General features: G+C 57.6%; 2 protein-coding genes across 2 annotated transcripts; both read right to left on the bottom strand.

Annotated features, from left to right (window-relative positions):
- Positions 1-16,661: 16,661 nt before the first annotated feature.
- On the bottom strand, positions 16,662-45,782 carry PFKL (phosphofructokinase, liver type). Its single transcript, XM_052647775.1, has 22 exons — positions 45,646-45,782; positions 40,277-40,350; positions 38,202-38,279; positions 33,486-33,675; positions 32,679-32,844; positions 32,043-32,087; positions 31,677-31,785; positions 29,923-30,018; positions 27,127-27,219; positions 25,802-25,927; positions 24,718-24,782; positions 24,073-24,136; positions 22,089-22,235; positions 21,660-21,730; positions 21,140-21,227; positions 20,525-20,677; positions 19,317-19,481; positions 18,815-18,876; positions 18,496-18,607; positions 17,824-17,923; positions 17,631-17,736; positions 16,662-17,254 (listed from the first exon to the last, which is right to left on the bottom strand). Exons 1-22 carry the CDS (start codon positions 45,728-45,730, stop codon positions 17,107-17,109), a joined length of 2,343 nt encoding a protein of 780 aa, XP_052503735.1. The 5' UTR covers positions 45,731-45,782; the 3' UTR covers positions 16,662-17,106.
- A 10,538-nt stretch (positions 45,783-56,320) lies between these two features.
- On the bottom strand, positions 56,321-66,493 carry AIRE (autoimmune regulator). The gene is made up of 14 exons (XM_052645778.1): positions 66,344-66,493; positions 65,685-65,859; positions 65,285-65,440; positions 64,831-64,905; positions 64,166-64,279; positions 63,234-63,376; positions 62,989-63,069; positions 61,989-62,104; positions 60,905-61,007; positions 60,202-60,381; positions 59,333-59,454; positions 59,107-59,197; positions 57,433-57,501; positions 56,321-56,401 (listed from the first exon to the last, which is right to left on the bottom strand). Exons 1-14 carry the CDS (start codon positions 66,491-66,493, stop codon positions 56,321-56,323), a joined length of 1,656 nt encoding a protein of 551 aa, XP_052501738.1.
- Between the last annotated feature and the right edge of the window lie 2,419 nt (positions 66,494-68,912).

Raw genomic sequence — 68,912 nt, 5'->3', positions numbered from 1 at the left:
AGTCTTCTCCAACACCACAGTTCAAATGCATCAATTCTTCGGCGCTCAGCTTTCTTCACAGTCCAAATCTCACATCTATACATGACCACTGGAAAAACCATAGCCTTGACTAGACGGACCTTAGTCAGCAAAGTAATGTCTCTGCTTTTAAATATACTATCTAGGTTGGTCATAACTTTTCTTCCAAGGAGTAAGCATCTTTTAATTTCATGGCTGCAACCATCATCTGCAGTGATTTTGGAGCCCCCAAAAATAAAGTCTGACACTGTTTCCACTGTTTCCCCATCTATTTCCCATGAAGTGATGGGACCAGATGCCATGATTTTTGTTTTCTGAATGTTGAGCTTTAAGCCAACTTTTTCACTCTCCACTTTCACTTTCATCAAGAGGCTTTTTAGCTCCTCTTCACTTTCTGCCATAAGGGTGGTGTCATCTGCATATCTGAGGTTATTGATATTTCTCCCGGCAATCTTGATTCCAGCTTGTGCTTCTTCCAGTCCAGCGTTTCTCATGATGTACTCTGCATATAAGTTAAATAAGCAGGGTGACAATATACAGCCTTGACATACTCCTTTTCCTATTTGGAACCAGTCTGTTGTTCCATGTCCAGTTCTAACTGTTGCTTCCTGACCTGCATACAAATTTCTCAAGAGGCAGGTCAGGTGGTCTGGTATTCCCATCTCTTTCAGCATTCTCCACAGTTTCTTGTGATCCACACAGTCGAAGGCTTTGGCATGGTCAATAAAGCAGAAATAGATGTTTTTCTGGAACTCTCTTGCTTTTTCATGATCCAGCGGATGTTGGCAATTTGATCTCTGGTTCCTCTGCCTTTTCTAAAACCAGCTTGAACATCAGGAACTTCACGGTTTACGTATTGCTGAAGCCTGGCTTGAAGAATTTTGAGCATTACTTTACTAGCATGTGAGACGAGTACAATTGTGCGGTAGTTTGAGCATTCTTTGGCATTGCCTTTCTTTGGGATTGGAATGAAAACTGACTTTTCCAGTCCTGTGGCCACTGCTGAGTTTTCCAAATTTCCTGGCATATTGAGTGCAGCACTTGCACAGCATCATCTTTCAGGATTTGAAATCTAAAGAATAGTGAGAAGTAAATTGTGGATGGTGGATGCAGAAGAGTGAGAGGTGGTGGGCTTTGGGAATTGACTGGGGGATGGTGGAAAGTGATTGTGGAATTGTGGATATTGGAAGATGAATTGTAGACCATGGAACGTCGATGTTGATAACGTAAAAATTCTAGTTATAAGAACACATCCCAGGAACATAATCAGTCTTTGCACTAGATATACCAAAAAAGAATATTTATTACAGAATTACTTGTTATAGCAGAAACCTAGAAATGTTACTGAAGGTCCAAACACAAAGGGACAATTCAGTCAATTCAGAGGTAGGTTTAGGATGATGTTCTATGAGTAAGGGGGAGCAAGAGGTCTTGGGGAGAGGGCATGGACACAAATGATGACTAGTGAAGCTGTCGTTATGGGAGACATTAAAGGGGCTCCTTGCATTACTAAGCATACACTCATATGTGTGCGTGCATGAAACATACCTGCCAAGCATGGCTGATGATGGAACCCTCCATGAACTGAGGATTATAATTTAGCCAATTCAGAGAAACGGTACTCACACCAGATGGATGATCCAGATGGATAGATGGTAGATATGGATAGAGAGACAGGCAGTAGATGCAAACACCAATACACATAAATGTATGTGTGTGGACACGTATAGATTTCTATATATTTTTATATAATAGTTAACAATAAAAATTTTAAATAGCCTTTATAATATTATCTAAAAACATAAAGTACTAAGATAAATTTAAGAAAAGTTGTGTGGGGCATATAGAGTAAAAAATATGAATCTAGTCAATGAACAAATACCTAATACATTAATTACAATAAACTGTAATGGCAACCCACTGCAGTATTCTTGCCTGGAGAATCCCATGGACGAGGAGCCTGGCGGGACTACAGACCAGAGGGTGGCAGAGAGTCAGACACAACTGGGAGACTGAGCAGAGAGAGACTGAGGTTATAAAATGGACCCACATTAATGGTCATCTACAGTATTTACATCATGAACTCCTTATTGCAAAATTCAGAATTAATTAAATTGAAGAACAGGGAAAACCTCTAGACCAGGTATGACAGAAATCAAGTCCCTTACGATTATACAGTGGAAGTGACAAATATATTCAAGGGATTAGATCTGATAGATAGAGTGTCCTGAAGAACTATGGAATGAGGTTTGTAACATTGTACAGGAGGTGGTGATCCAAACCATCCCCAACAAGAAGAAATGCAAAAAGGCAAAATGGTTGTCTGAGGAGGCTTACAAATAAAACAAGAGAAGTGAAAGGCAAAGGAGAAAATGAAAGATATATCCATCTGAATGCAGAGTTCCAAAGAATAGCAAGGAAAGATAAGAAAGCCTTCCAAAGTGATCAATGCAAAGAAATAGATGAAAACAATGGAATGGGAAAGACTAGAGATCTCCTCCAGAAAACCAGAGATACCAAGGGAACATTTCATGCAAAGATGGGCACAGTAAAGACAGAAATGGTACAAACCTAACCAAAGCAGAGGATATTAAGAAGAGGTGGCAAGAATACACAGAAAAACTATACAGAAAATGTCTTAATGACGTGGATGACCACAATGTTGTGGTCACTCAGATAGGTCCAGACATCCTCGAGTGTGAAATGTAGTGGGCCTTAGGAAGCATCACTACAAACAAAGCTAGTAGAGGTGATGGAATTCCAGCTGGGCTATTGCCAACCCTAAAAGATAATGCTGTTAAAGTGCCGCACTCGATAGGCCAGCAAACTTGGAAAAGTCAGCAGTGGCAACAGGTCTAGAAAAGGTCAGTTTTCATTCCAATCCCAAAGAAATGCAATGCCAAACAATTTTCAAGCTACCAAGAATTGCACACATCTCACACACTAGCAAAGTAATGCTCAGAATTCTCCAAGCGAGGTTTTAACAGTACGTGAACCGAGAACTTCCAGATGTTCAAGCTGGATTTAGGAAAGGCAGAGGAACTGGAGATCAAATTACCAACCTCTGCTAGATAGTAGAAAAAGTAAGAGAATGCCAGAAAAACATCCATTTCCGTTTCATTGACTCTGCTAAAGCCTTTAGCTGTGTGGATCACAAGAAACCGTGGAAAATTCTTCAAGAGATGGGACTACCAGACCACCTTATCTGCCTCCTGAGAAGTCTGTATGCAGATCAAGAATCAACAGAAGAGATGTGGAACAACAGACTGGTTCCTAATTGGGAAAGGAATACATCTAGGCTGTATACTGTCACGTTGCATATTTAATTTCTATGCAGAGTACCTCATGTGAAATTCTGGACTGGATGAATCACAAGCTGGAATTGAAATTGCTGGGAGAAATAGCAAAACCTCAGATACCCAGATGACACCACCCTTATGGTGGAAAGCAAAGAGGAACTAAAGAGCCTCTTGATGAAGGTGAAAGAGGAGAGTGGAAAAGCTGGCTTAAAACTCAACATTCAAAAAAGCTAAGATCATAGTATCCAGTCCCATCACTTCATGGCAAATAGATGGGGAAACCATGGAAACAGTGAGACACTTTATTTTCTTGGGCTCCAAAATCACTGCAGATGGTGAGTGCAGCCATTAAATTGAAAGATGCTTGCTCCTTGGAAGAAAACCTATGACCAACCTAGACAGCATATTAAAAAGCAGAAACATTACTTTACCGATAAGGGTCCATATAGTTAAAGCTATGGTTTTTCCAGTCGTCTTGTATGGATGTGAGAGTTGGACCATAAAGAAAGCTGAGCACCTAAAAATCGATGCTTTTGAATTATAGTGTTGGAGAAGACTCTTAAGAGTCCCTTGAACAGCAAGGAGATCAAACCAGTCAGTCCTAAAGGAAATTAACCCTGAATATTCATTGGAAGGACTTATGCTGAAGTGAAGCTGAAGCTTCAATACTTTGCCACCTGTTGTGAAGAACTAACTAATTGGAAAAGACCCTGATCTGAGAAAGATTGAACTCAGGAAGAGAAGGGTCAACAGAGGATGAGATGGTTGGATGGCATAACCGACCTGATGGACATGAGTTTTGGAACAAGCTCCAGGAGCCGGTGAAGTACAGGGAAGCCTGGTGTGCTGCAGCCCATGGGGTCACAAAGAGTCGGACATGACTGAGCGACTGAACTTTAGAGTTTACAGGATTGGACACAACATTTTTATGATGTCAGTTTGCTTCAAATTTACCTGTAGAAGGAATGCCACCCTCAAGCACCAAACAAGCTTCTGAAAAATTGTATTAAATTCAAAATCCCTAGAATAGCCAATAGAATTTAATAAGGAACAAACCTGGAGAAATTATAATACATTAACCGACCTCCAGGTTTAATGCAAAGCTATGGTAGTAAAAACAGCACTGTGTTAGTTTAAAAGAACAGACAAAAAAAGGATCAACAGAATCAATAGAAACCAGAAATAAACCAAGCCATCTGCTGATCACAGAGACCAGGAGAGAAGTGAGTGTCCAAGGCCAGCTTCCCCAAGGATGACTACACATCCCAGATTCCTAATGCTGCTCTGAGATGGGCTGTGTCCTCAGGACTATGTGGGTCCAGGGGAGGGTGGAGATTCTGGGAGGAAATCTTGGTTAGCTGACCTGCACATCTTATATACCAGCTCTGCCAGGCTTCTCCTGCCTCCAGTCTGTTTGTGGCTGCCCTTGAGGAGAAATGTCCCTGCCCATCATTCCCCCTTCCTGCTCCATCATCTTCCAAAGATCATGTTATTCCTGCCTGGTCCCAAACTGAGGGTCTCCAGGGAGAAGTGAAAGGTCAGACCCAGACCAGAACCTGGGAATCAGGACCTGCTTGGCAACAAGCTCTCCAGGGGTCCCTGTGGCCTACGGTGCAGGAAGCACTGCAGAGAACTCTAGCTCCTCCATCACTACCTAGCTCGGGCCAGCCCCTCCAGGGAGCCCTCCCTGAATCCTCCCTCCATTTCACTGCCCAGACAGGTGAAGAACCAGGCAGTTCCAGCAGTGAGGGTACAGGCCCACTCGAGGACACTTGAGCGCCCAGGTCTGTCTGCTCCGAGGCTGTGCAAGTGCAGGAGGAAGCCTGGTCCACGCTGGACCCTGAGGAGCGCCACACAGGCTGCACTCAGTGGGCAGGGGAACCCCCTCCAGAGGCCTCACCTGCATCCAGCCCCTGCTCCTACCCTGGGAGGCCCCGTGTGGGAGGTCCTGGGAGGTGAGACCTGATGGCAGGATGCGGGGCGGCAGGAGCCGCATGAGTCCAGATGGGCAGATCCAGCTCACTGTCCTCTGTCCCCAGGAAGAGCTCTCACGGGCCTTCCCTCCTTCTCCAGGGCTTCCCAAGGCCTCCCACAGACATGGTACTCAGGTTCCTGAGGGCCCGATAACAACAGGGCCCTTAGAAAGCTCTGGGTCATCCCGTTCCCCTCTGACACAACAAAGCCTGCCGGCCTCCTCTTCCATCCCGTGATGCCCACCCGAGGGCCACCCAGCAATTCCCTGCAGACCCAAGAGGGCTCTCTCCCCACTCCTGCCCCTACATTCCACTCTTTCCACCCCCATAGGGGTCTGCAGGGAACAGCCATCACCCCACTTCCCTCAACTCCCTGCCCAGGGCTGCCCCTCCATGGTGTGGTCTCAGCCCTAGAGGACCTGCCTGGGAGCGAGAGGCCCTGCTCCACCCCTAACCCAGGTCACCTTTGCCACATTTCCGGCCCCAGACACTGAATCACAGGCATTCCCATTCCTGCAGCCTGCCTGGGACACTGTGCCCCTGACTTCCAGGCAGACTTGCCCTGCCTCAGACGGACAGCAGCACCAAAGTCCGATGGTGGGAGCTTGTCACCCCGCTGGGCAGCCGGTGGACGAGTCGGGGAACAGATGGGACCGTCTCTCCCCTGGTTCCTTTGCTCCTGAGAGCTAGACCCTTGGTCCCCTGGACCATGCACCTGGGTGACGTTTTTGTGCCCCGATCCAACACCCAGGACAGTGCTGGGGACACCAGAGGAGCCCAGGAATGTTAACTGAACAGACAGATGGATAAAGAAGACCCGCAGCCCAAACACACACTCTGATCCAGGACAGTGCAGTGTGGGGCTCACTCCCCGCGCCACCCCCCTGGCGTCCACTGTGGCCTGGCCTGCCCCAAGGCTCCCCTCTGCCGGCACCAGCCAGGTCTAGGGCACCATCCACTGCTCCTGCATCAGTGTGGGGACAGCACCCAGGTGGGGGCCTTTTCCATGCTCCTGACAAGCCCCTCCCCAGATCAAGCCACACCTCTTCCCCTCCTCCCGCCATGCCCAGGGCAGGGACAGCTTCCCTGTTGAGCCCTGGAGGCCTGTCCTTGGTCCTTCCCTTCCTCCTGCCACTGCTCAGGACACAGCCTCAGCTCAGGGTCTCATGCGCTCCACGTGGGGAGCTGTCCCGCTGGAACCCGCTCACAGTCTCAGGGAATCCACCCCTCCCTCTGCATACCCGAGATGGGCCTGATTTCTAGAAATGACACATGCGTCATCGATTCTCCCCAGACACATATTTATTTTAAATACTTATTGAAAGCCTTCTTTTACATTTTTCAGGTACGTGACACACCGAACAGGGTCTAATACCTGTTTTGTGAAGTGTGTATGTGTGCGTGAGGATGGCATCAAAATAAAACTTGTGAATTTGAGTGCATATATTCAGAAAAGTTGAATGTAAATATGATCTTAAACAAAGCAACAAAGATTAAAAAGAAATTAGGCATAAAATGGCCACAAAATCTTAGCTTTTTCTAATCTGCGAAGTAGGAGTAAATTATGAGTAAAGACTAAACTAATACAAATATTAAGTAGTTTGCCCAGTTTTTCTAATCTGTGAAGTAGGAGTAAATTATGAGTGAAGACTAAACTAATACAAATATAAGTAGTCTGCCAGGAGTTTGTTTTTCCTTAAGGTTTTCTTGTTTTGTTTGCCTTTCTGCTTCTGTTTTAGAAACCAGTGAAAACTTATTCCAGTCAATTTTAGGCCTGGCCCCAGTCACAGAAGAGTTCTAATCACCTGAAACATTTCTACCAAGGCCCACACAGAAGAGGCTCACGATCACAGTGGGCATCTCATTTAAACAAAACCACATGACTTATAGAATATACTTTTAAAGGCTCCCTGAGGGAATTTCATCATCATGAGCAGTCATGATGGGATGTGGAGTCACTGGGGCATCTGTTTAGTCATGGGAGCTGTGTGTGGAGAGGAAGGAAGATTCCTTCACAGACACACGTGGGTCTTGGGTGTGGTGCTGGCCATTAGGCTGGATGCTGGAGCCGAGTCAAGACCTGCCTGTCTCCCGGGACCCCCGAGCCTCCCACTCCTAGGGGGTCCGATCAGCCAGGGAGCCTCTGGGCCAGTGGCTGGCGCTCCGGGTTCCGGGGTCAGGGCCGGGAGGGGGCCAGGTCAGCGGCCAGCTCCTGCCTGAGGCGCGCGTTGTAGCTCCTGAGCTCCTGGATCTTCCTCCAGGTCTTCTCGGCAGCCATCCAGCTCTCCCACACCATCCTCTCCTGGAAGAGGGTCTGCTTGCGATGGAAGGTGACGCTGACCTCCAGCTCACGGCCCAGGTGCTCGGCCATCTCGCGGTAGATGCTGCGGGCCTCCTGCTGGGCGGCCATGTCCTCCAGCATGGCGGGCACCCTCCTCTCCAGCTCCAGGCAGCGCGTCTCCGCCTCCAGCTCCCTCTCCCGCAGCTCCGCCAAGAGCCGAGCGTGCTGTCCCGGCAGCACCTGCAGCTTGTGCTTCAGCAGCTGCACGTCGTGCTCCAGCTGAAAGGCCGCTCCCCACAGGGCCGCCTGCTCTCGCTGCAGACGCACCTTCTCCCCCATGAGCCTCATGAAGTGCAGCTTTTCTTCTAGATCCTGTCTGGCTCTTCCCTGAGGCTGGGGCTCCAGGCCCGGGAGGGACACGCACAAGTCCCCACCAGTGCCCACCTTCTTCAGGACGCCTTTTGGCTGCTGGACCGGGGCATGGCCAGCCGGCTCGACGTCCCCGTCACCCCCCCGGCCCCCAAGGAGGTCGGGGACCGGGAAGACCCCCAGCAGTGGCTCAGCCAGGGCCTCTGCCTGGCAGATCTGGGCGTCCAGCTCCTGCTGCCTCTGTGCGTTCGCCTCCCGCAGCCTCTGTTTCTCCTCCTCCTTCTCCTGGACTCTCTGCTTCCATCTCACAAGTTCCTGGGCCAGCAGCCCTGGACGCTCGGCAACAAGAGTGTTTTCATTCAAATCGCTCACAGCTTTCGGGCAACGCTGCCCCTCACTCTTCTCGGATGTTCTGAGGCCAGGTCTGTCATCGGTCACTCGGGGGTGTTGAGGTTCCCGGCTCCCCAGTGCCTTTTCCACCAAGTCCCCGGTGTCCTGATGAAAGGAGCTGCTCAGGTGTGTGCTCAGTGCCGATGGGCACAGGGTGTGGCTCATGGGTGGGCCGGGTTCCCCGCCGGGCAGTCCAGGGGCTCCGTCGGCCTGTGCCGTGGGGGAACCGCCTGTCTCCCTACTTTGTCCACAGACCTCATCGCAGGCAGGACACCTCCTGCGCGGCACCTTCCCTCTGCGGACGATGTGCCGTCTCCTCAGGACCCAAAGCAGCCAGACAACACAAACCAGGGCCCCCCAGGGCAACAGAGGGGGGCCTGGGGCCCGGGGCAAGCTCTCAGAAGCCAGCAGCAGAGCGCCCCCTAGCGGCTCCAGGGTGAGCTGGCTGTGGGCCCCAGGCGCAGGCAGGGGGCCCTCCATGGCAGGGAGGGCTCCGCAGCTCTGCCTCCGAGGGCCAGTGTCCTCTGGGTCACGACCGACCGCTCAGAACCTTGGGGAGTGTTCCGTCTCCAAGGGGAATAGGTGCCTGACCCCCAGGGCTGGTTACCGAGGTGGGGGAGGGGAGGCCCGCCAGGTTGAAGAAACAGTTCTCAGGAGAGGCTCTGAATTAGAAAGGGATCGCTCGTGTCCAGGCTGGGGGAGGTGGCCGTGGGGGAAGGCGGTGTGGCCCACCCAGGCTCGCGGCAAACCTTGGGTCAGGTACAGGCCCTGGGGAGGTGGCCAGAGGGCAGCCTTGGGGCAGAGCCACCTGCAAATGACCCCTACAGGTGTGTTGGAGTGAGTGTTGCACTGAGTATCCTGAATCCTGAGTTTATGTTTGGGCTGGGGGTGTTCACCGTTATTTCCATCCATCTGTTCAGTTAACCTCTTGGGGCTCCTCCAGTGTCCCCAGGATTGTCCTGGGTCTTGGATCCAAGGATGAAGAAGTCAGCCAGGTGCATGGTCCAGGGGACCCAGAGGTCCAGCTCTAGGGAGCGGAAGATCGGGTAACAGGGACCAGGGGAGAGATGGTCCCTTCTGCTCTGAGGACTCATCCACCAGCTGGCAGGGCTCCCGCCAGGACAGACACTGGTGCTGCTGTCTGAGGCAGGACGAGTCTGCCTGAAAGTCAGGGGCACAATGTCCCAGGCAGGACCCAGAGTGGGAATGCCTGTGATCCGAAATTTAGTCATGAAGTAAAGTATATGAGGAGACACTGCTCAAAATTATCCAAGCTAGGCTCAACAGTATGTGAATCAAGAACTCCCATTGCTCAGCTGGACTTAGAAAAGGCAGAGGAACCAGAGATCATATTGCCAACATCCGCTGGATCAGAGAAAAAGCAAGAGAGTTCCGGAAAAACATCTGCTTCATTGATGATGCTAAATGCTTTCACTGTTTGGATCACACCAAACTGTGGAAAATCTTAAGGAGATGGGAATACCAGACCACCTTGCCTCCTGTGAAACCTGTATGAAGGTCAGGAAGCAACAGTTAGAACCGTGCCGGGGGCCAGCGTGAGGAACTCCGCCCATGGCAAAGGTCATGAGGAAGGAGGTTTGGCATATGCAAAGGCGTGATCAAGCCTCAGGAAACCCCCTGTTCCCAAGCATCTAACCCCAAAACCAGAGTCTGTTTTATGCTCTCACCTACACCTCTGACTTTACGGGGGGCTCTCCCCTATAACCGTTTCTCTTGGAGAAGGAATAAACTTGCAGCTCCAAGGCAATAAAAATTCCTGGGCGTGGCAAGAGTGTTTCAGCTTGCGGACTCCTCTGAAGGTTATCTAGCCCGCCTGTATAGGTTCGTCCAGCCACATGTGATTGTTTACAGCCTCCCAACCTGAGAGGCATGAGATGTTTTAGACTTACTAAAGGCAAATTCTTTTGGGGAGTTAGAAATTATTAGTATAGTGGGTTGGTTAGGAATTATATTGGTGAAGGGTTTTTCATTTGTTGTGCCAATAATTGCTGCTAATTCCCTGCCCTGGGACAAGGGTGGGACAAGGATGTCTCAGGTCAAACCTCTCTGCTGACAGACTAGATTTTGTGACAGGATTATCCATACTCCTGCCACTACGCACATGATTGTTTACTACCTCTCAACCATAAACAGCACAGAGAGTTTTGGAGTATTTTGAAAGTCTTAATTAGCATAGGGCTTTTTCTTCTTGTTGAGTCAATGATTGCCGCCAGGCCTCCATATACTTAGGCACCTGGGAATATATTAATCAATGTATTTGGACTATAGAAAAGGAAATATAGTAGTTTTTAAGGTTAGCAATACTAGACTTTTTGAGTTAATGAATTTTCTCTTTTGTAATAGATCACTGTACTTTATTATAAATCACTGTGTCCTTGTTATGTAAAAATGTAAGTTTATCACTATCTTAAGACTAAATAGATCTTAAGGGGAGCATTGGTGAAAGGATTTTCATTTGTTGGGCTGATATTTGCTGCTAAATCTCCATGTTCCCTACCCTTATAATGAATATAACTAGCATATAGGAGAAATAAGCATTAACCTTTAAGATTAATCATGTTAACCTTGGGTTAAATAAATTCCTTTCTTGATTGTAACTCATTATACCCTCACCCTATAGGAATGTAACTTTATTTGGAGGGTGGTGCCTGGTTTAAGAAAAAACACCCTTGGAAAAAATAAGCTTTTTGGTTATCAGAAAGAAAGGATCATAAAATCCCTAAGACCTTTTTATGTGAAGCACCTGATTTTGATAAAGGTCAGGACTGCTGACCCCCGCGTGACTCTGTACTCATCCCTATGTGTAACAAAAGGTATATAAGCAAACCTAAAAATAAAGAAAATGGATCAGTTTCCAGAAAGACTGATTCCCCCATGTCGCTTCTTTCTTGCTCCCGTTTCTCTGGCTGAATTCCCATCTGGATTCAGCCTCCTTTTCTCCACTACACTATCTCCTACTACGCTATCCGTTTCTAATCTCTCTCTATATCTGTAATTAAATATGTATTTTTCCAAAGACGCTGACGCTGTCCCCACCTTCAAATTCCCTGGATCCACTGCGGCTGGACCCCGGCAGAACCGGACATTGAAAACTTTCAAAATCGGGAAAGCAGTACGTCAGGGCTGTATCTCGTCATGCTGCTTGTTTAACTCACATGTAGAGTACATCACGTGAAATGCCGAACTGGATGAAGCACAAGCTGGAATAAAGATTGCAGGGAGAAATATCAATAACCTCAGATATGCAGATGACACCACCCTCATGGGGCTTCCCTTGTAGCTCAAATGGTAAAGCATCAGCCTACAATGAGAGAGACCCAGGTTCGATCCCTGGGTCAGGAAGATCCCCTGGAGAAGGAAACGGCAACCCACTCCAATATTCATGCCTGGAAAATCCCATGGACCGAGGAGCCTGGTGGGCTACAATCCATGGGGTCGCAAAGAGTTGGACACAACTGAGCGACTTCACTTCACTTCACTTCCACCCTTATGACAGATAAGTGAAGAGGAACTCTAGAGCCTCTTGATGAAGGTGAAAGAGGAGGGTGAAAAAGCTGGCTTAAAACTCAACATTCAGATAACTAAGATCATGGCATCCGGTCCCTTCAGTTCAGTTCAGTCGCTTAGTTACATCCAACTCTTTGAGACCCCATGCAGCACGCCAGGCCTCCCTGTCTATCACTAACTCCCGGAGTTTACCAAACTCATGTCCATCAAGTTGGTGATGCCATCCAGCCATCTCATCCTCTGTCATCCCCTTCTCCTCCTGCCCCCAATCCCTCCCAGCATCAGAGTCTTTTCCAATGAGTCAACTCTTTGCATGAGGTGGCCAAAATATTGGAGTTTCAGCTTCAGCATCAGTCCTTCCAATGAACACCCAGGACTGATCTCCTTTAGGATGGACTGGTTGGATCTCCTTGCAGTCCAAGGGACTCTCAAGAGTCTTCTCCAACACCACAGTTCAAAAGCATCAATTCTGTGCTCAGGTTTCTCTATAGTCCAACTCTCACATCCATACATGACCACTGGAAAAACCATAGCCTTGACTAGATGGACCTTTGTTGGCAAAGTAACATCTCTGCCTTTTAATATGCTTTCTAGGTTGGTCATAGCTTTTCTTCCAAGGAGGAAACATCTTTTAATTTCATGGCTGCAGTCACCATCTGGAGTGATTTTGGAGCCCAAGAAGGTAAAGTCTGTCACTGTTTCCACTGTTTCTCCATCTATTTGCCATGGAGTGGTGGGACTGGATGCCATGATCTTAGTGTTTTGAATGTTGAGGTTTTGAGTTTCAAGCCCGTTTTTTCACTCTTGTGTATCAGTTGCCTATCAGTGTTGTTATGTCGCCCCCCAGGCTCCTCTGTCCATGGAATTCTCAAGGCAAGAATACTGGAGTGGGTTGCCGTTCCCTTCTCCAGTATGTATTTATGTGGTTTGAATAATTGTCAACTGAGAGTATTTAAAAAGAAATACAAATCCAGGAGATACTATTAATAAGTAAAATCTGGTGATCACAAAGAGATGAAAAGGAAGGATAGGCAAAGAGGATAAAAGATGCTGGAAAGTCAAAGAGAGGAAAGTGGGTTGCGAGCAGTCAAGGAGCACGGTGGAGTGGAGAAGGTAGAATGGACCATGGGTGATGGTGGTGGCTGGCCGATGGTAGAAGGTGGATGGGGGGATGTAATAGGTCCATGGTGGACGGTGTGTGGTAGAAAGTGGCTGGTGGGGGTGATGGAAAATAGTGGTGTTGGATGGCAGGTGAATGGTGGAAGGTGACAGGAGGCAGGTGGATGGTAAAGTGTGGAAGGTGGAGGGTGATGGTGCAGGGTTGGTGGCAGGTATACAATGAGTGGTCACAGGTGGAAGGTGATTCTGCTGGTTGAAGCTGAAAACTTATGTGGATGTGAGTAGTGGGTATCATGTGATGGACAGTGAAATATGGGTTTTGGAAGGTGGAAGATGGGCAATGGAAGGTTGAGATTGTAGGTGACAAGCGGAAGATGGATGGCTCAGGGTGAGTGGTAGCAGGTGGATAGATGGATGGTGTACAATGAGTTTTGGGTGGTGAGTGGTAGGTGATGTGTGGTGGCTAGTGGGTGGTAAATGTGGGTGGTGAAAGGTGAGTGGACATTGGAGGACAGTGGAAGGTGAAAAATCAACAGTAGAAGGTGGTGAATGGGGATGGTAGGGAAGGGAAGATGGGTGGTGGAAAGTGAAGTAAGGGTGGAAGGGTGGTGGTGGAAGGAGGATAGTAGAGACTGGGATTTGAATAATGGCACATGATGGTGGGAAGTGGACAGTGGGAAATGGATGGTGAGGCTACAGGGTTTTAGGTGGATGACCTATTGTGGATAGAGAATGCTGGGTGGTAAATGAATGGTGGCTGTTGGGTGGTGGATGTGTGTGGTGAAAGGTGGGAAGTAACAGGTGGACTGTCAGAGGTGGACGGAGGCTGGCAGATGGTGTGTGGTGGGTTTTGGAGGGTGGGTGGTGGGTGGTAATTGGGGAAACGAGTTTGGTGGAGTGTGGAATGTTGAAAGTGGAAAGCAAATGGCCAGTGGTGGAGGATGGGATGAAGAAAGTGAATCATGGGTGATGGGTGGGAGGTGGTGAAAGGTGGAATGTTGATGGTGGAAAGCAGATGGTGGTGACTGATGGTTGCTAAAGAATAGTGAGGAGTAAATTGTGGATGGTGGATGCAGAAGAGTGAGAGGTGGTGGGCTTTGGGAATTGACTGGGGGATGGTGGAAAGGGACTGTGGGTATTGGAAGATGAATTGTAGACCGTGGAACGTCGATGTTGGTAACATAAAAATTCTAGTTATAAGAACACTCCCCAGGAACATAATCAGTCTTTGGACTAGATATACCAAAAAAGAAATTTTACAGAATTACTTGTTATAGCAGAAACCTAGAAATGTTACTGAAGGTCCAAACACAAAGGGACAATTCAGTCAATTCAGAGGTAGGTTTAGGATGATATTCTATGAGTAAGGGGGAGCAAGAGGTCTTGGGGAGAGGGCATGGACACAAATGATGACTAGTGAAGCTGTCGTTATGGGAGACATTAAAGGGGCTCCTTGCGTTACTAAGCATACACTCATATGTGTGCGTGCATGAAACATACCTGCCAAGCATGGCTGATGATGGAACCCTCCATGAACTGAGGATTATAATTTAGCCAATTCAGAGAAACGGTACTCACACCAGATGGATGATCCAGATGGATAGATGGTAGATATGGATAGAGAGACAGGCAGTAGATGCAAACACCAATACACATAAATGTATGTGTGTGGACACGTATAGATTTCTATATATTTTTATATAATAGTTAACAATAAAAATTTTAAATACCCTTTATTATCCAAAAACATAAAATACTAAGATAAATTTAAGAAAAGTTGTGTAGGACATATAGAGTAAAAAATATAAATCTAGTAAATGAACAAATACCTAATACATCAACTACAATCAACTGTAATGGCAACCCACTGCAGTATTCTTGCCTGGAGAATCCCGTGGAAGAGGAGCCTGGTGGGACTACAGACGAGAGGGTGGCAGAGAGTCAGACACAACTGAGAGACTGAGCGCAGAGAGACTGAGGTTATGAAATGGAACGAAATTAATGGTTCAGTTCAGTCGCTCAGTCATGTCCGACTCTTTGCGACCCCATAAACTGCAGCATGCCAGGCCTCCCTGTCCATCACCAACTCCCGGAGTCCACCCAAACCCATGTCCATCGAGTCGGTGATGCCATCCAACCATCTCATTCTTTGTCGTCCCCTTCTCCTCCTGCCCCCAATCCCTCCCAGCATCAGGGTCTTTTCCAATGAATCAGTTTTTTCCATCAGGTGGCCAAAGTACTGGAGTTTCAGCTTCAACATCAGTCCTTCCAATGAACACCCAGGACTGATCTCCTTTAGGATGGACTGGCTGGATCTCCCTGCAGTCCAAGGGACTCTCAAGAGTCTTCTCCAACACCACAGTTCAAAAGCATCAATTCTTCAGCGCTCAGCCTTCTTCACAGTCCAACTCTCACATCCATACATGACCACAGGAAAAACCATAGCCTTGACTAGACAGACCTTAGTTGGCAAAGTAATGTCTCTGCTTTTGAATATACTATCTAGGTTGGTCATAACTTCTTCCAAGGAGTAAGCGTCTTTTAATTTCATGGCTGCAATCACCATCTGCAGTGATTTTGGAGCCCAAAAAAATAAAGTCTGACACTGTTTCCACTGTTTCCCCATCTATTTCCCATGAAGTGATGGGACTGGATGCTATGATCTTTGTTTTCTGAATGTTGAGCTTTAAGCCAACTTTTTCACTCTCCTCTTTCACTTTCATCAAGAGGCTTTTTAGCTCCTCTTCACTTTCTGCCATAAGGGTGGTGTCATCTGCATATCTGAGGTTATTGATATTTCTCCCTGCAATCTTGATTCCAGCTTGTGTTTCTTCCAGTCCAGCGTTTCTCATGATGTACTCTGCATAGAAGTTAAATAAGCAGGGTGACAATATACAGCCTTGACGTACTCCTTTTCCTATTTGGAACCAGTCTGTTGTTCCATGTCCAGTTCTAACTGTTGCTTCCTGACCTGCATACAGATTTCTCAAGAGGCAGGTCAGGTGGTCTGGTATTCCCATCTCTTTCAGAATTTCCCAAGGTTAGGGCCTCCCCAAAAAACCTCATCTGACCTCTGTGGGGGCCAAGGGCAAGAGCGCAGGCAGAGCAGCCCTGGATGAAGTGCCCAGGTGACCGCTGTGGAAGCATATGGATAGGCAGCCTGCTCAGAGGTGACAGGGACCCACCAAGCACAGCCGTGTGGTCCACATCCAGCTTGTCCTCCTGTCGGCACCTCGGTGCCGGCATCTGCTGTGGAGCCAGGCACTCCCGCAAGTCAGGGACTTCCAGGGGTCAGCCCACCCATAGTCCCCAGTGGTGACAACTGTCTAGCTGCCTCTCAGCCCCCCAGACCCCCCACCAGTGTCTCCTGGGTGGTCCCTCCCACCACCACCTGTCCCAGGGTCCTTGGCTCTGCTTCTGAGACCCCAGCCCAGGCAGAGTCTGGGGAATGTTCCAGGTCAGACTCAGAAGTCCTCCCAAGACTGGCATGGGGGTCAGGTCACCACATAGACAGGGGTGAGGGGCTGTTGGTTCAGGGAAGGGGTGTGGCCCCAGAGGATGCATGTCCCTGAGACAGCCTCAGCCCAGGGGCCAAAGGAGGACCCCAGACTCATGCGTACAAGTTGGGGGATGACCAACGACCAGCCCGCCCACCCTCCCCAGGTTTCCAGAGATTGACAGCACTCCACAATCAGGTGATTTTATTCCTAGAAAAGGTGACACGCTCTGCTCAGCCCCGGTGGCCAGTGCACACAGAAGCAGGAACAGCAGCAGGGTCACAGTGAGGTCCACAGGGTATGCCCTCCCACCGCCTTGGGCCCAGGGCAGGTGAGGGTGCAGGGCCACCGAGGAGAGAGGCTCCAGGCCACACGGGGTGCTGAGGCAGAGGGGCAGCCGTGTCCAAACACCGATGCCAGCACATGCCCCTGCACTGGAAGGGGGTGCCCAGGGTTCTCTGTCCCGGGAGAGAGCCAAGAGGGTGGCAGGAAGGAAGTTGGGCAGTGAGAAGCCTGGAGCCTGCACGGCCCCGTGGCCCACAGCCCCTGCCCGCGTGCCCGCAGGGTCCAGCAGCTGGGCCCCGAGGAGCTGGGGGAGGCGGGTGCAGGGTGAGCGGGGGATGGACGCGGCTTCAGAAGCCCGTCTCGATGCTGAGGGTGCGGCGGGTGACGTGCTCCAGCTCCCCAGACACGTAGTCGGCCATGCTGATGCGGTAGTGTGCCAGCATCTTCAGCATGAGCCGCAGGTTCAGCCACCACTGCTCCCGGGGCATGCGGTGCCTGGGGCGGGACAGGGTCAGTGTCAGAGGGCAGGGTCAGGGGTGGGACTGGCAGTGCCTGCAGCGGCCCGGGTCAGGGTCAGGGGGCGGAGGCAGGGGAGGGGCGGCTCCCAGGCGTGTCCCCTTGGGACACCTGGCTGCTGTGTTGGGGTCCTGTCCCTCTGGGGCCCACACCCAGGAGGGCTCAGCAGACCAAGTACACCCTCAGGCCTGACCATCACTGACCTCTACCCTCTCACCCTCACCCTCTACCCTGTTGGTGGTGGACAGGGCAACCCTGTGGGGTCAGGGCTGAGTGTGGCCACACCCCTCTCCCAGCACATTCGCCTCAGGCAGGTCTGGGCCCTGCGGTCCACCCTCTCTTTGGAGGGACTCACTCAAAGTCGGTGTCCTTCTTGAGCTCAGTGACAGGGCTGAAGGCCACCACTTTCTTCTGCAGGCCAATCACGCAGGCCGAGTCAGGGGCGTTGGCGAACACCCGCCCTGTGGACATAGGCGGGTGATGACAGCCCCACACCAGGGATGCCAGTGGAGGGCAGGTTGGGCCGGCTGCTGCCTCTCCCCACTTACCGTTGCGATAGACTGCCCGCAGCTTCTCTGACATCCAGAGTATGGCTTTCACCCCAAGCTTGGTACCATAGTTCCGATCAAAGGGGGTGGGAGCTCCACCCTGGAAACACAGCGGGTGAGGCCAGGTTCTGGCCCTGGGGAGTCGTGGGGCCACAGGCAGCCCAGCCCTGGCCTGAGCCCAGCATCCTGGCCTGGCCATGACCTAGGTGAGCCCTCCCGGAGAGTTCTGACACCCCATCCCCTAGGCCTACAGCAACCCAGCCCCTTTCTCCATCCCATATCTGGCCCAAAAGTCACCTCCAGAGGCCGGGTAGTGGGTCGCCAAGTCATCAACTGGGGGGCTTCTGTGGGCCCCTGCATCTAGCAGACAGGTCCCACCACTAGTGGGCAAAGACCCCTGGGGAAGGGGTGCCTTGTGGGTGCACACAGCTCTCACGTCTGGCTGGGAACCCACAGCATGGGTCTCACCAAGACACACAGCCTGGGTCTCCTGCCTGTGCAGTGGGTGATGAGCACTCAGGTCAGGGGTGTGCAGATGAAGCGGCCCCTACAGCCCGGTGCCCCATGAGGAGGGGCACAGAGAAGTGTCCTCGTTCTGCTGCAGCCCCCTGGGACCGTGGGCACAGGTGTCAGGGAGCAGCCTTCCGGAATCCACGTCCCCACCCCCCACACCTGCTGCAGGTGGCCCAGGACGTTGGTCCTGCAGTCAAACACGCCCTTGCCCTCGGAGGAGTAGAGGTTGTACAGGAACTCGGTGGTGTAGTGCTCGTGGCACTTCTCGTTCCTGGAAGAGGAATGTGGGACCTGAGTCTTGCAGGATGCTGAGCCCCTCTGGGCTGGCCCACAGGCTTGAAGGAAAGCTCCACCCCACCACCACTGCCCAAGCCCCCATCCTCTCTCTGCCCAGCTGCCCCTCAGCAGCCCTGACCTGCAGCCCAGGGGTCAGGAAGCCCCCCCGCCCCGGGCCCTGTGGGCTCGCCTGCAGCCTCACCGGAGTACCAGGCCCCGCTGGATTTCCGTCTTCATCTTCTCGGTCATGTGCTCCACGTTGGCCTGCAGAGGGAGGACCAACCACAGTGAGTGAGGTCGGTGCAGCAGCCACCACTGCCCACCCCCTCCAGCAAGGGCTGTCCAGGAAGGAACGTTCCAGAATACCCGACAGGCAGAGCCAACATCACCCAGGTCCGCCTGCGGGGGCAGGCCAGTCCTGCAGGCCCTGAAGGACTAGGAGGGCTGGTGCAGGTGTGGCCCGTGGCTGGACAGTGAGGCCGGGTGGGAAAGCCACAGGGCAGGGAAGGGGGGGTGCATGGAGGTGGGGGCAAGGGGGTGGGGGGGCTGCACAGAGTGCACTGTGGGGGAAGCAGTGCAGGAGATCATGGCCTGGGTCCCCTTGAAGGTGGTGAGTCCCCAGCCTGCTGGGCCGTGGCTCCTTGGCTGGAGTCCCAGCCTCTCCAAGTGGTCTGCAGCAGGAGAAGGGCGGGGGCTCCGCTCACCTTTAAGTCTTGGATGTTGAAGGGATCCTCGAAGACATAGGCAGCATCGGCCCCCACAGCGATGCCAGTCACAGTGGCCAGGTAGCCGCAGTAGCCACCCATGGTCTCCACGATGAACACACGGCGCTTGGTCCCGGAGGCCGACTGCTTGATGCGGTCACAACTCTGGGGGCCAGGGGGCGGTCAGAGACCTCCCTTCAGGCTGCAGGGACCCACGACGCTATAGGGACTCAGGTCTCTGGCCCAAGCTGAGGACCAAGGCTGAGGCAGGGAGGGGCTGGGACAGCGCCTGCCCTGTGTGCCAGGGTGCTGGCAGCCCTCATCATGAACCCTCCTCTTGGCTACACTGAATCGAATTCCCAGTCTGAGCAATTCTGCCCCCAGGATGAGGGGGCGGTCACTAGTGTGTGGTGGGTGGAGGCCAGGGGCACTGCTAGGAGGCTCTCCCTGACCTCGGGCCAGGGACAAACTAGGCCTTAATCTGCCAAAGAGGGAGACATGCCCGCCATGTCAGGTCATAAACAGGGGCCCAGACAACACATGAAGTAAGGGCTTTGCACACACTGACAATAACGTGACACCTGATAACAATCCTAGCTCTGAATGGTTCAAGGAAATTAGAGTATTGGATAAAGAACTGAGGAAAGAGAACCAAACAGCTAAGTCCACTTGTGTTTTCTTCTTCATCTAATTACATGCAGCATTTATTAGAGCAGCACACCCTCTTCCAGCCTCTGATCCCCCAAAGGGAGGTGCTGGACCCTCAGGGGAGTTGGGCTTATGAGCGGTAATAGGGTGGGAAAGGTCTGCAGAGAGAGAGTCAGGGGGACGCCCCTGGGGAGCTCAGTGGGGCAAGCCTGCTGGGACCCTCCCCAACCCCGGAACAAGGCTCCCACCTCCCACGTCCCAGCCAGAGCCCTGGGTACCCCCCCGAGCCACATGTGGCTGCTTCACCAGACAGAACCACGGCTGGGTGTCCACACCAGTACAGCAGCTCAATTAGATCGGCTGCAGCCCTACCCACCATCATCCTCACACCCTGTCACCCCACAGCCACTCCCCCCGAGACCTCGGGGGGCAGCCGGGTCCTGCCCACTCCCCACACAGGCCACCAGCCTCGATGGGGCCCCGTACCTGTCCCACCCGCTCGGCAGCCCCCCTGCGCGCTCCCCACTCCCAGCCAGCCCCCGCCCGCACCCAGCCCGCACCTCCATGGCGGCGTTGACAGCCGTGTCGGAGCCCAGGCTGAAGTCAGTGCCTGGCACGTTGTTGCTGATGGTGGCGGGGATGACACACATGACGATGCACAGCTCCTCGTAGCGCCCACGGGCCTCCACCAGCTGCAGCACCCCCTCGTAGGCCTGTGGGGGTGGGAGGCTCAGGCCCGGCCCTGGAGAGGCTGGCCAAGGCCAGAGAAGGGGCCCCTGGGTCCTGCTCCCCGCCGTGTGTGCGGGGCTGGGCACCTGAGCCCACCTGCCCCCACCCTCAGGGCCGAGACCAGGTGGGCCCCACCCAGGAGCTCTGCAGCCACTGTCCCCAGGGAAACTGGACTCCAAGGAGGGCAGGAAGGGGGCCAGCTGCCTTGACCCCGACCCACTCCACCCATTCTGCAGGTGCTCAGGTTCCTCCAGGAGAGGGTAGGAGTCGATGTCTGTCATGTAGGGGGGCTGACAGAGCACCAGCATCACACGGACATGCCCCCACTACTCAGAGCTCCACTGAGAGCCCTCTGGACTGGCCCCTCACCAGCAGGAGACTGAGGCCCTCAGCCACTTGGTCCTCCTGCCAGGCTGCCCCCGCACGCTCCCCTGCGGCCCCCTCACCTCAAAGCCCCCGATGACCAGCAGGGCGTGGATGTTGTGAAGGCGGATGCTTTCCACAATTTGCTCCATGTAGCCCTTGGGCAGCGTCCTGCAGAAGATAAATCAGATGGATACGCGAGTCTGTACAGAATGCCAGGCTGGAGGGACACAGGTCCACACGGTCTGACCGCTGGAGAAGGCGGGCCTGGGACCTGGCGATGCGATTATTCCCCATTAGAGGTGGAGGCAGAGGTGAGGCATGGGTGGGTGGGGGTGAAGGGACCACCAGCAGGACAGGTGGCCTGGCACCTGCCCTCCCCACACCTGGGCTGTAAGCCTCACTGCCTGCCCGAGGGAGTGCCTCCTGCAGGCTGGGTCACCTGAATAGCCATCCTCTACACCAGAGCCCTCAGGGAAACCCCAGGCAGCAGGGTCTGTGTCCCACTCTGGACAGGCCACCAGCCAGGGAGGATCTAGCCTGTGGCCATGGGGCTGGTTTCCCTGACATCCCCCCCACTGCCCACGGTGGCCAGCTGCTCACCTCTTTGTCCCCAGCATGGAGCCACCACGCCCCAGCCAGCCGGCCACGTCATGCCAGCTCACTTCTTGCACCTGTCGGGGGAGGCACGGCTTCAGGGAGCAGGCCAGGCCACCTGCCCACTTCTCTACAGATGACAGGCCTGTGCTCAGAAGTGCACGTCCTTGGGCAGATAGAGGCCAGGCCAGGGACTGCCCCTCCAGCCGCAGGTCGGAGCAGGGTCTTGGGGACTGGTCTAGGCTGAGGTGGATCCAGCTGTGCCCCCTCCACCCGGGGAGCAGCCCCAGCCTTTCCCTTGTGCCCATGTCGTGAGTCCTTCGGTCCCTGTGTGTTTTTAAGTCAGCCGGGGACGTACCCTAAGCTGATCAAAGGCAAACAGGCCCACCACCACAGGCTGGGTCCCCCCCTAGCCTTGGGCATGGCCGCACCTACCTGATTCTTGGCCAGGCCTTCAAAGCCATCGTGCACGACATATACCGTGTGGCCCTGGGAGATGCCAGAACGCACCGCTGAGCGCACTGCCGCGTTCATGCCGGCTGCTGGGGCCCCCACGTTCAGGATGGCCAGGGAAAAGTTGGTCTTCAGAGAAGAGGGAGAGACACATGTGAGCACAGGGTTGGGGGGACCGCTGACCCAGACGGAAGTCAGCAGACAGCAGCTTCCAGAGAAGGGGCCCCAGTCCTCGGGCCAGCCTGGACACCGTCCAGGGACTGGACTCCCCCGGGCATGACAAACACCTGTCCTCCTGGTGCCATAACAGGAGGGTCTGTGTCCCGCTGATGCCTCCTGATGCTCAGCTCAAGACCACCTGAGCTACCGTGCAAGCCCCGCCTACACCCCGCACAGTCCTGGGCCAAAGGCAGGCGCAGGACTCCAGCCCCTGTCAGCCAAGTGCAGCTCGGATCACAGTCAGCGCCTGCCAGTGGCAGTCACCCCGCACTCAGGGCTCAGCGCCCCAGAATATCCTTGGTGAGCAGCACGGGTACACGGAGAGAAGGGGGCCACCGCAGCCACAACAAAGTGCAAAGAAGCAGGCAACGCCAATTTTGTATTAATGGTGGTGCAGTCGCTAAGTCATGTCTGACTCTCTGCAGCCGCATGGACCGTAGCCTGCCAGGCTTGTCTGTCCATGCGATTTCCCAGGCAAGAATACTGGAGTGGGTTACCATTTCCTTCTCCAGGGGATCTTCCTGACCCAAGAATCGAACCTGAGTCTCCTGCATTGCAGGCGGATTCTTTACCAACTGAGCCACCACGGAAGCCCTTTAATATTAATAATAGTAATACAATGGTTGCTTTAACCTGATAGAACCAATGTGTCATTGCCTCAACTCGGAAACAATGTAAGAAATCGGATCTTTCACACCCATTTCCCCTGCTGCTCCTCAGACCCTACACCTGTGGGGCACGCAGGCACCCCACTAGGGACAGCCACGTTCCCAGCACTCAGCAGCCACGTGTGGCCACTGGCTCTGCTGGGCTGTGTGGCTCTGGTGGGTCCCAGTAACACCAGCCTGATGCCCCAGAGGTGGTCATGACCCAGAGGGTTCTGGAAGGAGATATGGACACCACTCTGCCTTGCCTGGGAATGCTGCCCACCCCAACCAGCTCTTGGGATAAGTTGGGGGGGCGGGGGAGTGGCGCGCAGGACCCCACCATCCAAGATTGTCTTGGTGTGACCCTTTCTTTGTCCCATGATTTCAGAGATGGATCCTCCTGTTGTCCTTATTTGGAAGAGAGACCATTTCCTGAAGTTTTTAGCTGTTTGGGAACATGTCTTAATACTCTTGAGAGTCCCTTGGACAGCAAGATCAAACCAGTCAATTCTAAAGAAAATCAGTCCTGAGCATTCATTGGAAGGGCTGATGCTGAAGCTGAAGCTCTAATACTTTGGCCACCTGATGCAAAGAGCTGACTCACTGGAAAAGACTCTGATGCTGGGAAAGACTGAAGGTGAAAGTGAAGGGGGCGGCAGAGAATGAGATGGTTGGATCGCATCACCAACTCAATGGACATGAATCTGAGCAAACTCCAGGAGACGGTGGAAGACAGGGAAGCCTGGAGTGCTACTGTCCATGGGGTCTCAAAGAGTCAGATGCAACTGAGCAACTGAACAACAACGTTAACACTGGAGCCCTGCTCTCCAAGGTAAACCTGTGGGCCTGACTTAACCTTCAGCCACTTGATAAGTGACAGGCCAGTGTGATCCCCGGGCCCAGACACAGGCTGTTGGGACCTACTGGTCAAGCAGAGGCCGAGCCTGCCCTCTCAGCCCGCAGTTCAGACCCCAGATAGGAGGGAGGGTCCCAGTTCCCTGAGCAGGGGCGGCTCCCTACTCCCTGAGCCGGGTTGGGGGGTAGCTGGCAGGTGGAGGCCGCAGGCACAGCCAGGCATGGGCTCCGCAGCCCACTCTCACCTTCTCCTTGGAGATCTTCTGGTGGGCAAGCAGCTTGTAAATGTTCCAGTTGTTCTCAAAGCTCCTGGAAAGGAAGCGGGTCATGCACGGCGCAGCCACAACCGAGCAGCCTGGCCCAGCATAGCCACAGCCCAGCCCAGCACGCAGCCTCCAAGGGGCCGAACTCAGGCATGGCCCACTTCCCCACTCTTGTCGCCACAGAGCAGAGACCCCTCTAAACACACGCTCCCAATGCCACCTCAGCAAAGCAAGTCCCGCGTTCAGCCGGCATGGTCTCTGCAGCTCCAAGGCCAAGGGACCCGGAGGAAACAGACCTGTGAGTCCAGTTGACCTGGCCCCGGGCCCGCCCCCACGCTTCCAGCTGCGGTCTCCCCTTCCCCGGACCCCTCCCCAGGCCCCTTCCTGACCCTACCTGTGCTGTGTTCCACACACACCCCAGCCTTGCAGGCTGCCTGCCTGCTTCCTGGCCACAGGGACTGTCACGCCCCATCTGCATGATGCACGCCCTAGAAGGGGGGCTCAGAGCGCCACCTCTGCAGGTCCGCGTGTCAGGGGCAGGGGGTGGCCATGGGCAAGCCACTCAGAGTCTGCTGGGGGCCCCACAGAACAGACCACTGCCCAGTGTGGGGCCCGCCAGGCCCTCACCTGCCTCGGAGCTGGATGGCCTCGTCAAACCTCTTCTCATCCATGGCCTTCTGCACCTCCTTGGTCTTAAAGCAAACAAGAAGCACAGGCTGGAGGCAAGGGTCTGGCACACTCAGCTGAGAGGGGCCTGGCCCAGACTTGCCGGGCAGCCGTCATTGCTAGCAATCGGGAGGTCTAAGGGCAAGGGGACCCCACCCAACCTGCTGGGTCTTCCCCTCCCTGGAAGGGGCACCTGGGCCTCGCTCCTCGCCAGCCAGGGTCTAGGAACGAAAGGCGAGGCAGTTCTGGCCCCCAGGTTCACACCACTGATGACCAGCCTGCCCCAAAGTGAGGCCTCATGAGGTCACTGCAGGAGAGTGTTCCAGGAGAAGCTCAGGGGCAGCCCCTCTCTGCCTCCAGCCTGCCTCCCCTGGGTGGGCCCCACCCCGCCCCCAGCTGCAGAAGGGGAGCCAGCACCCACATTTCCACCAGCCTCCCAGCCTCTCTCTGCCCTCACCTCCCGCGCCCCCTCCCGCAGTGGCCCTTTCTCTGACAACACAAGATGTCCCAGTGGTTTGGGCCTCTCACTTCCCCTTCACCCTCTCATCCCCACCCTGCCCAGTGCAAGACCTGTCCCAGGCCACTGGCTCAGGGAGGCTAAGTGACCTTGGCTCCCCCCACGGTCATGCAAACTCCAGCTCACCAGACCCCCACAGGCTCCCCGGCTCCCTGCAGCCCCCACGCCTCTCTTGGGACTTGTCTCACCTGAGGCACCAGCCAACACCTCCCTCCCCCTGGATGACTGCAGGCCTTGGACACCCTGAGGCCTGCTGAGGTGGGCAGCAATGCACCGATGTGGGCACACCAGGAGGTGGTGCTGCATGAATCGCCTGCTCCCTGGCACACACGTGGGGGAGCAGCAGGACCCCGAGAGGGACGGGCTGGGGGCCCTCACAGCAGGCCTGCTGGCTGGGCCCTGAAAGGCCTGGAAGGGCAGGCAGCTCCGGGTTGTGGTGGGGAGCACAGCAGAGCCCAGCAAAGCATGAAGGCCCCGGGCACTCCTCACCCTGGGCACCCTGGGCACCCTGGGCAGGCCAGTGCTCACCATCTGCACACACTCCATGAGGGGCAGCCGCACGGACTGGTTCCCTGAGAGGCTGACCACGCAGGCCGGCGTGTCGGGCGTGGCCTCCAGCAGCGCCATCACTGCCTCCATGCCCATCTTGCTGCTCTGAACGGGGAGAGGGTGGTAAAGCTCAGGCAGGTGCAGCCGGGAGGGAGCCAGCCCCACGCCACACACGTCCCTCGGCAGACCCACAAGGCCTCAGCCCTCAGAGCCCGCCCACCACACACACACACACGCCTGCACGCACATGTGTACTAGAAGCTTCTAGAATAAGTGGCACCATTTATTCTAGAAACGCTGACTCCTATGGTCATCTTTCACCTCCACCGGCGCCGTTTCTCGGGTCTCAGCAGCCCTGCTAGAGGCTGTGGGCCCTGCACTCCAGGTTACAGCGGCAGGGCTGGACCTGGGTTTCTGGGGTTCTTTCCACTATGATGAGGTTTCTCATTTCCAGCTCATTTGTCAAAGCTGTTCTGATGTGGGTGCAAACGGGGGCGTGGTCTGGCGGGCTGGACCAGCTAAAACAGGTAAGGACTGCCCTCCGTGGGGACAAACCACAAACTTGGGTCCCAGCACAGACAGCGGGAACACACAAGTGTGTGGGGAGCAAGGCCTGTGGCTCCACTGGGTGAAACAGCATGTCCCTGCGTGCACCACGCCGGGCCTCCCACACTGGCCGGGTGAGTGTCAGGAATAGCCTCGGAGGAAAGGCCCCGCATCCCTCGGGAGCACTGCAAGCCGGCCCCCCTGCTGTAACCCGCTGTGGGCCTGAGCTCGGGGACCAGCACTAAGCTGCTCCTCCTTTGGCTCCCTCCCAGGCATCCTGTGTCTCCACCAGCATCCACAGAACTGGAGGCCCAGGCACAGCTCCCACCTGCCCTGCAGCCTCCAGCCTCTCCCCAGGGTGACCAGGGCCTCACAGGCAGGTGCTTTACCACCCAGGGGCCTCCCTGACTGAGTCCCTGTCCCCCTGTGGCAGCAGCAGGGTTCCCGCCCTGTAGAGGGTGAGGCAGGACCAGCAACGATCAGGACACTGATGACCCTTGGGGCAGGACCCAGCGCCTGAGCCCTGGGGCTGAGGCACCCAGGCCACTGGCCAGACTCAGAACAACCAGACATCAGACCCACTGCTCCCCCAGCCCTCCTCCCCAAGGTCCCATCAAAGTCATCGCCAGGAGGCTGGGCTGCCAGGCCTCGGTCTCACTATGAACAGTGGCGGCAGTGAAAACACATGCACCCGTGCATGCACACACACCACGCCACCCGTGCGCACACACCCAGCACCAGGGTGATGCCCCACCTACCAGGATGCGGTCGAACGCCGAGGGGGTCCCTCCCCTCTGCACGTGGCCCAGCACAGTCACACGTGTGTCGAAGCCCAGCCTCTGGACCACCAGCTGCTCGTGGGGACAGAGAAGTAGGGGCCCTTGGATTTGCCACACCTTCCTCACTGGACAGGGCTACCTCATGGCCCCCAGTGCTCTTCCCTCCCCCGCCCCCCCACCTGCCTCAGGGATTTCAGGGTGTCAGAACCCCAGCCACCCTACGGAGCTGGCCCCGGGCTCACTCCTACAGCCTGAGTGTGCAGGGGGCTGTTTCCATGTGTGTGTGTGGATGCATGCTCCTGTGTGTGTGGGTGTGTCTCTGTGTCACCGTGGGGGCGTGTGTCTGTGTCACCATGGGGGGGCATGTGTCTCCGTGTCACCATGGCTGTGTGTGCCTCCGTGTCACCTTGGGGGCTTGTCTCCATGTCACCATGGCCGTGTGTGTCTCCGTGTCACCGTGTGGGCGTGTCTCCATGTCACCATGGGGGTGTGTCTCTGTGTCACTGTGTGGGCGTGTCTCCATGTCACCATGGCTGTGTCTCCATGTCACCATGGCTGTGTGTGTCTCTGTGTCACCATGTGGGCGTGTCTCTGTGTCACTGTGCAGGCGTGTGTCTCCGTGTCACCATGGGGGCGTGTGTCTCCATGTCACCATGGCTGTGTCTCCATGTCACCATGGGGGCATGTCTCCGTATCACCATGGCTGTGTGTGTCTCCGTGTCACCATGTGGGCATGCTTCTCCGTGTCACCATGGCTGTGTGTATCTCCGTGTCACCGTGCAGGCGTGTGTCTCCATGTCACCATGGCTGTGTCTCCATGTCACCATGGGGGGGCATGTGTCTCCGTGTCACTGTGCGGGCGGGCGTGTGTCTCCCTGTCACCATGGCTGTGTGTGTCTCCATGTCACCATGCGGGCATGTCTCTATGTCACCATGGCTGTGTCTCCATGTCACCATGGGGGGACATGTGTCTCCGTGTCACTGTGCAGGCGTGTGTCTCCATGTCACCATGGGGGCGTGTGTCTCTGTGTCACTGTGCGAGCGTGTCTCCATGTCACCATGGCTGTGTGTGTCTCCATGTCACCATGCGGGCGTGTCTCTGTGTTGCCATGAGGGTATGTGTCTGTGTCACCACGGCTGTGTGTGTCTCCATGTCACCATGGGGGGCGTATCTGTGTCACCATGGGGGCATGTATCTCAGTGTCACCATGGCTGTGTGTGTCTCCGTGTCACCATGTGGGCATGCTTCTCCATGTCACCATGGCTGTATCTCTGTGTCACCATGGGGGCGTGTGTCTCCGTGTCACCATGGCTGTGTCTCCATGTCACCATGGGGCCATGTCTCCATGTCACCATGGCTGTGTCTCCGTGTCACCGTGTGGGCGTGTCTCCATGTCACCATGGCTGTGTGTCTCCGTGTCACAGTGTGGGCGTGTCTCCGTGTCACAGTGTGGGCGTGTCTCTGTGTCACTGTGCAGGCGTGTGTCTCCGTGTCACCACAGGGGCGTGTGTCTCCATGTCACCATGGCTGTGTCTCCATGTCACCATGACTGTGTGTGTCTCCGTGTCACCGTGCAGGCGTGTGTCTCCATGTCACCATGGGGGCATGTCTCCGTGTCACCATGGCTGTGTCTCCATGTCACCATGGAGGCGTGTCTCCATGTCGCCATGACTGTGTGTGTCTCTGTGTCACCATGTGGGCATGTCTCCGTGTCACCATGACTGTGTGTGTCTCTGTGTCACCGTGCAGGCGTGTCTCTGTGTCACCATGGCTGTGTCTCCATGTCACCATGGCTATGTGTGTCTCCGTGTCACCATGGGGGGCGTGTCTCCGTGTCACCATGACTGTGTGTGTCTCCGTGTCACCGTGCAGGCATGTGTCTCCATGTCACCATGGGGGCGTGTCTCCATGTCACCATGGGGGCGTGTCTCCGTGTTGCCATGACTGTGTGTGTCTCTGTGTCACCGTGCAGGCGTGTGTCTCCGTGTCACCATGGGGGCGTGTCTCCATGTCACCATGGGGGAGTGTCTCCGTGTCGCCATGACTGTGTGTGTCTCCGTGTCACCGTGCAGGCGCGTGTCTCTGTGTCACCACGGCTGTGTGTGTCTCTGTGCATTCCCGCACGCATGCCGGGTTGTAGGAGTTCGTCATGGCCTCCAGCCCCTGTGGGTCAGGCCCCGTCAGACACTAGCGGGAAGCACAGAGCACACTGAAGTGGCAGACGGACCAGTTCCCGGCAGCACCTGACTGGGGACTTGAGGACAGGGTGGGTGGCCAAAGTGAGGGGTTTGGAGGCTCCCAGGGGCTGTGCCCCACTGGAGCATGGGGGCCCAGGGCCCTGGGGTAGAACCAGGCAGGTGGGTGCGGGTCACAGGTAGGAAGGATTCCCCAAGGCCCAAGCTGTTCTGTTATGAATCTGATATGGATGGGCGGTGGGCACCCTGTCACTGAGGGGCTGGCAGGGGCTGGACTCAGTCACCAGGACACTGTTGGGGGACTGGACGGGGCTCCTAGGATGAGGGGCTGTGCTGAATGAAGACTGGAAGCCAGAAGGTGCAGGGCTCCCAGGTGGGGCCACACTTCAGCCTGGGGTCCCAGGGCTTCTCAGGGGGTCTCAGCCATGCCCACCCCACATCTAACAATCACTGAGGCCGAGGACACTCCCTCCAGGGGCCGGGGTTGGGGCCCCAGCAAGAGTACGTGGGGACTGGAGATAAAGGGGAGCCCCCCGCCCAAGGCCCTGCCGATCCCACATGACCCAGGGGTTCACTCACGTCCTTCACGTAGCGGGATGAGATGGACTTCCCGTTGCGGTCGATGGCGCCCTCAGCAATGATGATGATGTTCAGGCGGGATCCTCGGCTCCGAGTCTGGGTCAGAGACACCGCAGGGCTCAGCCACCAGCTTGCAGACACCTGTCCCCAGACACCTGGAACCCTCCTTGGGGTCCATGCCTCAGGGTTCATGTGGGCAAACCAGGACCCTGCTGTCCCACCTGGGGTTGGGGGTCAGGGAGGAGGAGCTTGCAGGGGGCTGGGGGACTGGAGGATTCCTGCCCACCTCCCACTCCCCAGGCTGAGGGAAGCCTTCCTGCCTCAGCTGGTCAGGATGAATTAGCATCACTCACTGTTGCAAAAGAGAGTGTCTTGGGGATTTAAAAGTGCTTTTCACCTATTTCCTCAACAAACATTTGTAAGAGTCACTCTGATCCACCAGCCCCTGTTGGCCCCACAGCACTAGAAGAAAGTGACAAAGACAGGATCGGAGTAGCTCCTGCGAGGCATAGGTGCCGAGGGGATGGGGAGCCAGGCATGGAGGGCTGCCCGGAGGTGGTGGCGGTGCCGTGAAGTGAAGCCGCCAGAAGGGCCCACACCTCCCGGCTTCACTCACTGCAGCCCAGGAGGTGGGCAGGGCAGAGGGTGACACCTGTATGTAACAGGTAGGGAAACTGAGGCTCGGGGAAGCCCTGGGGGATGGGGCTGGGGTGAGGCTGAGGGCCTTACTCAGCAGGAAAGCAGCAGGGTGTGTGAGCCTGAGTCCAGGCCACTTCCAGGAAGACCAGCCCCCAGTTCTCAGCGAGTAGGTCAAGGGCAAGGCTAAGGTCAGCCAGGGACCATCACCCCCAGAGCCGTGCTCCACCCATCGAGGCTACGTGGCCACTTGGGGGTATAAGGACTCCACCCAAGGAGAGGACACTGGCCTCTGTCCAGCCTCACTGCCAGGCTCAGTTCAGTCCCACCCTTGCCTTCCCTGGGGAAGGTTCCAGAAGGCAGTCATGACCCTCAGCACCACCCACTGTCCTGGGCAGGGACACAAAGCCCTGGGTGGTGGGGTGGCGGGGTGGGGGAGTATTCACCAGTGGATGGGAGTGAGGCCGCCTCCTTGGTCACATGGGGACAGGGACACGTGGGAAGCATAGGGCCTGGCTCTGACCGCCCCCAGGAAGCCGGAACAGCAGGCCCAGCCCCGGGCAGCCTCCACGCTCGTCCTGCCCTTGGGCCAGTTTGCAGAGGACATTGTGGGTGGACACAGCCCGTTAGGGCCCCAGACAGGGCCTGAGCGTGAACTTGGGAGCACAGTCTCAGGGACTCCCCGGCTTTGAACCCAGACCACAACCCTTGAGCACCACCTCATGGAAGGGCACCTCCCACCCCTGTCCTAGCTCTCCTGTCCACCACTGAGCCCTGGCCTAGCCAAGCAGCCAGCTTATCCCAGTTGGGGGTCCCTACCTAGGCCAGAGTATCTGCCTGTTCTGTGCCAGAGGCCCCAACTTCATCTTGAGGGGCCAGAGAGCTGCGTCTGGGCACCCCAGCTCAGGCGCCCCTGCTCACCCCTCCTGGATGAGGCCTCAGCCCCGCTGCTCCCACCCCCATGAGCCCCTGCCGCACGTCCCTGTGCGCCGTCTTCACAAGGCTGTGCCCCCAACTCGGGCTCAGTAGTCAGGGCCTCCAGGAAGCCAGCTTGACCATGTCCCTGCTCCTGCTGTGCTCACAGCAGGGACCCTGGGAGAATACCCTCAGCCGCTCACCTCGCCGAGCCTCTCACACATGAAGTTCTCCCAGCCGTCCTCAGGTGGCGCCTCGGGGATGAACAGCCAGTCGGCCCCTGAGGCCAGGGCAGACACCAGGGCCAGGTACCTGCACGGGCAGGAGGGCGAGGGGCTGCAGTGGGTGGACCCCCACCCAGCATCCCGGACCCTAGGCCTGAGGTTACAGGGCAGGTACAGCTCCGAGAGGCAGCCAGCCCCAGAGTCAGGGCTCCCTGGCCCCACCCCGGCTCTCACACCCAGAGCGTCGAGGGAGCACCCGCCACGGGCAGGGCACCGAGAAGGCCTCGCGTCCCACTCCCGCTCCCCAGGAGCCCCGGACCCCCGCTGACCGGGACCGCCCCTTACCCGCAGTGCCGTCCCATCACCTCCAGCACGAAGGTCCTCTGGTGGCTGTGGACACAGAGAGGACAGAGGGTATCAGTGCCGAGGCTCATGGAGCAGCCTGGACTCCTGTGTCCCGCCACCCACAGCCCCAGCTCAGCCAAGAGCACGCCTGGGAGACACAGAGGACGCGGGGGGCAGCCCAAGGACGGACAGCCTTTGTCTTTCCCAGGGCAGCCAAGTCTGCACTGAGTCACCTCTGTCGGGCTCACGCCCGGTGTCAGACAGGTTTTCACTGATCTTCTGTTCCTGAGGCTAAAGGCCATTTGCCTGGCCTGGGCTTGGCTATCTTAGCTAGCAGCTGAGGACCCCTGCGGGATGCACCATCGCCCAGGGCCACAGGAGCCCTATATGAGCCACGGCCCACCCAGGGCTCAAGGGAACCTGGAGGGGTAGGGACCAGACCCAAAGGCCTTTTTGCTCACCCCACTGTGAATCTCCCTCCAACTGGGGGCTGAGGGCAGCCAGCACAGACCCCTAGGGACGGAATCACACTGACAAGCCGTTGATTCGGCAGAGCGGCCACCTCAACCCCTGGCTGGGGGACGGGATCCCGAGCTTGCCTGCCTGGTGGCCTGGCCGGGTGGAGGCCTCGCTCACCTCTGGGCGGTGGTGGTGATGGCGTCGATGACTTCCATGATGCGGTGCAGCGCTGAGTCTGTGCCGATGGTCATGTCGGTGCCGCAGAAGTCGTTGTCGATGGAGCCCACCAGCCCCGCGATGTTCAGGTGCGAATAGGTCTGAGCCGTGCCCTCTGAGATCTTGCCTGGGAAGAAGGGGCCAGTCCGGCTGCAGCCTCTGTGCCTCCACCCAGCTCCCGTGGCCACAACATGGGGCTCAGATCCTGATCCCTACCACCTCCCTCAGCCCACCAGCAGTGCAACCTGATCAGGCCCTCAGGCTCGGCTTCCCCCTCCCCAGGTCCTACAGCAGGGGTCCCATGTGCGGGGTGGGGAGCAGTGGCTGGACCACTAGACTCGAGTACAGACTCATCCCCTACCCAGAGACCCTCAGGGAAATCCTGGAATGTGCACCCGTCACCTCCATGTCCCCATGAGCAGCACAGAACCAACAGAGCTCCAATAGGCCACTTTCCAATCGGGGATCCCCAGGACTTTACATCTTATGTTACCAGATTTTAACTACCATGCTTCTGCAAACTAGCACAAGCCCATAACCAACATCCAGGAACAAACCTCAAAGCGCAAGTAAGTCAGCCTGGGAACTGCCGTCCAGCCCCAGGAGGCCTCACTACTGGCCAAACTCGGAGCATCCCCACCCTGGCCCGCACCTCCAGGAGCGTCCAGGCCCCTCTTCCCAGCCAGCAGCCAGGTGGCCTCTCACCTCCTCTGGTCCTGCCCACTCCCTGCCCTTGAGCTGCTGTGTCCGGGCTGGGCTGCAACCCACCTTCGCTCACCAGCTCCTCCAGGAGGCTGCCCCACTCGCTGCGGAAGATGTTGGCGCCAGTGAGGCTGCCGTCCCCACCAATGACGCACAGGTTGGTGATGCCGCGCTGGACCAGGTTGTAGGCGGCCGCCCGGCGCCCCTCCCGCGTGGTGAAGGCCTTGCAGCGGGCACTGCCGATGACGGTGCCACCCTACACGGAGGAGGGGGAGCCTGAGCCAATGGGGCATGACGGGAGCCTGGGCACTGGGCAGGGGAACTGGGGACCCCAAAGAACTGAGAGGGCTGAGGTCAGGGGCCCCTCAGAAGCCTGGGCAAGTGTCCCCCTGCTCCCTGGCATGTCTCCTCATGTGTGCGAGGAGGAGGCTGTCCACCACCAGGGTCAAGGAGCTCGATAAGGCAACGGGTGAGCAGGCTCCGAGATCTGTAAGGTGCACACAGATACACACGTGCACACACGCATGCGCATATGTGCACCATGCACACTCACACACACATGCGTGTACTCTGGTGGATACGTGGGGAGCCAACACAGGGACCTGCCTGGGCAGCTCACGCCAGCATCCACGTGGCCCCTCCCTGCTCAGCCTTGGCCGGGGCTCCCCAGACTTTCCCACGAGAACACCTGTGGATCCCCTGCTCTCAGCCAGGTGGAGAGGACAGTGTGCCCGGGCCACGCCATGCTGCTCCCAAGACCACGAGGCGGGTTTCAGACTTCATGGAAAATGCGAGTCAGTGCCCCCTTCCCCTTGCTCCCACCCGCCCCACCCCCTGTGCTCTGTGCAGCTCCTCACTCCTCCCCAAATACCAGCTCCTCCCACATCCTTAGTGCCCACCTTTCATGCAGCTTCACTTCCCAGCTAACACTTGGCCTAACACCGCTTCCCTGGGTGCTCTCTCAGGACAGAAGGACGGCCATCCTCAGACACAGGGTTGGAGCAGAGCAACAGCTGGACCCAGGCCTGAAGCAGGATGGCTGTCCTTCTTGGACCCCTGGGGTGGAGGATGAGGTACCCAGGCCGCCACAGCCCCACCCATGATGGGGTCAGGGAGCACGGCTCCAGAGCAGGGGAACAGGGGACAGGGGTCTGACGAGGCCCAAGAACAGGGCTTGTCTGTGCCCCGCTGGACCCACCAGACCTCGATAAACCAGCTTATTCCCAAGGGTGCCTACAGAGCACAGTCCCCTGGGAATGTCCCCCTGGGCAGGAGGGGTGGGTAGCACCTCAGGGTGGCCATGCCTGGATGACCCTGGGTCCAGGCCCATCACCCACTGCTCTGCTGACCCATGTGAGGCTCGTGATGACAGCAGATCAATAAGCAGGTGTCAGCTGGTGGCCCAGGATACAGAGGTGACAGGCGCCCCACAAAGGTCCCTGCTCTTTAGGAGGACTAGGGTCTCCCCATAGACCCCTGGTCCAAAGACCCCCTTGCCTAGGAATCCCTGACCCCAGGGGGGCGTTGAGCTGCTCAACCCCCGCCCTCACTAAGTAGGATGATGAAGGGGAAGGCGGAGGAGGCACCGAGAGGCTGAGGCCGTGTAAGCCTCCTCCAGGGGGCTCTCTTCAGCCCGCAGCTGGAAGCTGAGACATCTGAGGCCATCCCACCACTGTGATCTCTTAAACCCATGACCTCCCACCCCTGCGACCCCAAGGCGACTGGATGGCACAGTCAGCCTGGAGCCAATCCCCTGAAGGATGTGTGTAGCCTGTGTCCCTAAGTGTGCATGTCCCCCTGTATGCCTATGTGTCTCTGTGTCTGTCTCTGTGTGTGTCTGTCTCTGTGTGTGTCTGTGTGTGTCTGTCTCTGTGTGTCTCTGTGTGTGTCTGTGTCTGTGTGTGTTTCTGTGTCTCTGTGTGTGTGTGTCTGTCTCTGTGTGTGTCTGTCTCTATGCACCTGTGTATCCCCCGTGTGTGGCTGTGTGTCTCTGTGTGTGTCTGTCTCTGTGTGTGTCTGTCACTGTGTGTGTCTGTCACTGTGTGTGTCTGTGTGTGTGCACCTGTGTATCCCCCTGTGTGTGTCTGTCTGTCTGTGTGTCTCTGTGTGTGTCTGTGTCTGTGTGTGTCTGTCTCTGTGTGTGTCTGTCTCTGTGTGTGTCTGTCACTGTGTGTGTCTGTCACTGTGTGTGTCTGTGTGTGTGCACCTGTGTATCCCCCTGTGTGTGTCTGTCTGTCTGTGTGTCTCTGTGTGTGTCTGTGTCTGTGTGTGACTGTCTCTGTGTGTGTCTGTCTCTATGCACCTGTGTATCCCCCGTGTGTGGCTGTGTGTCTCTGTGTGTGTCTGTCTCTGTGTGTGTCTGTCACTGTGTGTGTCTGTCACTGTGTGTGTCTGTGTGTGTGCACCTGTGTATCCCCCTGTGTGTGTCTGTCTGTCTGTGTGTCTCTGTGTGTGTCTGTGTCTGTGTGTGTCTGTCTCTGTGTGTGTCTGTCTCTGTGTGTGTCTGTCACTGTGTGTGTCTGTCACTGTGTGTGTCTGTGTGTGTGCACCTGTGTATCCCCCTGTGTGTGTCTGTCTGTCTGTGTGTCTCTGTGTGTGTCTGTGTCTGTGTGTGACTGTCTCTGTGTGTGTCTGTCTCTATGCACCTGTGTATCCCCCGTGTGTGGCTGTGTGTCTCTGTCTCTGTGTGTGTCTGTCTCTGTGTGTGTCTCTGTGTCTCTGTGTGTGTCTGTGTCTGTGTGTATCTGTCTCTGTGTCTGTCTCTATGCATCTGTGTATCCCCCGTGTGTGGCTGTGTATCTCTGTGTGTGTCTGTCTCTGTGTGTGTGTGGCACTGTGTGTGTCTGTGTGTGTGCACCTGTGTATCCTGTGTGTGTCTGTCCCTGTGTGTGTCTGTCTCTGTGTGTGTCTGTCCCTGTGTGTGTCTGTGTGTGTGCACCTGTGTATCCCCCTGTGTGTGGCTGTGTGTCTCTGTGTGTGTCTGTCTCTGTGTGTGTCTGTGTGTCTCTGTGTGTGTCTGTCTCTGTGTGTCTCTGTGTCTGTGTGTGTCTCTGTGTCTCTGTGTGTGTCTGTGTCTGTGTGTGTCTGTCTCTATGCACCTGTGTATCCCCCGTGTGTGGCTGTGTGTCTCTGTGTGTGTCTGTCTCTGTGTGTGTGTGGCACTGTGTGTGTCTGTGTGTGTGCACCTGTGTATCCCGTGTGTGTCTGTCCCTATGTGTGTCTGTCTCTGTGTGTGTCTGTGTGTGTGCACCTGTGTATCCCCCTGTGTGTGTCTGTCCCTGTGTGTGTCTGTCTCTGTGTGTGTCTGTGTGTGTGCACCTGTGTATCCCCCTCTGTGTGGCTGTGTGTCTCTGTGTGTGTCTGTCCCTGTGTGTGTCTGTGTGTCTCTGTGTGTGTCTGTGTGTGTGCACCTGTGTATCCCCCTGTGTGTGGCTGTGTGTCTCTGTGTGTGTCTGTCTCTGTGTGTGTCTGTGTGTCTCTGTGTGTGTCTGTGTCTGTGTGTCTCTGTGTCTGTGTGTGTCTCTGTGTCTCTGTGTGTGTCTGTGTCTGTGTATGTCTGTGTCTGTGTGTGTGCACCTGTGTATCCCCTGTGTGTGGCTGTGTGTCTCTGTGTGTGTCTGTCTCTGTGTGTGTGTGGCACTGTGTGTGTCTGTGTGTGTGCACCTGTGTATCCCGTGTGTGTCTGTCCCTATGTGTGTCTGTCTCTGTGTGTGTCTGTGTGTGTGCACCTGTGTATCCCCCTGTGTGTGTCTGTCCCTGTGTGTGTCTGTCTCTGTGTGTGTCTGTGTGTGTGCACCTGTGTATCCCCCTGTGTGTGGCTGTCCCTGTGTGTGTCTGTCTCTGTGTGTGTCTGTGTGTGTGCACCTGTGTATCCCCCTGTGTGTGGCTGTGTGTCTCTGTGTGTGTCTGTCCCTGTGTGTGTCTGTGTGTCTCTGTGTGTCTGTGTGTGTGCACCTGTGTATCCCCCTGTGTGTGGCTGTGTGTCTCTGTGTGTGTCTGTCTCTGTGTGTGTCTCTGTGTCTCTGTGTGTGTCTGTGTCTGTGTGTGTCTGTCTCTGTGTGTGTCTGTGTGTGTGCACCTGTGTCTCCCCCTGTGTGTGGCTGTGTGTCTCTGTGTGTGTCTGTCTCTGTGTGTGTCTGTGTGTCTCTGTGTGTGTCTGTGTCTGTGTGTGTCTGTCTCTGTGTGTCTCTGTGTCTGTGTGTGTCTCTGTGTCTCTGTGTGTGTCTGTGTCTGTGTGTGTCTGTCTCTGTGTGTGTCTGTCTCTATGCACCTGTGTATCCCCCTGTGTGTGTCTGTGTCTGTGTGTGTCTGTCTCTGTGTGTGTCTGTCTCTGTGTGTGTCTGTGTGTGTGCACCTGTGTATCCCCCTGTGTGTGGCTGTGTGTCTCTGTGTGTGTCTGTCTCTGTGTGTGTCTGTCCCTGTGTGTGTCTGTCCCTGTGTGTGTCTGTCTCTATGTGTGTCTGTCTCTGTGTGTGTCTGTGTGTGTGCACCTGTGTATCCCCCTGTGTGTGGCTGTGTGTCTCTGTGTGTGTCTGTCTCTGTGTGTGTCTGTGTGTGTGCACCTGTGTATCCCCCTGTGTGTGTCTGTCTCTGTGTGTGTCTGTCTCTGTGTGTGTCTGTCTCTGTGTCTGTCTCTGTGTGTGTCTGTCTCTGTGTGTGTCTCTGTGTCTCTGTGTGTGTCTGTGTGTGTGCACCTGGGTATCTCCTTATTGCTCCTCCATGTGCCTGTGTGCGCGCCCCGGCGTGCACATGCGCTCACAGCAGGGAGGGTCACAGGCTCACCAGCTGGATGATGTTGGAGACGCTGAGCCAGTTGGCCTGCCTGATGTTCTCGCCTCCCTCAACGAGGCCTTCATAGCCCTGAAAGTAAGGGGATAGGCATGAGATGGGTGCCCATGGCCGCAGAGAACACTGCCCACAGGAGCAAGACGCATGGAACCTCGGCCAAAACCCCATCTGGCAGGAAGCAGGCCCAGGGGTCCTGACTGCAGAGGCCCCTCCACTCCCAGGGCCTTGGGGGATGAAGTTGAGTCGGCTGGGGTCAGGGGTGTTATGGGACAAAGCTGGGGTTGGCAGCACCCTCTGCAGGGCCTGCAGGCTGGCGTATTACAGAGCGTGACTCACTCGGCAAAGTGCTCCTGTCACAGGGACACCTTCTGATGCGTGTCCATGAGCTGCACCTGGGTCACATACTTGGGTCAGAACCAGAACCAGTCAGCACCCTGTGGCCCCTCTGCCCTGCCAGGACCCTCTCCTCCAGAGGTGACCACCGCCGTGCCTCCCAGGGGTGCCAACTAGATTCAGAAATGACAGGCACAGCGTCCACTCTGTCTGGCCTCCTTCTCTCAGCTGGGTGACTGTGTGGCTCCACAGGACCATGTGCAGCTGTGACTGTGCTCACTGCCGTGCGGGAGTTCCCCAAGCAGGCCCACAGTGTATGACCTGTTCACCGTTTGTGGACCTCCGGAGGGATCCGGTTTGGGACTATTGGACATAATGCTGCTAAGAACATGTTTGTGTATCACTAGGTGTGCGGCCAGCCTCTGACGGCACTGCTACACAACGCCCCACGTGCTGTGGCCACCTCGTCTGTCAGCAACATGGACAGGGCGGGCCTCTGGGCGCCTCTCCCCCAGTGCCAAACTGTGCTGGTCTCCATTCCGGAAGCTGCATGTGGCCCCTGACGTGGGTTCTCCTCTGAGCTCTGCTGACAAACCCGCTGACGAACCATGTTATTTCTCATAAGCCACTGGCCGCCTGGACAGTCGGCCCTTCTCATTAGCAGGAGCTCTATACAGTCGGGACCAGGCCACGTGCTTTCACAAATGGTGAGAAGACAAAAGCACCACCAAGCACCATGTGTACAGCCTCCGGGAGCCTGGCCTTGGACCCACCCCACCCTGATTGGAGAGCACTTGTCCACAAAACTCGGCCACTCCCTGAAGAGTCTCACCCTGCTCTTTGGAAGGTTCTAGACCATTATCAGGGCGTGGGTCCCTCCCGCCCAGCTCCTGAGGCCACGGGTCCCTGACGCCCTGAGGAGATGTCTCCCCAGGCATGACTGAAGACTTTGAGGACTCTGGCCATCTGAGCCTGGTCTGAGGGTCCGGATCCCGCAGGAGGGACGGGCCTGCAGAAGTGCCTGCCCATGTGTCCATTCAGATGGCCCCGTACAGCCAAGGCTGGGAAGTCACGCCTGACCTGGGTCAGGGCGAAGGGACAGGGACGCAGACAGGCCCAAGGTGGGAGGAGGAAGCTCTGGGGAGAGCAGAGCAGCCAGGGGTTCCTGCATCCTAGTAAAGAGTGAAAACAAAGTAACACGGTGTGAGGAAATTCCAGGGCTGCCCACATGTGTCTGTGTCTCTGAAACGGGGTCTTAGGGGGATAGGAATGGGGAGGGTGGAACAAAGGGGAGCCCCAGCTTCTGCCAGAGCAAAGCAGAACAATGATTCTCTGTTGCTTTGCACAAGGAGGCTGTTTGCTAGGGTGACTCAAGCTCAGGTTAGGCGAGGAGGGTGCAGGAGAGCTGGGGGTCAGAGGACGGTGGGGTGAGGTCCTGGCCTCAGAGGAGGACCACAGCTTCATGCCCTCCTCTCTCTCAAAGGACACACCCGTGCCCAAGAACCCAGTCTAAAGGCAGGCTCCCCACCCACAGTTCAGAGCCGGGGCCCCGCCCCATCCACTGTCCTGACCAGCCTCTCTCTGGGCCTGGCCCTCAGAGGCTGAACAAGGACCAGTGACCCTGACAGAGCAAGGTTCTGCATCCCTCCTCCCTTCCCCCTCCGCACAATGTTCCCTGCCCACCACAGCACAGGGCCCACCCACCAGAGTTTGAGGCGAGGAACCCTGCACCTTACCTCGTAGATGAGGAAGACCTTGGCCCCCACGTAAATGCCCATACGAGTCACGGCTCTGACAGCGGCATTCATGCCTGCAAGGGGTCAGGGAGACGCCTATCAGTGGAGACACAGAGTGTGGGGGAACCCAGGACCACCCCTCCCCACATCTCAGGGAGCCCAGCCAAGCATGTGAGTCCAGCCCAGGGTGAACCGCTAAGGTTGTTTCAGCTTCGCATCTGGAAATATGCCACCCCCAGAGTTACGCCGGGAAGGCCCCCACCGGGCCAACTCCTGAGCCTGCACTCCTGACTCTGCATGGGCACCTGCAGACCAGCCACATCTTTCTGGCCGCATCCTCACCCAGTGCTCACCTGCAGCCTCTGCTGCTCGGCACAGCCCTCTCCCTGGCCCTCAAGGCTCTGACCCGGGGGAATCTCAGCAGATTGGGGACTTGGCCCCAAGATGAAAAAAGGGGCTAGTGGGACAGAAGACAACCACCTTTCAAACTCTGTCATCCTCTGCCAGGGTCTCAGACCACCACACCAAGCTCCGTGCCTGTGGCCCTGGGGCCATGAGGCCCATAGGGGCCTCTGTGAGCCAGGAGAGGCGGGCAGTGCCCCCGAGAGTCAAGGTCTGGCTATTGGGGGTCTGGGGGGCCTCAGGCAGTGTAGCTGACTCGGCTGATGCCCCTGCCCCCAACCTGCACTGCACACCGGGGCCACCAGGCTTGGCGGATCACCTCTCTTCCCTGTCCCCCAGGCCCAACCCCCCAGTCTCCCATCCCCTCACCCCCGTCTACAGCAGCTACCCTGCAGCACCGACTTCGTGGAAAGACAGATGTTCATGGGGAGGAGGAGCAGACAGCTCGTAGGAAATGCTCAGAGGATCTCAGAGGAACCCCGGTCCCCTTCCTTCACGGTCAGTCCTGAGACTGAGACCCACAGAAGGCAAAGGGGTCTCTGAGGTCCCTGTGGGGGATCATCGTGTCCCAAGGTTCTTCCATGGAGGCCCGCTCACTGTCTTCCTGGGGTCTCATACACAGTCAGGTTCACTAGCACGACTTGAGGGAGCCCCTGAGAGGCTCGAGCACCAGCAGTGGCCCCAGGTGGTGGCCCTGCTGCTGTCTGAGGGTGGGACGTGGCCCCGCCCAGGGAGCAGGCCTCCAAGTGGCCCAGTGGCAGGGCTGCAGCTGTTGCAGGCCTGGACAGGTCAGGTCAGGTACCGGGTCCGTGGCCCTGTGCAGGCGCCCGGGGAGGGCCCAGCCCCCACACTGACTGCCACCTGGCAGGTAGCCAGGGCTGGGGCACACGGACAGCTGAGGGGCTCTGCACTCGGGGCTCGGGAGCAGGAGCCTGGAATCAGTGGCTGTAGGCAATTTGCCTCAAACCTTCTTGCCCGTCACAAAAGATATCAGCATTGGGAACAGGCGGGGTGGCCCCACGTCCTTGGAGAGGAAGAAAATTGGCCAGTCACCTGCCCTGGGTTCCAGCCTGTGACACTGGGTCTGGGGACCAGGTCACAAAGGTGACGCCGGGTCTGACCCCAGGACCACCCCTGCTTCCCCGGCCTTCTTCCTGGTGGTCCTGGCTCAGAGCACATGTACATCCCATGATCTGTCCCTAGGCTGTGAAAGCTTTTTCCTGGAAAGGCGGGGTACCAGCTGGAATGTGACTGAGGGCCCAGGCGCCCTGCCCTCCAGGCCCAAGAGCTGGTGGAGGGGCAGTGCCCATCAGCTTGGGAATCCTGTGGAAGGACCATGAGGCTTAGACAGCATACAGTACCTCAGGAAGAGCCTTGTGGGCAGAGCCTGCCCTGGCACTGGGCTCGGAGGAGGTCAGCACAAGGGTCACTCTCCAGACGGTAAGCTGGGGTCCCAGAGGAAGGGAGGGGGACTGCTGGGACCCTTGCTGGTGCGGGCAATGCCTGGAGACACCCTGTAACCCCCACCTTGGGCACAGCAAGCTGCCCCATCCCCACCCAGCTGCTGAGGCTTCTGCTATCTGATGACCAGAGGGACTCCCCAGGCAGGGGTGCCTGGACATCACAGCCGGCAGGGCACAGAGGCCAGGCAGCCCTGAACCAGCCACACTCATGGTTTACACACCTGCCTTTATCAAGAGAACTCCGTTTCTAAAGAAATTGTAAGTCACACTTTCCTGTAATGTATGGAAGTGGGGTGACAGTGAAGTTAGCAATAGGAGCCCAGGGAGCGTAGCCCCCCACCACACACCCACACCCAGGCTACTCCAGGAACCGGATCTGAAGGCCAACAGGCCTGCTGCTGGAGGCCAAGGGCTTCGAGCTGTGGGGCTGGTGGAGGTGGGGAGGGAGCTGAGACAGCTGCAAAGCTGCCCCGCCTGCCCCCAGCAGGCCCTAGGTTCTGCAGAAGCGCTTAGCTGCCTCTGGGGCCTCAGCCAGCCCAGGCTTTCCACTCTCAGGCATCTGCCTCCCTGGTCACCCCTGCTGGGGTGAGCCCACTGTGGCCTCGCTGCAGGCTCAAGGTCCAAGCCCCACCTCTGGTGGCAGGAGGGAGACCAGCAGTTCTGGATTGATGCTGGGGGGAGGGCAGTGGCTGGAAACCAGGCCACCATCCAACTCAGAGGTCATGGGCATCTCCCTAGCCAGCCTGGTGGGCTTATCTGCACCCCCAGGGACTGCAAAGGACCCCATTCTTAGAGTATTGTTCTCAGTCTTGCAGAGGAGAACAAATGACCTATTACAGGAAAACTCTTGACTCTTCAAATGGGATTGTGCCAGCTGCCATGGAGACAGAGGCCTAAGGGTGTGGGCTTCCCTGTAAACTTCACAGTAAACTGCCTTCCTAAGAGGGCCTTTTTAATTGCCCTTTAAGCTGCTTTTCTTTCTCAAAATAAACCAAGGATGGCAGCCACGAGCCCCAGGGTCAGAGAAGCAAGGAGAGCAGCTGCATCCACTGCTGATGAGCCAGCCCTGGACCCTTGCTTGACCTTTCACCCCAACCTCCCCCACCCTCCGCCCTAGAGTGGGCCAGGGAGACTGCTACCGATCACTTCCTATTGGAGGAAATGGACACCAACCAAACTGATGTCAGAAGTGAAAGCATCTGTTCCGAAGGTGACTTTTCATCATAATTACCTTACAGAAAAACAAAATGTACAAGAAAGAGGTGATCTGATCCTGGGGGAACACGGGGCCCAGCAGACCCATGTTTATTCATCAGTCGATGTGAGGATAAGGAGCTGGACTGGACAGCTGAGGGAAACTGAGGCCCCAGGGTCGGGCTCAGGTCAAGTCACAGAGCTGGTCAAGGCTGGCTCCCCATCGCAAGGCTGGCTTCCATTCACCCCAACAAGAGCAGACTTAAGCGTTTAGGAGTCAAATGCAGGTCAGGGTGGAGGCCCGTTTTCCACGTGGCTGTCAGCCCCAACTCACACGGGAGGGCATGTGGGGAGGGCCAAGTGACACCATCAGGTCCCCAGAGGTCAGCCTCTGTTCAGAAGGCAGTGGTAGGGGTCCCCGAGGGAAAACTGAGGAGCCACTGCCTAGAGCCAGTTCTCTGGAGCAGCGCTAGCGAGAAGGAGCAGCCTCAGGCAGACAGCCCTGGGCGGGCTCCCAGAACTTACAGAGCAGAAAGGCTCTGCCCCGCAGAGAGCCAGCTGGCCCACATCCTCCCCCGGGCATCAGCCTGAGCCCTAATCAGGGAAGTCTGCAGAAAGCCCTCTCGCAGCCTCAACCATAAAACCATGTCACAGCAAGGCGTCGAGGAGAGTGAGGACAGGGCGTGAGGTGAGGGGCCGACGGTCAGCCTGGCCAGCGGCATACGGGTGGCTACACTCCAGGGCATTCAGGGAGCACTCCCCATTACGTGTGGGGCACCAGGGCTGGACTGGCCAAGAGGAGACCTTCAGTCAAACAGGCTTTGCCCTCAGTCGGCCTGCCTGCCCGGGCCAGCAGCACCCTTCTGCCAGGGTCCTTTCCTTCCAGCCCCGCGTCCTATTTTGTCTGTGCAGCCACCGAGCTCAGCTCCCCTGCCTAAGTGTACCTCATTTATCCTCCCGAGCCCTCCCTGCAGTGCCGCTGTCACCACGGTGCAACAGGAGCCTGGGTGGAGACCCCCGCACCGGCACCAGACCTCACAGAGGAAGGGTCAGCCCTCTGGCGATGTGTCTGCCCTCCACACACCTGGCCCTTCCCGTGGTCCAGTCTCACAGGATGATGCTTCCCCAAGACCACCCTCCAAGCCCACTCTCCTGCCCGGCCCCGGCCCACCAGCCTTGCTCTAAGAGGGCGCCAGCTGCCACTGCCCAGCAACAGGCAACCACTCTGGCCACGCAGGGCTGCAGACGTGCAGCAGAGCACACTGCCCGCCACCAATTCAGAAACGGAGGGCTCAGCCAAACCCGAGGAAGGCCTGTGCAGGCGGGGGTGCAGACAGCCGTTGATCCCGTTGATCCCTCTGCCGACCTGGTCTGGCTCCCTCATGAAAGGCCCCTCCTCCCCTCCTCCGTGCTCTCCCCTGCGTCTGTCTGACGGGGGAGCCAGGAGTCAGGGGTCTGAGGCAGAGACAAATTAAGTGTCTAGACTTTCTGATCCGGAAGGAGGCACACCAGGCTCACTGTGCAGCCTGAGGGTGCTGGCTCCATCCCTCCCGCTTCCTGGGCCACTTAAAGTCTCTCCTGGGGTTCAAGGTGTGTGGTGTGGCCAAGTGGCCAAGCCCCACAGGTGCTGACACTAGCCATCCCAAGCCATCGGTCCTGCAGAGCAGCGGTCAGGACAGGACCAGGGTGCCAGGAGGGGGTGGCCAAGACAGACCCCCAGGAAGGGCAATAGCCTGGCTCTGCCAGGTCCTGGCTGCGGGACGCTGGGCAGGTCCCCCAGAAAGGCCACCGTCTTAGATACGCGGCGTTGAGGACAGGCCTGCACTAAAGAAATGCCCCAGACCCGCCCTGAAGGTGGTGTTTGGGGGAAGCGCTGAGCCCTCGGGTCGTGTTTCAGAACCAGGAAGAGACGGGTTCTCCAGGCCTGCGGTGACTGCCCTGCCCTCGGCGGCCTCCGCTCAGCGTGCATTCCAGGAAATGGGGCTCCTGACACACGTGAACGGGAAGGGGTGCCGGGACCGCCTGGGGCGGAGAGAGCCGGGAGAGCTCCGGGTCGCCGGCCACAGCCGGCCGCGCAGACACGCCCCCGGGGGCGGGGGCAGGCGGGTGGGGCGCAGATGCCGTGGTGGGCGGCACGTACGCGGGTACCCCGCGCGCCTGGGCAGATCCAGGACAGGGACGGGGATCTGGGCTGGGGGGACCTGCCGACCGCGCGCCGCAGATCCGGGCCGAGGGTGGCGGGCACGCCGCAGGGACCCGGGGACAGCAGAATCCCCGCCCGCCAGCGACCCGCCGTGGGCCCGCGCCCACCTTGCGCATCGCCGCCGCTGGTCAGCACGCCGATGGCCTTGCCGGCCCCGGTGGTCCGCAGCTTCTCCAGATCCACGCTGGCCATGGTGGCGCCGACTCTGCCGCGCTCACTCTCCTGCCCCGCGCCGCCGCTGTCGCCGAGCCCGCCCCGCGCCCTGCGCTCCGCCCCGCGCCGTGTGAGGTCACCGCAGTCCACGCCGGGGCCGGCCGGGGAGGGGGGCGGGGCGGTCGAGGCGGGGGCGGGGCCGACGTGCCCGTGCGGATGTCTCCGGTCCCGGCGCGCACGGCACCACCCCACCCCGCTCCCGGGCGGAGGGACGGGTGTCTTTTCCGATCAAGTTTTAAACCTGTTCAGTCTAACACGGAGCGCGTTTATTGAGGGGGGCGGACGGGGGGCGGACGGTGCCCGTCCAGATCTGTTGCTCACCACCTGCGGCAAAGCTGGTCAAGCACGTTGAGGGAAGCCCCACGTGTCCTTTTGCTAATCGCTGCCTGCCCTGCTTCTCACAGGAATTTGTAATTCTGGGCACCCGTCTGTTTCAAGTTTGTTCGTTGCAGGAGTCAAGAGAGTCCTACCCCGCCTAAGGGCATGCCCCCACTTGGAGGGGAACAAGTCTAAGGCACGAAGAATTAAAAGGAAAACCGGCCAGCATTCATTCATTCACCTATCCAGTTACAGGAAATGTTAGCTGGACCCTTGGAAAACTTGCACCCCAGGCAGCACTTTCATGGGTCAGGACAGTGGACTCCACCTTGGGAGCCACGAAGCCCCTCCCCTGATCCAGCCTTTCCCCCCAGGGTGGGGATCCAGCCAGTCACCAGAACAGACTGGACCCCTGCCCTCAGGAGGCCAGGTCACTGGTCCTGAACTGGCCCAGACTGGTTGTCCGCACCCCTAGACCCTGGCCCATCAACCACGGGGACACCCGGGGCTCCCACCACAAGCCTTGTCTGCCTGCTCCAGGCTCATGGTCTGTGGGCCCAGGTCACACAGGTGCTGAACATGAGGTACAGAGTTGGAAAGAGAGGTGGGGAGGGGCCCCTGTCTGGGAAGGTGGGGGGGGGGGGGCACTGCCCTGGAGAGGTGTGGGGGGGTCTGCCCCAGAAGGTGGGGGGCACTGCCCCTGGAGATGAGGGGGTCACTGCCCCAAGGAGGTGGAAAGGGCAGTGGGAAGTGGAGGGGGGCACTGGGGAGCACTGCCCTGGGAGATGAGGGGGCACTGCCCTTGGGAGGTGGTGGGGGCCCTGCCCTGGGGAGGTGGGGGTGTCTGCCCCAGAAGGGAGGGCTGTCCTGGGAGGTGAGGGGGTGCTGCTCCAGGAGGTGAGGGGGCCGCCGCCCTGGGAGTTGAGGGGGTCACTGCCCTGGGGAGGTGGTGGGGCATTGACTGTGAATGCTCAGGTTGGCTCCTCCAGGCACAGAGGCAGGGCAGACCTGGCTGGAGCAGAGGAAGTGTTCCAATCATCCCTTGGCATCTAGGGAGAGCCTCGAAGGTCTGTGGTCTGGGTTTTGTTGGCTTGCTCTTCCATTTTGCTGTGGAGGATCCAAGCGTGCCCCTGGGTTGAGAGAGCAGTAAGATGGTCCCAAGCCCCTCTCTCCAGCCCCTCCCCCTCCAAGGGTCCATTCAGGACAGTGTCCACACTTCAGAAAAATGACTCTGGGTGGAAGATGGAAGGAGGGGAGTGTTTAGGGGCCAGAGCAGTGACAGCTATTCCAGTAGAGAGGGGACCGGTCTGTGAGGTGTCTGGGGAGGGAGGGTGGTTCAGCAGGAGAGTTTGGGCATGGGTGGGGCTGAGGAGGGGGTTGCGGAATGGAGGGGCAGCCAGGGCTGGAGATCCTCTTCCCCGGGTCGCTCTGCCCTCCAGGCACCCCTTTTGCTCTGGCAGCACGCTGCTCCTCCTGTCGCATCCCAGGGCTGCCCTCAATCACCCCTCAAAGTAATGTCTGCTGCCCTGGGATGACAGCTGTTCACAGGGAACAAGGCCCCAGGAGCTCTGCCTCCATAGGAGAGAGCGCTGCCCTTCAACACATGGGAGGAGGAAGCCCTTGGCTTTCATGCATCCACTGGGCAGGGATCCGTGGAGCCAGAGCTGAGCAGCCTGGGCTCAGGGCGGCGGCGGGGATGGGGGGGCACTACCCAGTCACAGAGAGCACAGCCTGGCCACCTGTAGCACCAGCCCATGTAGGTTGGGATGCAAGGACACACGGGGAGCGGCTGTGCCTTTTGTAAATCGTACTTTTTAAGTTATCTAAAAATTAATCAGGGTGACAGGATAGTTTACAAAGGAAAAATCCCCTTACTTGCATTTTCACGCAACTGTCTCCATCTTTTCAGTTTCATCTTCCAGCGTTTCCCTCTATACACACACGTGTCTGTATCTATGCACATATGTACACACATACATACACACATCTAAATACATATACTCTGGGCCTCCAGGCCGGGAGGCAATGGGGCTGAGTCGGGACCTGAACACTGACCAAGAGCAGGGATGATGAAGTGTCTGGTGCTGGTTCGAGCCCCATGTTGGGGGGGCGTGAACTTGCTCTCCAGCAACTTCAGCTTCCCGGAGTTGCTCACTCGGAAGGTGGAGGAGCAGCACCAGAGGCCGGGGGGCTGCCCAGGCCCACAGTAGCAACTGGAACAGCCGACCACCACCAACAGGCCTGGGGATCCGAAGAGGAAGTGAGGCCCGGGCCCTACACTCAGCTTCGTGGGCAAGCACAGAGATGGGGACAAACTAGCCCTCAAGACAGGAAGAGCGGACGTCCCTGGTGGCGCAGTGGATAAGAGTCCACCTGCCAGTGTAGGAGGCAGGGGTTCAATCCCTGGTCCAGGAAGATCCCACAGGCCGAGGATCAGCTATGCCCATATACCACAACCACTGAGCCCCTGAGCTGCAACTACTGAAGCCTGCTCTCCTTAGAGCCCGTGCTCAGCGACAAGAGAAGCCACCACAATGAGAAGCCGCACACCTCAACTGGAGAGTAGCCCCTGCTCAACGCAACTAGAGAAAGCCTGCGTGCAGCCACAGAGACCTAGCACAGCCAAAAATATAATATAGCAGTGTGTACATGTCAAAAAATTTTTTTTAATCTGGGGGGAGTAGCCAAGAAGTAGAAGACGGAAGATGAGGTATTAACATGTAGAGGTGAAGCCTGGGCCAAGTGCATGGCAGAGGCAATAAAGTACAAAGTCCACCAGTGCACCAGTGTGGCAACGAGGGTAAGTGATCGGCCCCTGGCGAAGGGACCCCTTCCCTGCCTGGTGCAGTGGCAGCCCAAGGACTTATGCACAGAAGGAAACCGCGATGCTCCCTGAAGCTGTGGACAGTTCTCCAGGTCTCTTTCTTACCCTGAGCACTGGCCTCCTGAGATTTCACAGAACAGTGGTTTACTGTCCCCTCCCTTCCCATCACTTCCTCTTCTTGCCCTCTCCTTCCTCCATTTAGCCATCACTAATGGGAACCAAAGAAGTAAAGAATTTGACTTAGCGCTGGGAAAAAATAAATATGTACATATAGTATATTTTGGGGGGGCTTTCCTGGTGGCTCAGATGGTAAAGAATCCACCGGCTATACAGGAGACCTGAGTTTGATCCATGGGTTGGGAAGATCCCCTGGAGGAGGGCATGTCAACCCACTCCACTATTCTTGCCTGGAGAATCCCATGGACAGAGGAGCCTGGCGGGCTACAGTCCACAGGGTCACAAAGAGTCAGACACGACTGAGCAACTAAGCACAGCACATAGTGTCTTTTTATATATATCCTGTCTGTCTATGTATAAGTGTACACTTTTTAAATGTACGTGTATATACAGGTGACCCTTGAAAACATCCATTTAATCCACCTATATGCAGATTTTTTTCAATAAATATATTGAAAAACTGTTTTGGAGATTTTTGACATTTAAAAAACTTGCAGAACCATGTAGCCTAGAAATAGAAAAAAAAAAAAAAGCAAAGGGTATGTATGAATGCATAAAATATATATATAGGTATACATAGAACATAAAAAATACAGACTAACCAACTGTTTATATTATCAGTAAGACTTCTGATCTACAGTAGTAAGTAAGTTTTAAGGAAGTCAAAAGCTATGCTCAGATTTTCCACTGAGTTGTTCAAGGATCAACTGTACATAATCTGTAGCTAGTTAGCTGAACAGACAACACTCCAAATACGCACTAAATACGCACTAAACACTAAATAAATACACACATTATGTGTATATATGTATATGAGAGATAGGGAGGTAGTTTGACAAAGAATGCTGTGCTGTGCTTAGTTGCTCAGCTGTATCTGACTCTTTGCGACCCCATGGACTGTAGCCCGCCGGGCTCCTCTGTCCATGGAATTTTCTGGGCAAGAATACTGGAGTGGGTTGCCATTTCCTACTTCAGCAGCTCTTCCAGACTCAGGGATCAAACTCATATCTCTTGCATCAGCAGGGAGATTCTTTACCACTAGCACCACCTGGGAAGCTGTCTCTCTCTATATATTCCCTGGTGGCTCAGAGGGTGAAGAGTGTGCCTGCAACGTGGGAGACCCAGGTTTGATCCCTAGGTAGGGAAGATCCCCTGGAGAAGGAAATGGCAACCCTCTCCAGTGTTCTTGCCTGGAGAAACCCCATGGACAGAGGAGCCTGGCAGGCTACAGTCCATGGGGCTGCGAAGAGTCAGCTGCAACTGAGCAACTTCATTTTCACTTTCATATATATATATATATATATATATACACTCTATGTGTATATATAGATTTTATATTTATCAGTCCAGTTCAGTTCAGTCGCTCAGTCGTGTCCGACTGTTTGCTACCCCATGAATCGCAGCACGCCAGGCCTCCCTGTCCATCACCAACTCCTGGAGTTCACTCAAACTCAAGTCCACCGAGTCGATGATGCCATCCAACCATCTCATCCTCGGTTGTCCCCTTCTCCTCTTGCCCTCAATCCTTCCCAGCATCAGGCTCTTTTCCAATGAGTCAACTCTTCACATGAGGTGGCCAAAGTACTGGAGTTTCAGCCTCAGCATCAGTCCTTCCAATGAACACCCAGGACTAATCTCCTTCAGAATGGATCAGTTGGATCTCCTTGTAGTCCAAGGGACTTGCAAGAGTCTTCTCCAACACCACAGTTCAAAAGCATCAATTCTTTGGAGCTCAGCTTTCTTCACAGTCCAACTCTCACATCCATACATGACCACTGGAAAAACCATAACCTTGAGTAGACGGAACTTTGTTGGCAAAGTAATGTCCCTGCTTTTTAATATGCTATCTAGGTCAGTCATAACTTTCCTTCCAAGGAGTAAGCGTCTTTTAATTTCATGGCTGCAGTCACCATCTGCAGTGATTTTGGAGCCCCCCAAAATAAAGTCTGACACTGTTTCCACAGTTTCTCCATCTATTTCCCATGAAGTGATGGGCAGATGCCATGATCTTCGGTTTCTGAATGTTGAGCTTTAAGCCAACTTTTTCACTCTCCTCTTTCACTTTCATCAAGAGGCTTTTTAGTTCCTCTTCACTTTCTGCCATAAGGGTGGTGTCATCTGCATATCTGAGGTTATTGAGATTTCTCCCGGCAATCTTGATTCCAGCTTGTGCTTCTTCCAGCCCACTATTTCTTATGATGTACTCTACATATAAGTTAAATAAGCAGGGTGACAATACGCAGCCTTGACGTACTCCTTTCCCTATTTGGAACCAGTCTGTTGTTTCATGTCCAGTTCTAACTGTTGCTTCCTGACCTGCATATAGGTTTCTCAAGAGGCAGGTCAGGTGGTCTGGTATTCCCATCTCTTTCAGAATTTTCCACAGTTTATTGTGATTCACAGTCAAAGGCTTTGGCATAGTCAATAAAGCAGAAATAGATGTTTTTCTGGAACTCTCTTGCTTTTTCAATGATCCAGCAGATGTTGGCAATTTGATCTCTGGTTCCTCTGCCTTTTCTAAATCCACCTTGAACATCTGGAAATTCATGGTTCACGTATTGCTGAAGCCTGGCTTGGAGAATTTTGAGCATTACTTTACTAGTGTGTGAGAAGAGTGCAATTGTGTGGTAGTTTGAACATTCTTTGGCATTGCCTTTCTTTGGGATTGGAACAAAAACTGCCCTTTTCCAGTCCTGTGGCCACTGCTGAGTTTTCCAAATGTGCTGGCATATTGAGTGCAGCACTTTCACAGCATCATCTTTCAGGATTTGAAAGAGCTCAACTGGAATTTCATCACCTCCACTAGCTTTGTTCGTAGCGATGCTTTTTAAGGCCCACTTGACTTGACCTTCCAGGATGTCTGGCTCTAGGTGAGTGATCACACCATCATGATTATCTTGGTCGTGAAGATCTTTTTTGTACAGTTCTTCGGTGTATTCTTGCCACCTCTTCTTAATGTCTTCTGCTTCTGTTAGGTCCATACCATTTCTGTCCTTTATCGAGCCCATCTTTGCATGAAGTGTTCCCTTGGTGTCTCTAGTTTTAAATATAACTTAATACACCTCAGTTCACCCACTGGGCTTGTGTTTATCATTCTTATTGTCTGGATAGCATCCCAACCTCTGACATTGTTTCTCCATGGTTACTGAACGTTTAGTTCATTTTCAGAGTTGGATTCACTCACTTTGAGCACTGACCAGCATCGGCTCTGTGCAGACCTGCCCCTGGCACACACAGCGTGGAGGGGACAGTCAGAGAGCAAGTGACCAGACAAAGGGGCCTATGCCCTGAAGGTGTGGAGACAGGCTATGGCGAGAACAAGGGGCTTCCCTGAGGCTGGGGTGCATGGTGCTCAGGACGGGCGTCCTATAGTGGGTGGTCTCTGTTGGAGGGCTGAGGGGCTTCAGTGGGGCTGCATGGAGTGCATTGCTGTGGACGTCTGTTATCCGGTTAGAGCCAGGCTGCAGAAGCTGCAGGTGGAGACCAAGTGGCCGTCAGAGACCCCCGGGGCCTGGGCCCCACTAGTACCTGCCCCCAGGACCCCTGTGAGACCCCCACCTTCAGTACCACCACTCAGCTCCCAGATGGCCTCCAAGTCCCTAGAGAATCAATGGAAGTGAGACAACTGTCCTGGGAGCTCCAGGGTGACATCAGATGATGGAGCTTGGGGCACAGGGGGTGACAGAGATTGCATCCAGTCCAGTTCAGCCCACGAGCCAAGAGCTCAGCCCACTTGCTTATCCTGAGTTCTGACTGTCCAGAGCACTGTGTCCTCCCAAGCCCACCAAGCCCCGATGTGTCCACCTGCACCAGGCTCTTCACCGCTTGTTGGCAGTGACCCCTGACCCTGTCCAGGGCCCGGCACAACATGAAATTCAGACTCCTTATTCACAAATAGTTAACAATTTCTGAACAGTGACAGCTGAGCCTCCAACCAAGGGTGGATCAACAAGACCTCTGACAGCCTCATGTGGATGAAAAGAGTAATGTCGTGGCCAAATCCTGCCCATGTTACAGGAAAAGGAGCCCATGACACTCGCTAAGGTGCTAAAGGCCTTCCCAGGTGGCACTAGAGGTAAAGAACCCCCCTGCCAAAGTAGGAGACACAAGAGAGGCGGGTTAGATCCCTGCATCAGGAAGATCCCCTGGAGAGGAAGACGGAAACCTACTCCAGTATTCTTGCCTGGAGAATCCCATGCACAGGGGAGCCTGACGGGCTAGTCCGTGAAGTTGCAGAGTCAGACAGGACTGAAGTGACCTGGCCAGGGACTACACTTGGTGCGGGGGGAGACCTCTGCAGTGGGGTTTGCAGGAGGGGAAGAGAGGTCCAGCTCAGCTCTGAATACAACCTGGAAAGTGGGGGTTTACAGCCAAGGAGCAAGGTAGGGCCAGTGGGTGGAGATTTCGAAGAGCAAACACTGGGGCCTGGGGATACGGCTAAGCCCCTCGACAGGACCCTTACTGAGGGCAGGCCAGGTGATCAGTATGAAGGCTGAAGAAGAGAAAGAGATCAGATGTTCAGAGAGCTCAGAGTCCAAGGAAGGGGGTTCCCCCAAACTGACTTGGACTTGTAAGGGTCAAAGACAGAGGCCAAGGTCAGAGGCCAAGGTTGTTTGAGCTGCCTGGTCTGTGGCACTTTGTCACAGTTGCCCAGGAAAGGAGTCCAGGAACAGGATGTACAAATGTAGCCGCTGGCCGGTGCTGCTCACCCACTGGGCAGACACATGCTGCAGCGGGTTATGTAGCCGGCCGCCACTCACTGCCAGATGAGCAAGACCAACTTCCAGCCCCACAGGAAGATGGACAGGAGCAGCAGATGGACAGCAGCCTCTGAGGAGCAAAGCACAGGGGCTGCAGAAGGGCAGGGCCCACTCCCGACGGTCGTTCTCTCCTGTCCTCTAAGCATAAATCACTGTATGAACACAGTGCCACCAACCCAGGCTTCTGACAGCAGGAACGGCCCCTCCCCACCTCCTCCTTCTCACGAGCTCCCTGCATGCACACCATGGACGGACAGACAGACAACATTTGGCATTGCTGTGTGTCCCTCACCGCACCCTGCCCCGTGCTTAAGTTCGGAGTGACATTTCCTGAACTTGAGGAAAATGACACGGGTGCAGTGGAGGCCACCGGGCCACCAATGGGAGCACCAAGCCCCCAGGGGAGGGTCTTCATGGACCTGTCCACAGAGGGATTCTGATGAGGCGGGGGTCTCCAGAGCCCAGGATGAGACCCAGTGGCAGGGGGGCTGCAGTGGGCGGAGAGGAGGGCTGGTCACGTCTGTGCTCAGCAGTTGTGGGGGTCCTTGGAGGATGTGGACCATGATGGGCAGGGTGTCTGTGACATCTGGGTCCACCCTGGTCAGTTCCCTGGCATGTCCCTCCACCACTGCCACTGTCCCCACTGTGTCAAACCCACCGTGCCACCCCCACTGGCTTTTGCAGCCTTCATCCAGCCCTGCTTCATCCTATGGGTGGGGAACAGGGGCAGGGATGGCAGCTGGGCTCCACGGGGAAGAGACAGCTCTCAGACAAGCAGGGCACCCCTACTAGTCAGAAAGCCCTCGCTCCATCCCGCCCCTGGTCCATTCCATGCCCCGCCACGGGCCCTGCTCACTCCTCCCCTCATCAGCCACCCACACCTGGTCTCTAGTCCCTCCTCCACTGGGTCTTTCTCTGTCCACAAATGTGATCCAGTCTCCAGCTGGGCCGCTCCACATGTGGCCACGGCCTGGCATCACTGTCCACTGCCATCTGTCCCGCTGCTGCCCGCCCAGCCTGGCTGCCCTGGAACAGCTGCCCACTCGCTCATGTGACACTAGCGTCCTCCTCAGCGGCTCCCTGTGTGAATAAACAACTTCACCCTGTGACCTGGGGCAGCTACCCCCTACACCAGAGGGGGGTGCCAGCCCCTCCCCAGCGCTGTCGCAGGTCAGCTACTTCCAGCCCCACCCCCACAGAGGCTGCCTAATGTGTGCCCAGGACAGAGGGGCTCCAGAGAGGCTCAGTGAGCCGCTAAACCGCCCAAAGTCCAGAGGTTGTGAGTCCCATGCTGGGACCCCCGTTCCTGTTAGATAGGCAGACTGCTCCCTGCCTGCCCAACCCCGGGTGGTGACACAACCCACGAGTCCCAAGTCCACTCACACCCACTGCTGCCCCCCACTCACAGGGCACAGCAGGCCTGCGGCCACCCCCTTCCTCCCCAGGGCTCTGACCCCCATCAGGGCTTCTACCGAGGGGTCCCTGCAGGTGAGGGGTATGACAGCCCTGCCATGTCCTTGCAGTAGCAGTGACCCAGCAGCTGTGCCAGGGCCTGGGGACGAATGTGGCTGAGAACTAGCGTGCCAGGCCCCCAGGGGCTGCTCTAGAGGGGAGACAGAGACCACCAGGAAAGATCTCCATTCTGACGGGCTCTCTTCCGGTGGCAGGTGCGGTGAGCAGGATACCCAGTGCCATCCCCCACAGCCTGCAGCACCCCACCCCTGGCCTGGCGTCTGTCCCAGATGCGCCAGCTCCTGGTCCCCCCCCCCCCCATGCCCGCCACACGCTGGCCCCCAGGCCCTGTCTTGTGTCCTGCTTCTAAGGTCACCCTCCTCTTGTGAACGACCTGCCACCAGAATGTTCCCTAGTGCTCAGCCTATAGAAGAGTCACAATAAGGGTTTCCCGAATAAATGACCCTCTGAATGAAAGAATGAGGAGGTGGCTTTGGAGCTGAGACCTCCCATGGGTGAGAAAAGAGAGAGGCGAAGTACCAAGGGGAACCCGGAGCCGAGGGAGCAGCCCGTGCAAAGGCCCTGAGGTGGGGATGGGCTGGGCCCTTTGCGGGGCAGAGGTTGCGGGGGGCAGGCAGAGGTGGGCAGAGCCAGACCAGTGGGGCAGGGGCTGTGCCGGGGGCTCCCGCAGAGGTGGAGCAGAGGGACTCCTGCACCCAGCGGCATTCTGGCACCCTCTTTTCCATAAAGCCAGCTCAATCTGCACGATGGGCACCAGAAACAGACCCTCCAAAACAAACACACTGCACCGGAAGTCATGTCAAGCACACAGAAGTGACTTTACTTTCAGACAGGGTGCTGATCAGCCGAGTGTTGATGCCACGTGGAACATCTCAGATCCTGGCCCTAACCTTCCCCTCGATCCCTTTCAGAGCTGGTGGTTGCAAGTGTGAAGTCCGCTCTGCCAGAGTCCACAGGTGTCCCCCGTCTCCTTCTCATGCTGCCTGCAGCCCAGTCTGGGTCAGCCCAGCATCCAGATCAGGAGGGGAAGGTGGGTGCCTCAGCCAGCGGGCGGGACATGCTCTGGATGGCCCACTGCAGGATGCCGTCAAAGGAGTGCTGCAGAAGCAGAGAGTGGGCTCAGGGCCCGGCTGGAGCCTCAGTGGGCAGGTGTGCCTGCCTGGCCCACAGCCCGTCTGCCCTGGCCTTCAGGGCCACCTGAGTCATCAACATCCAACCCAGCCATCCTACTCAGAGGACGTTGAGGCCTGAGGCCCCACCGTACACGTCCACTCCTCTGAGCATCCCTTAAGCCTGTGCATGGCCACCACGGCTGTTCAGCTCCTCGTGGCTTCTTCCCAGGTGACCGGCAGACCCAGCTCCTTCCCTCCCTCCACTCAGCTCTTTGCAGGACCTCCCTGGTGCTCCTGCAGGACCTCCCTGGTGCTCCAGCAGGACTGGAGGAGCCTCGGGAATGCCCAATATTCCAACAAAACAAGGTGATCTGCTCCAGAAGGGCCTGTGCATCTGCCCCCTATGTTTTCATATATCAGCACCTCGGGTCACCCCAGCCTCCTGGGGCCCTGGGCTCTCTAAAGACACCTGTAGTGTCTGGGACCTGCCCGTGCCCAGCCCATCACATAAGGCAGGGACTCCATGGTCAGCTGGGATCCCCAAGTGCCAAACCAGGGTCCTGAGGAGGACACAGGCTGGCCAGCTGAGGCCTGGAGGTGGCTAGAGAAATTTGATCTTTCCCAAAAGCCACCTTTTCTTCCCAGTTATTCTAGCTGCTCATCACCAGGTGGAGAAGCCTGCATTGAGAGCAGTGAGTGAGGGATCTGCAGGGTCCAGAGTGCCCAGCCCCCACCCGCACCTGGGGAAAGTCTCGGCCTCCACGTCAGGCTTCAGCGGCCCTGGTGCCAGATTCTGCACCACCAGCCTTTCAGGGTCCCGGGCCTGGGACCTCCAGCAAGGCTGGGAAGCGGGCAGCTCGGGGCCCCCTCCGGCTTGTTTGTGCACGGAGAGGCCAGCACCATCTGGCAATGGGGGCCCGTGGAATGCCATGGGCCCGGAAAAGGGGTGCTGACTGCTTCAGAGGCTGTGGAGGAAGGGGAGGAGGGGAGGAGGAGGGGGCTTGGGTGACGCGTTACCTCACTCAGGAGGGACTCCAGGTCGTCCCTGTGCAGAACCGGCTCATGACCAGCAGAATCGTCCCCCACCTGGATGCCAGAAAGATAGGAGGTCAACCCAACTTCCACACCCCTGCTGGGGTCATCACCACAGAAGCAGGACTCTCTACAGAGGGGGCAGGGCTGGGGGCAGTGGCCAGGCCAGGGCAGCGGGTGCTGTGTACTTCTCCAGGTGGGACCCTGGGAACTGAATTCTAACATCCAGCTCCTGGGGGCAGGGCAGAGATGGAATGGGCATGAGTGAGGTGGGGGTGCCCGCCCAGGGCCCTGCCACCCCTCTGAAGTGGCTGCCCAAGGCCCCGGGGGCCTGCCTGCCTCCACAGCTCTGGGGGAAGGAGCAACTGGCAGGACTCCTGGCACCAATGAGAATCCTGAGGCCCAGAGGGGAAGGGTCTGATCCCAAGCCAGCCCTTCAGTGACCAACAGTCACGCATTCCCTGCCCTGCTCCTGGGCGAGGGGCCAGAGCAGGAGATGAGGCACACTCCCCCATCACAGGTTAGGAGGGGGACAGGCCATACTAAGTGGAACCATAAGACAATGCCCGGTTTGCAGCTGCAAACAGCCACTTGTTCTGGCCCCTGAAGGGGCCACCAGCCTGGTCTGGCTCAGCATGGACAGCAGACGGCTGGGGGTGAGGTGAGACTTCCAGAAGGAATGGGGCACCAGCAGGTGGGGGCCCTCTGTGCCCAGTGTCCCAGAGCCCCGTCACCCACAGAGTGTAAGGAGGGAAGAGATGGAGGCAGGCAGGGCTGGGAGGTGGGATGGACCATGGATAGGGGTAGGACATCACCACCCGGGGCCCCCCAAGGATTCTTCCGGGGCAGGGATGGGGTTAGGAAGTCCCTGCTGGGGGCTGGAGGCTTCTGATCAGGAAAAACTTGTGGTGGTGGTGGTGGTGGGGTGGGGGTGGGGGGTCCCCAGGTTCTGAGAGAGCCCTGGGAAGTAAGGTTCAATGAGGCTAGAGTTACTCCTCCCAAGGTCCCGGGGTCCCAGGCTGCTGGAGGACTGTGGCAATGACACGGGGGCGGGGGGAGTCACATTGCCCACCTGTGTGTGCCTGCTTGCTCATTCCTGGCGGGGAGCCTCCTTCCTGCTCTCCCTGCCCCACCCCCACTCCAGGATGGCGCTCCTGGTACAGGGCACTCCGGGGGTCGAGGGGTCAGGGATGGGCTCAGGGAAGCTGGGGGTCGGGTGCTGGGGGTTAGGGGAGCCCTGAGCCTAGGTTAATCGTGAGCCAGGCCTGCAACCAACCAGTGACTTCATAGCCACTGTTGCTCAGGAGGGTTTCCTTTTTTAAAAAAAGTATTTATTTGGCTGTGCTAGGTCTTAATTTCCACATCCAGTCCCCTGACCAGGGATGGAGCTCTGGCCCCTGCCTTGGGAGCACAGCGTCTTAGCCACTGGACCACCAGGGAAGTCCCAGAAGGGTTTCCTTTTTAAGTAGATTTAAGTTAAGCAGGAATCGATTTAAACAAAAATATCATCCATACATAACCGTCAGGCGGTTTGGTGCTCACTGCCAAGCTGGCCCCCGGGCCCCCGCTGGCGATGTGCCCACCACCCCCAGCCCCCGGCGTCCCTCCCCTCACCTGCGCCCCGGGGCCGACCGCGCCGGCGGTGAGCTTGGGGGTCGCGGGAGCCGGGCGGGCGGGGCTCGCGGCGGGCGCCCCCTCCCCAGGGGCCGGGGCGGCGTCTCCGGAGCAGGCTCTGCAGCGCAGGGCGGCCCTGGCGAGCGGAGAAGAGGCTACCGGCTGCCCGGCTGGGGCCAGGCTGGGAGCGCCCTCTGGGGACCCAGGTCTCGAAGAGCCTTGGTGGGGGATGCCGGCCCTCCCCCCTACCCATCCCGAGCCCCGCACTCACCCGGGCCGAGCGGCGCCGCCGGGGAAGTGGCAGCGCCAGTGGAAGGCGGCCGCGCAGTGTGAGCACCGCAGCGCATCCGCGCCGTCCCCGCACACCCCGCAGCGCGCGCCGGGCACCGGGCCCTGTGGACCGACAGACCACGGCGGGGTGACCGAGGACCCGGGCGAGGCAGGGGTGGGGTAGGCGGGGTGGGGAAGTGGCGGTGGCCTGAGCGTCTCGCGTTCAGGACCGCCGGGACCCCGCCGAGGCTGAACAGCTGGGAGAGGCGCACGGGGTCGGGGAGCGGGTCCGAAGTTTCGGGATCCAGACCAGGAGAGGTCAAGGGCACCCCAGCACCTCTGGGCTGCAGCTTGGAGAAACCAGGTGCCCCATCTCCATCCTCCTTGGTGGGCCCAGGCCCCCTCCAGGGCTGGTCAAGAGGTCCCCGGAGGCCCGGCTCCAGAGGATGCAGGAGGGACTGGGAGACCTGGGACTACCAGGCCCCAGGTTCCAGGTAGACTGCGAACTACCTGCTTCATTGTTCTGCCCTGGTGGGGCGCAGGGGTGGGGCGCGGTGGGGGATGGCGCTTGGTTTCAAGAGCAAGGAGAGAATGGTCACCCCGGCTGGAATCCCTCCAGGAACCCCCTTCCCCCCACCCTCTCCCAAGAGCCCCCACCTTGTTCTGGGTAATCTCACAGCCCCCACAACCTCTGCACCTCCCTTCAGCCTCTTCCCACCTGCCCTCCCAGTGGCCGGCCTGGCTGCTCCTGAAAGCGCCACACCCACCCGTCTGACTCCTACCTCCTTACCCCTGCTTGCCCATCACTATTTCAGGTTCGCCTGGCTGCCCCAGTGGACCCTGGGCTCCCTGACCCCAGCACCCCCTCACCTGCTGCCCCTCAGGGCCCACGCACAGTAGAGGGCGCAGGGCAGAGGGGTCGGGCACCGGCAGGGGAGCTGCAGAGGGCGGGGCCAGCAGGTGCTTGTAGGTGACAGCAGCGTCCGTCCCAGGGGGCAGCTCCCTGGGCAGTGCCCTCACCTCTTCCCCTGACCTCAGACCCAGGAAGGCCTGGAAGCAGAGGGTCAGCTCTCAGAGGGGCTGCAGGGGGCTTGCCTAGAACCACCCCGGGGTTCATGAGCATGGGGAGCCTGGGGCCCACACTGGGTGGGAAAAGTTGAGGCACGGTTCAGGGTCTATGGCCCTTGGCCCTCTCCCAACCAGAAGGCACTGCCCTGTGACCCTCGGAGGCTGTAGGAGTAAACACTCTGGGGCGCGTGTCATATCCTTCATGCCTTTGTGGCGACAGAACGCTTACACCGTTTTGGAGAATGTTATCTATGATCGAGGTGTGTCCCCTGTGTGGGCTGGCAGCTGAGAGCCCAGAATCAGTGTATTGAGAAACCAGTCCTCATAAGGGCCACTTCCCAATGGGCTGCACCCCCATGGCCCCACAGGAAGGAGAAAGTCGGGCTGATGGGGCCAGGCCAGGGTAGCGGGGCTTGGCTTTATGGCTGGGGCAGGTCCAACCCACAAGAGTGGCTGGGAGGCAGGGAGTAAGTAGACAGAGGGGCCAGGAATGGTCTGGGCATACCGGGGTCTCGGCGGGCAGTTCCTGGGGCCGGGGCTGCTCTGCCCGAGGCAGGTCCCGCTGGGCTGTTGTCCCCTGGACGCAGTTGGAGCACCTCCAGGTCCCGCTGACCGGTCAGGGGCATGCGGGGCAGGACAGAGGGGACAGTAGATTCCCATACTGGCAGCGCGGGGGAGGCCTGACAGCTCCTCCAGGTCACCCACCCTCATGGTCCCCAGAGGGGGAACCCAGGCCCAGCAGGAAAGTGGGTGGAGACCAGGGCAAGGGCCTGCCCACTCGTCAGCAGGAGAGCCCGGGGGGCCAGGATCGCTGGCCCTGGTGGGATGGCCTTCACCAGCATGGCACGTCCCCTGAGTGCTTCTCGTATGAGCCCCGAGAATTCCTGACACCTGGGAACCAGCAGTGGCCTTTGCCTGTGTTTGGCTCCCATGGACCCTGCCTTGCAGGCGGGACCTCCGAGGCTGGCGTAGTTACACTCTTGGGACTCTCCCCCAATTCCTTGGGGGGACGGTGCCCAGCAGAAAGGGAGCCGGTCAGGGGCAGGAAGGAAGAGAATGGAAGGGCAGTGTTGAGCTGAGCCAAGGGATGACCCCAGCCAGAGATGTGACCTGGTCAAGGTCATGTGGTCAGTTGGGCAGGGCTGGGTGAAGAATGCCAACCCCATGCTCCTCCCCACAGAGCGGGCTGCCCTGACCTATGCGAGCTGGTGGCAGAGGGAAGCGCTCTCCCCGTGGGCCACGACAGGGGGCCCTGCACCAGGCACAGGATGGGGAACCCCCTGGCCCTTGGGGAGCAGCTCTGTGGCCTCCGTACTTCCCAACCTGACTTAGAGTCAGATTCTGCCTAGGGCTCGAGGTCAGCGGCTCAGGGGAGCTGACCTCCTTGCCTTGGGTCTCAGGGCCCCATAGGCCAGGCTGGAGGGACAGCACGGCCACACAGGGAGGTGGGGTGGGAAGATCCCAGGCCCCAGAGCCACCACTCAGAGACCTGAACCAAGGCCCCTCCCAGGCTGGCCTCACCATCCACTGGTGGAGTGATGGGACTTCTGGGGGGGTAGTGGGGGGAGAAGGGGGGGGCAGAGGCTCACCTGGGGATCTCGCTGAGCGGCGGGGTCAAGCAGGCCAGGTGGAAGGCACGGGGGCAGCCATCACAACAGAGCAGCTCCCCGCCGTCCCGGCAGGCCGCGCACTCGTCCTCATTCTTCTGACAAGAGACACGTGTGTCTGGAAGACCCAGGATGGGGCGGCCCTCCCAGAGACCCCCACCCCCACAATAGTCCCCAGGGGCACCCAAGTCCCCTGGCCCACTCCCAACTGAAATCCTGCCCTGACTGCCTGCTCCCTGGGGCGCCCCGCGACCCCACCATCTCTGGGACTCTAGCCCCCAGCACCCTCTCTTGGGAAGAAAGAACAGTCTAAGAAAGTCTGGCTTCCCATGGGTGCCTGGGCTCCAGGGCCCTGAGGCTGCAGGCCCATCCCCATGCAGCCCCTTCCTCACAGGGCAGTGGAGGGCAGGCCCAACCGTGTTCCCCTGGGCCCTGGGCACCCGCTGTCCCCTCCGCCTGAGGCTTGCTGGCACCCTTGGCTGGATGCGCCCACTGTGCTTCCTTGGGCGTCATCTCCTTCGAAGTCCCCCTCCCCTGCCCCGGGATGACAGGGCTGCGATGAGCACACTGACCGATGAGCACACTGACCGTAGTAATGCCCCACCCCCGGGCCCCGCCAGCCTCAGAGCTCCTGGGAGCAGGCACAGCACCGGGTGGAGGTGTCGGGTTCTAGAGCTGGTCCCATCTTGTTCAGAACCAGTGTGAGGAACCCAGGAGCTTCTATGGCTTCCAACAGGGGCCACCGTCCCAACTAAGGGCCCAACTACAAGCGCGGGACAGTGGGCACCTGGGCCCAGGAGGACTCACTTGCTCTGACTTATGTGACTTTTTACAGTTGTGTATTATCAGGAAAAATATATATATATACTATTAAAATAAAGAACTCCACACTGAGAGCAGAAGTTTGGCTCTCATCCCCCAGTCCCTGGACGAGTGACAGAAACCACAGCCCCCTCTGATCCTGGAATGCTCTGGTCTCTACCTGATGCAGGTGGGGCTCGCTGGGGAGGGCAGGAGGGGCTGGGGCCCTGTCCCGTGGGCCAGCCCTGGAGTCACCTCCACCCTGCGGGGAGATGTGGGCAGGTCAGCAATAGGACAGAGGAGGCAGGAGGGGCCGACCCCAGCCCCCAGCAGAGCTCCTGACCCAAGGTGACGCCACTGTCCCTCAAGTGCTGGGGGAGGGGACTGAAGGCCAGGCTTCCCCGGGGTGGTCCCCGCAGTGCTTACAGGCGCAGGGGCCTGGGTCCCCTTGGCTCGGACCAGGGTCTTCAGGCTGCTGCTGCGGGTCTTGTTCTTTCCCCCAGCGGGGTCTTCAAACTTGTTGGGCGTGTAAAACTCCCCCCCAACCTGGATGCACTTCTTGGAGCCACCTGGGGGGAGGTGGGGGAGCCTGGCAGGGAGGCTCTACAGTGTGCTGTTCCTCCCCCAACCCCACCCCCAGTCAGCTCTGGGGCCAGGGTCCTGGGCACAGGTAGGGTTCTCTGTTGGGGGAAGGAGGCGTGTCTCCCAAATGCACATCCACTTGGAACCTCAGAAGCAACCTTATTTGGAAGTCGGGTCTTTGTAGATGTTAAGCTGGGCTCACACTGGACCCTACGTTCAAGGATAGGGTCCTTCTGAGAAGAGAAGGCAGAGACACAGGGAGGAGGCAGAGGCTGGAGTGATGACACCACTAGCTGGGGCGCAGGGTTGGGGCGGCCCCTCCAGGAGCTGCGGGAGCTGGGAAGATCTGCCATAGAGCCTTGTGAGGGGGCAAGTGTGGTCCTGTCTGCACGGCGGTTTTAGAGTTGCTTGAAGCCACCCCGTTTGTGGCGATTTGTCACAACAGCCCTAGGAATCTACTGCAAGGACCATCCCTGGAGCCTGGTGAGACTGGAGCCTGCGTCAGCTCCCAGGGTCCTCGCGTGCCCCGTGGGTGCACAGCACAGAGAGTGGAGGAAGGAGGTGATGCAGTGGTGTGTCACGCAGGGCGGGGGTTGCGCTCATCCCCCTTAGAGTCCAAGAGTCCCCCCTGCCCAGACCATCCCCTCCAGAGACAGCAGGCCCACTGGGGGAGCAGGGCATGCCAGCTGCCTTGCCCATGTCCCGGCTGCTCCAGAGCCTCCAGGGAGCTTCATAGGGACGTGGATGCGCTGCCAGCCTCTCCCAGTGTTGTCTACCTGACTCAAACACTTGCTGGATAAGGATCCCCTCCACGGCCCCGCGGGCTCCTGGGACGTCCCCAGAGGACACAGCCATAGCTCTCTGGACCGAAGTGGACATGGTCTGAATTCCTAGGAAAGTGAGCATCGAAGCGGGCGGTGGGGGGGACAGTCATCAGTTGGGTGATGAGCCCTGAGAACAGGCAGTGGGGAGCTGAGGGGTCTGGGCAACAGAATCCTTCCTTCTTTCCACCCAGGGCAGGCCAGACTCAGACAGACAGACAGCCTGCCTGTCAGTGCAGAGATGGCCGTGATGTGTGTGTGTGTACATGTATGTGGTATGGCCTGGTGTATGGTGTGAGCTGGCTGAAGACAGCGGGCAGGAATGAACAGGGACCCTGGGACATGTCCCTGGACAGTGCTGGGAGGGGGAAGGGTCCCCAGGACCTGCCCACAGGTTGGCACCAGCTGGCCCACAGGTTGGCACCAGCCGGCCATGGGAGGTCTCTAGGGTCCCAGGTTGTGTCCAGCCGAGGGACAAGGAGGATTCTCTGGAGGAAGCAGAGTCCAAGCTGGCCCTGACGGTCGGGGCATTCGGATGGGCACAGGTGGGGTGACCCCAGGCCAGCATGGTCCCAGCTCCCAGGATGGCCCCTGACCCCAGGACCTCGGGCCTGGCTCACCATTGCCCAGTGGGAGACGCTGTGGTTCTGCGTTGCTCTCAGGCTTCTTGGCGGGCTTGGCCTTGGTTTGGGAGCCTGTGTTGGCTGGGGAGAACCGACAGTCTGGCCCTCTTGCCTCTGCTAGGCCAAGGCTGGGGGGCAGGTGGGAGAGCGCCAGCAGGGGACTCCCAAACTCTGGTGGATCCCCTTGCTTTATCCAGCTCTGGTGTCCACATCAGGAGAAGGAAGAACACCCGTCTGCCTACCCAGGGGGCTCAGGGGGCAGCATGGACTGCCGGGCTCACCCAGGTGTCTATGTCCCTGGAGGGACCTCTGCCAGGCTGGTCAAGTAGGAGGGACAGATGCTCCCGGAGCTGGTTGGGAGGGGGTGGTCAGGGAGGGGTACAGTCTGGGGGCAGGGTGTGTGGAACTCCCCAGGGGATCTGTGACCCCACCAGCTCCTCAAATGGGGTACCTGGACTGGAGGTGCCCCTTGGGGATGGGGCTGCTGGTGGGGCAGTCCGCGGCTCCTCGAGTGCCTTCCTCTTGGTGGGGGGCCTGGGCAGCAGCACAGTGGCCTTGGGACCGGCCGGGGGCCTCCTCCCCTTCCGGGACTGGCTGAGGTCCACATCTGCGGGGCACGTGCAGGGCCGAGGGCCGAGCTCAAGCCCAGAACTGACGCTTCGTTCAGGGAAGTGAGGCCTGCCCCTTGGTCTCTTAGAACCCAAGACGGTCTAGGCAACATCAGGGGCTCCCTAAACACCCCATCCCTTCCCTCTTACAGTCCAGTTGGGGCCCAGAAGCCGACTCCAGCTGCCCCAGCCCCTGTGAGGGAGGCTGAGCCGGCCAGGACCCCAGCCCCCGGTGCCCCCCACCTTTGGGGAAAGTGTCCAGGATAGACTGCAGCCGGACGTATCTCTCCAGGTTGTAGTCCTTGAAGAGAACCCTCCAGAAGTCCAGGATGGCGCCGGCGTCCTGGGTCAGGAGCCACGAGAGGAGCGCGTGGAAGGCCTGTGGACAGCCCTCCTTCTCCTTCAGGCGCAGGGTCTCCTGGAGCAAAGGTGGCAGTGGGAGCCCTGCCCTGCCGCGTCCAGGCCCCACTTCCTGCCACCCCCACTGCGGGTCGAGGGCGAATGCTGACCCCGAGGAGGCAGCTGTGTCCATCCCCTAGGCTTGGGCAGGTATGGGGATGGAGTGGGGGTGCTGGGATGACGTGGGGGGCCAGCTGGGTTTCATCTTAGGGACTGTGCTCAGTTTAAAGGCGGCTGGGGGAGGGCAGGGAGGGCGCTGGGGGCGCAGCAGCTTGCCCTGGAGACCACGCCCTCCGCTGGTGGGTGGGGCGTGGTCAGGCCGCGGCGTTAGCAGCTGGGAACCTTTGGCTCTGCGGCTCCGGGGAGCGGAGGGGTGTTGAGGGCGGACAGTGGGGCGGGGCGGGGGAGGTCCCTCTGGAACGCGTCTTCCGAGACCCTGCCCGCTCCAGGGACCGGCGTTGGGGCAAGTCTCCCGCGCGTAGCGGCTCTGGGTCGCGGCCCACCTGGAACTTGTCCTCGGGGACCACGTCGTGGTCGGCCAGCGCGTGCAGCAGCGGGAAGGCGCTGTCCACGGCCACCGCGATCTCCGTGCGATGCAGCCTCAGCAGGCGGCGCAGCGCCGCGTCCCCACCGGCCCGGGCCTCGCCCGCCATCGCGGCGCTGGGGGCCCCCTCTCCCCGCCTGGGGTCTCGGGGCCTCAGGGCGCCGCTGGCCTTGTGGGGTGTCCGGGCCGTGTCTGCCTCCTGGTGCTCGCACTCACTCCGCCTGCGCCGGGAACACCTGGGCGGGCTCACCTGCTCGGGGAGAGGGAGCCCTGAGAGCTTCTCCGGCCTCCTCGGGGCCGGAGTCTGTTATACCTGCGTCTCCTGAGAGAGAGCAAGGGCCGCTCCGCCAATCAGGGCCCAGGCAGCTTCCTCAGGGGCCAGAAACTTCCCCGTGACTCAGTTCCCCAAGGTCCCAGCCACCTGCCAGCGCCCTTGAACACCTCCGGCAGGCCGCTGACTTTTCTTTCCGTGGTCAAGAAGCGTCTAGACTCAATTTCCCAAACGTGGTTCCGGCCAGCATCCCACGGGACACTGTTCAAATAGGGGAAGGCAGTGCCGGGTGTCCCTCACGCAGCTACTCTAGCAGCTGCCAGGGGCCAGCGCAGGAAGCCTCCAGGGAGCGGAGCCGGGGCAGGGAGTGGGCGCTGCTGCCTCCGCAGCTGCTGCTCAGAATCCTTAGTCTGGGGCTGTAGGAAGGGTCCCATGAGGGGTGCCCTGGGATATGGCTTAGTGTGTCAGTGGGTTCAGTGCTGGGCATCACCTGGAAGCTGGGTGATGTGGGGCAAGTGTCTCTCCTCTCATCTTTAAATGGACACTTTCCACTGGGAGTCCCCAGGGTCGATCCATCCTCTACCTCCTCCGGGTGTGTTAGGAAGTAAAGCTTCTAGGAAGGTGACTAACCCTGTGGACAGACATGTCTGAGCATTAGCCCTGGGAGCCCCTGTCTGGCTGGCTCTCAGTCCAGGGAGAGACACCCCAGGGGTCTTCCTGGGGTGGGGGACAGAAGCTTCTGGGGGAAGTGAGGAAGGCTCCCTGGAGGATCGCAGCAAGGGTCCCTGGTCCATGAGATGGGAACAGCATACCAGCAATGGGTGGGCAGGGGCAGAGGACTAGGGTATCCATGGACCCTGAGCCCATGGTGGCCCAGCTAGCATGGTCTGGGTGGGGAGCAGGGACATGAGACATGGTGGGAAGGCCCGTCCATGTGGTCAGGCTGCAGAGCCCAGGAGGCTTGTGGAGGAAGGCATCCGGCCAACTTGTGTTAGGGAGAAGAGCTGGCCACCTGGGGACAGGTGAGTGGGGGGAAGCCTGGGGTCAGGGCCAGCACTGGGGTGGGACCTGCCACATGAGGCAGTGGGGAGACTCGTGACCAATTGGCTGGTGGTGTCCCCAAGACTTCTTACATGTGTCAGCCTTCATGTTTTATACTGAGGTGAGGGTTGAGGGTGGGAGGATTGTGGGGCCCCTCCTCCTGATGCAGGAGCCCTGCCTTGGTGTTCCTATCTCCAAGTCCTGGGCCTTCGGGCTGCTCCAAGCCTGGGGAGTGGGTGTCAGAGGTGAGCTCCAACAGCCTGGGGTCAGGCGCGGGAGGCCATGGTGAGGGCGGAGGCTGTTGTCATCTCAGGGGCCAGAACTTGAGGGTGGCTCTCTTGGGCTAGCTCTCCTGTAGGATGTTCTGGGAACTGACCTGGGAGCAGGGCCCTGGTGCTGCATACCTCCGGGGGCACTGAGCCCAGTGGCTGCTGTGGGTGCGCACATGGAGGTGTGGAGCTTGGGTTCCCTGTCCTAGGTGAAGGTGAAGTCACTCAGTTGTGTCTGACTCTTTGCGACCCCATGGACTGTAACCTACTAGGCTTCTCCGTCCATGGGATTCTCCAGGCAAGAATACTGGAGTGGATTGCCATTTCCTTCTCCAAGGGATCTTCCCGACCCAGGGATCGAACCCGGGTCTCCCTGTCCTAAGTTGTCCCCAAATTCACATACAGAGGCACCAGGATGCCAGTGAGCCATGTTTGTGGCCTTGGGGTGATCGGCCCAGAGGGCCTCCCCTTTCAGCATCGTGGTCTTCCATTATCACTTTGCACCTGGTGGATTTTCTCCTTGGGGGGCTGAGTGGTCATCAGGGGATGCCTTAGCCACAAGCCAACTGTTCAAGGGAGATTTACAAACTGCCAAGAAGACCGAAGTCTTCACTTCACTTTTTAAAGCCCCGACACCCTTGCAGGTGGCTCTGCGTCGTCAGGCTGGCCTGGCCGCTTTGGGCGTTGCCTGGCCGCTGGCTTGGAGGTTAGCTCACAGGCTCCTGTAGAGTTTTGGACTTTCCACTGCACCGGGAGTTTCCACAGCAGCCCCTTACCTGCCAGCAACCCAGAGCGACCTGGGGTTGTATGGAGGCGGCCTGCGCAACCACAAGGGCCCAGTGAGGGCCTGTCCTGCCTTCAGCCAGGTCACTGCTCCAGAGGCCTGAGCCTCAGCTCCTCCTCCAGGCAGTGGCCCAGTGACTTGCCTGCCCCCTGGTAACACATCT

This window comes from Budorcas taxicolor, chromosome 1, assembly GCF_023091745.1.
Source record: "Budorcas taxicolor isolate Tak-1 chromosome 1, Takin1.1, whole genome shotgun sequence".
Classification (NCBI taxonomy): domain Eukaryota; kingdom Metazoa; phylum Chordata; class Mammalia; order Artiodactyla; family Bovidae; genus Budorcas; species Budorcas taxicolor.
Note: the sequence above shows the minus strand (reverse complement) of the source record. Positions and strands in the feature narration are given on the sequence as shown.

Coding starts and splice junctions, on each gene's coding strand:
- PFKL (XM_052647775.1), bottom strand. CDS start 45,730: ATGGCCAGCGTGGATCTGGAGAAGCTGCGGACCACCGGGGCCGGCAAG. Junction 24,783..25,801: donor TCATGGAGTGTGTGCAGATG/GTGAGCACTGGC, acceptor GTTTGCTTTAAG/ACCAAGGAGGTGCAGAAGGC. Junction 17,924..18,495: donor TCCTGGGCCACCTGCAGCAG/GTGTGGGGGGTG, acceptor CTGTGTTTCCAG/GGTGGAGCTCCCACCCCCTT.
- AIRE (XM_052645778.1), bottom strand. CDS start 66,493: ATGGCGGGCGAGGCCCGGGCCGGTGGGGACGCGGCGCTGCGCCGCCTG. Junction 65,441..65,684: donor CCTGGACACTTTCCCCAAAG/GTGGGGGGCACC, acceptor CGTGCCCCGCAG/ATGTGGACCTCAGCCAGTCC. Junction 61,008..61,988: donor CCGCTCAGCGAGATCCCCAG/GTGAGCCTCTGC, acceptor CTGACCGGTCAG/CGGGACCTGGAGGTGCTCCA.